We start from the raw sequence: 72,089 nt of genomic DNA, 5'->3' as shown, positions 1-72,089 counted from the left end.
CCTAACGGGCGGCTACAGCCCCGGGGAATCTTTGTAAAGGCTACGTAGTGATGCCCTGCTGGGTCACCTTGGTAGTGATCAATGGAGAGTAATGATCTCCGGGCAGAAAGGGAATCACGGCTTGTGGGTAAAGTGCACAACCTCTGCAGAGTGTTCAAAAACTGATATATCAGTCGTTCTCGCGGTTATGAGCGGCCAAGGGAGCTCCAGTGATTAGTGGTACTTGATCAGAGATATTCGGATTGCAGGTGGCTATGAGATTGATGGTTCTTGGTATTGACTCTGGTAATGGTAAGCGATACTCTTTCCGTTTGGAAAGGAGTACGTTTGGGTTAATAACGTGGGTTAACTCTAAAACTTGGCTTTCTCTACTAGTAATAATAATCTGACCAACTAAAAGCAACTGCTTGACTTACCTCCACATAAAGCTAGTCCACTACAGCCAAACAGGATACTTGCTGAGTATGTTGATGTGTACTCACCCTTGCTCTACACACCAAACCCCCCCAGGTTGTCAGCATTGCAACCCCTGCTCAGGAGAGGATGAAGCTGTGGAAGGAGACCACCAAGAGTTCCAAGATTACGATGAGTTCTAGGCGTGGGTTAGCGACAACCCCCGTCGGCTGCCTGTGAAGGCCACGTGTATCTACGTTTCTTTTCCGCACTTTGATTATTGTAAAGACTATGTGGATGTCTCGGACATCATGATGTAATCTACTATTATTCCCCTTTCATATCATGATTTGAGCACTGTGTGATGATGTCCATGTTATGTAACTGCTGTGTACGTGAATTGCTGATCCTGGCACGTACATGGTTCGCATTCGTTTTACCTTCTAAAACCGGGTGTGACAATCCGCCACCACATTAGCCTTTCCTCGGTGATATTGAATTTCTAGGTCATACTCCTTGATCAACTCGAGCCACCTTCTTTGTCTCATGTTTAACTCTAACTAGGTGAAAATGTACTTTAAACCCTTGTGATTAGTATACATATGATATACATTTCCTAGTAGATAATGACGCCAAATTTTAAGGGCATGAACTACTGCGGCCAGTTCCAAATCATGTGTTGAGTAATGTTCCTCATGCTAGCATAGCTGCCTTGAGGCATAAGCTATTACTCGTCCTTCTTGCATCAGAACACATCCAAGCCCAATGCCTAATGTGTCATAGTATACATCAAATGGCTTCTTTATATCCGGTTGAGCAAAAACCGGTGCAGTGGTCAGCAATATTTTCAATTGTTCAAAGGCCTCATTGCACTTGAGAGACCAGTTAAGCTTAACATCATTCTTCAGTAACTCAGTAATAGGTTTAACGATTTTGGAGAAATCCGGGATAAACCTGCAGTAATAACCAGCCAATCCAAGGAAACTTCTAACTTGATGCATTGAGGTAGGAGATTTCCATTCCAGAATACCCTTAACCTTGCTGTGATCAAGCGCAATCCCTTTAGCAGATAAAACATGTCCTAAAAATTGGATTTTCTCTAACCAAAACGCGCACTTGCTGAATTTAGCATAAAGCTGATGTTCTCTCAAGCACGTTAAAACAATCCGCAAATGTTCTGCGTGCTCCTCCTTATTCTTGGAATAAATCAAAATGTCATCAATAAAGACCACCACAAACTTGTCTAATTTAGGCATGAATACTGAATTCATTAAGTATGTAAAATGGGCTGGAGCATTTGTCAATCCAAAGGACATAACCAAATACTCAAATAACCCATACCAAGTGGTGAAAGCTGTCTTGGGTATATCCTCGGGTCGAATTCTGATCTGATGATAGCCCGATCTGAGATCAATTTTAGAAAATACCCGGGCTCCAGTGAGTTGATCGAATAAAAGATCGATCCGGGGAAGAAGATACTTATTTTTAATGGTCACTTCATTAAGGGGTCTGTAGTCCACACACATTCATAGGGTTTGATCCTTCTTCTTGACAAAGATGGCTAGACATCCCCATGGCGATGAACTCGGTCTGATAAATCCTTTTTCCAATAAGTCTTGTAATTGCATCTTGAGTTATGCCAACTTATTGGGAGGCATACGGTACGATCTTCTAGAAATAGGAGCCATGCCGGGTTTCAGTTCAATCTTAAACTCCACATCCCTCTCCGACGTAGTCCGGGTAAATCTTCAGAGAATACATCTAGGAACTCACACACAACCGGGTTGTCTTGTATCTCTTGCACCACGACTTCAAAACCTTGTCCAGATACTTTAACTGGGACAAATACAGGGATGGACAACTTAACCTCTTCTTGTCCATGACTTAGCCGAATAGTCCTTTGATCTGCATTGATAATAGCCTTATTCTGGGCTAACCAATTCATGCCTAGAATTACATCTACATCTTGCCCCTTTATAACTATCATGTTGGTAGGGAATTCATATCTATCTAAACTCACGGGTACGTGGAAGACTACTTCCTTAGTAAAAATTTGACCCCCAAGTGATTGGATAACAAAACCCTCCTTTGATTCAAAAGTAGGTATGCTATGCTTCTCGATAAAAGTCTTGCTCATGAAAGTGTGTGATGCACCAAAATCAAAAAGGATAACGGCGGGATGACTGGCAATGGAAAACGTACCCATTATCACAGGCTCTCCTTCCCGGGTGGTAGCCACTTGAGTGTAGTAGGCTCGCCCAGTTTTCGTTGTATTTTTGCCCGCCTGAGGGCTGGACACATTTCCCATGCCTTGAGGTGTGCTCCCAGAAGTCTGTTGGAAATTAGATTTATTTTGCTTTGGATAAGAATAGTCCTTGATGAAGTGCCCAGACTTCCCACAATTGAAGCAACCATTGGATGAACTGGGTAAGGCGGGGAAACGAGTACTAGGGGCACTCGACTGATTGTTTTGAGCGGGGGCAGGAGTGTGGCAGATAAAAACTGGTTGCTTGAAAGGATAGGCGGGTGGACGAGGAAAAGAGCGACTAGGGTTAAAAGGACGAATCACCAACCTCGACTGCTTCTCGAATCCTTAAGAGGATCCTTCACCCCCTTCACGCCCATATCTCTTTGCCTTTCCCTGCCTTGAATTCTTGGCTTCCACCGAAAGTGTTGTGCTCACGGCCCTGCTGTAAGTGAGGTACAGGCAAGTGGCCATCTTTCGCTGTAGTCGATCATTTAGACCTATGATGAAGCAATTCTTCTTCTTCTTCTTCATGTCCATGTCAACTTGCTCTATAGCACACTTGGAGAGATGGTTGAATTTGGCGAGGTATTGCATCACCAAATCTCCTCCTTGCTTTAAGCGCACAAACTCTTCAAGTTTCATCTGTAAAACACCATCTGGAATGTAGTGTTCCCTGAACACTTGCTTGAACTCTGCCCACGTGACAAGATGTCCTTCAGGTTGAACAGCTGTAAAGTTGGCCCACCAGGTGCTGGTGGGACCTCTCAGTTGCTGGGCAGCGAACAGGGGCTTGTGGGTCTCAGTACACCGAATCAATCCAAATTTCTGCTCCATGACCCGTATCCATTCGTCCGCCTCCAAAGGTTCTTCCGCTTTAACAAAAAGAGGTGGACGAGTTTCTGAAAACTCCAGGTATGTGGTATCTCTAGGGCCTTGAGGTTGACCTCTGCCTTTCTGCTGATGAATTTGATGCCCAACCATTTCTCGAAGGAAACGAGTGTTATCAGCAGTGGCATTAATTAAGGCAGTTATAGCCTCTGCTAGCGTGGGAGGTACAGGCGGTAGGTTCGAAGTTTCCTCCCCACCACAATAAGTTCCCGCCCCGTCTTGAGCACGAGTTCTGGACGACGTCTACAGAAGAAAACATACTTGATTATTACATGCCACGAGTACACAGCCTTTGTTCCATTATTCCAAACTGGTACTAATTATACATACTCAACTTGTACAACTCAATTTTCCTTATTTATATTACATGAGGAAACAACCTACTACTATACTACTCTAGTTATCTGCGTCCTTGGCTGCTGCCGCTCCACTGCCAGCTTTGGGAGAACGATCATCTGCGAGGTTCATGGAAGGAGGGACTCCAAAGAGATCCAATTCCCCATAAAGTCCTCCACCAGCTTCTCCTAATGTTCCAGCTCCCATTGCTGCAACCTCTGGTGGCACGTTCGGATGCAACTTGTCAGATAGCACGTGCACTTCCTCATGCAGAGTATTATTGTACGCTTGCACATTTTCCAGGGCTACGCTTAGCTCCTCCACCCGGGCTCGGGCATTCACCTCGCAATCCTAGGCTATAGACCGTGAATTTACAGCCTAGTCTATAGCCCTGTCTTGTTCCACAATGTCCCGCTACAAGCGGTCAACCTCTACCAATAGCTCAGCAATACGGTGACTATCACACGCATGCTCCCTACTTTCATGGCGTAGTTCTGTCATTAGTCGTTCAACTCTGACCTCCAGATCTCCTATGGGATCATTACTTCCGCTACTGCTCCCCTCATGTCAAGGAGCCAACTGGTGCCGAGGCGAGGTCCGGTCGCCTTCCACTAGGTAGTCTTGGCACGTGCCATACCTCTATAAGAGGGGAAGATTACTTAGTATTGTTTAAATATGATGCATGCATGACCTACGATTATGGAATCAACCTCTCGTTGATCCCATACCTCCTACTCATAGACTATTATTTGGCACTCTGTTACCTAACTTCAAAAGATAAGTTGCTAAAAGAAAGGATCAAGATAAGAATGAAAGAATATTCCAAGGTAAGTATTTTAAAATCCATTGAAGCACTAAGTAATGTCCAAACAAATGGGCTTTGCTCTGATACCAGCTGTCACGAAACCTCCCAAGGTATTAGGCCCACCTATATATGTCCTTGTCCTAAGGACCTTAGACAATCATGCAGGTGTGCATAATGACTCGGCAAGTTCGGTTATTTGTATCTCCATCACATCGTCCAAGAGCGCTTAACCCATCACGCATACATTACACGTCATCGGAGTAAGCGGAAAGGATAACAATAACAAAGTTTACATTCATAAGTAAAATATAGAAAGAGTTGGTTATTACATATCCGAGTACTTGAGTGCATAAACTTATTATTACATCACAGGAAGGCAAAACACCTTCGCCAAATAATTCTTAGTTTTCATCCTCCTGCTTGGGAACCACCTTGGAAGAGAAACAGCAAAACTCAATCGTTTCATCACCTACAACAACATGGGTTTGAAAACCTTGAGTACAGAGTGTACTTTTGCAAGTCTTACCCGTCAAAGGAAAAAGACTCTCAAGGATATGCTGGTCTTTGGGAATCAAGGTAAAGCTTATCGAGATTTCAAAGACTCTCTTTGCGAAAAAGCTTACTATGAGTGGATCCTAAAAAAATTCATTTTTCTTATCAGGTTAATTAGTTACCTGCATCTAGATTTCTTTTTATTCTAGATCAAGCACTTGGCATATACTAGCCGCCTTTTATAATCCCTTCAGTTCACTTGATGCTACGTGTAAGTCAGTGACCATGTCTTCATGTCCGAGAAGTAACGACGATTCGAATCGATTAATACCCAGCTAGGGATCTCCAACCACATGACATATGTAGCACTCACCCATTATATATGTCAACTCGCACCCGGGTTTCGCAAGATACTCCACTGTCCAGCCTCTTGCCATGGTGGGTACATGCTAATCTCACCATCTCTCCACTCCCATTGCGTGGTGGCCTTTCTGTTATTGGTTCGACCGAGGCAAAGCTTACCCATGACGAGGCATATGGCCAGTTAAAAGGTCCTCGGTCAGCAGGCCTACATCGGCTCGGTCCTTAAGCGACTCAGACGGAGACACTACTGAAAGGGAAATAGGCTTACACCTTTTCCTAATTGATTTTGGTGGTTGAATTGCCCAACACAAATAATTGGACTAACTAGTTTGCTCTAGATTATAAGTTTTACAGGTGCCAAAGGTTCACAACAAATCAATAAAAAGACCAAGAAAGGGTTCAAACAAAGAGAGCAAAAGACAACTCGAAGGCTGCCCTGGTCTGGCGCACCGGACAGTGTTCGGTGCACCACCGGACAGTGTCCGGTGCACCAGGGAACCCAACTCCAAACTCGCCACCTTCGGGAATTCTGGGAGCCACTCCGCTATAATTCACCGGACTGTCCGGTGTGCCAGCGGAGTAACGGCTACACAACGCCAACGGTCGTCTGCAACAGAACAGTAAAAGTGAACAGTGCGCGCCTGCGCGCGCAGAAGTCAGAGCAGCGCCAGAAGGCGCACCAGACAGTGAATAGTGACTATTCGGTGCACCACCGGACTGTCCGGTGGGCCACATGTCAGAAGCTCCAACGGTCAGAACCCAACGGCCGAGTGACGTGGCTGGCACATCGGACAGTGTCCGGTGGCGCACCGGACTGTCCGGTGCGCCATACGACAGCAGCCTCCACCAACGGTCATTTTGGTGGTTGGGGCTATAAATACCCCCCAACCACCACACTTCAATGCATCCAAGTTTTCAGCCATAAAACCTCATACAATAGCTATAGACTTCATTCAAAGACACAACCAAAGAGATCAAATCCTCTCCCAAGTCTGGAATCACTCTAAAGAAATTAGTGACTAGAGAGAGAGACATTTGTGTTCATTTGAGCTCTTGCGCTTGGATTGCTTTTCTTCTTCCTTCTTTCTTGTGTTCAACTCACTTGTAATCAAAACAAGAGACACCAAGTTGTGGTGGTCCTTGTAGTGTACTTAGTGTCCCATTTGATTGAAGAGAAAGGCTCACTCGATCTAGGTGACCGTTTGAGAGAGGGAAAGGGTTGAAAGAGACCCGGTCTTTGTGACCACCTCAACGGGGAGTAGGTTTGCAAGAATCGAACCTCGGTAAAACAAATCACCATGTCATCCGCTCTTATTTGCTTGTGATTTGTTTTCGCCCTCTCTTTCGGACTCGTTTATATTTCTTACGCTAACCCCGGCTTGTAGTGTGTGCTTAAGTTTGTAAATTTTAGATTTGCCTATTCACCCCCCTCTAGGCGACTTTCAATTAGTATTAGAGCCCGGTACTTCATTAGAGCCTAACCGCTCGAAGTGATGTCGGGAGCATTCGCCATGAGGGAGATCGGGACCAGCGACAATTCCACAAGCTCGGGGAGAACTCACTCAAGAGAGTCCGCCCACAAGCACAAGGAGGAATCCTCTTCCTCCATCAAGTCCCAACAGAAGGGTGACAAGAAGAAGAAGATGAAGAAGGTGGTCTACTACGAGACCGACTCTTCGTCACCCTCCACCTCCGGCTCGGAATCGGCATCCGCCACTTCTAAACGCCATAAGCGCAAGAAGTATAGTAAGATGCCCCTTCGCTACCCTCGTATTTCAAAACACACTCCTTTACTTTCTATCCCATTAGGCAAACCACCTATGTTTGAAGGTGAAGATTATTCTATGTGGAGTGATAAAATGAGGGATCACCTAACCTCACTCCACAAAAGTATATGAGATATTGTTGAGTATGGAGCGCAGGTATCGAAGAAGGGGGACAAGGATTATGATTCGGAGGAGGTCGAACAAATCCAACACTTCAACTCCCAAGCCACTACTATACTCCTCGCCTCTCTAAGTCGAGAGGAGTATAATAAGGTGCAAGGGTTGAAGAGTGCAAAGGAGATGTGGGACGTGCTCAAGACCGCGCACGAAGGAGACGAGGTGACCAAGATCACCAAGAGGGAAACGACCGAGGGGGAGCTCGGTCGCTTCATGCTTCATCAAGGGGAGGAGCCACAAGCCATGTACAACCAGCTCAAAACCTTGGTGAACCAAGTGCGCAACCTCGAGAGCACCAAATGGGATGACCATGAAATGGTCAAGGTTATTCTTAGATCACTCGTATTTCTTAACCCTACTCAAGTACAATTAATTCGTGGTGATCCTAGATATAAACTAATGCCTCCCGAGGAAGTAATAGGAAAGTTTGTGAGCTTTGAACTCATGATCAAAGGCTCCAAACAAATCATTGAGCGAGGCGCCACCTCCACACCCGAGGTGCAACCCGTCGCCTTCAAAGCAACGGAGGAGAAGAAGGAAGAGTCTACACCAAGTAGGCTTCCCATCAACGCCTCCAAGCTCGACAACGAGGAGATGGCTTTAATCATCAAAAGCTTTCTCCAAATCCTCAAGCAAAGGAAGGGGAGAGATTACAAGCCCCGTTCCAAGAAGGTGTGCTACAAGTGTGGTAAGCCCGGTCACTTTATAGCAAAATGTCCTATTTCTAGTGACAGTGACAGGGGCGACGACAAGAGGGGGAAGAAGAAGGAGAAGAAGAGGTACTACAAGAAGAAGGGCGGCGACGCCCATGTTTGCCAGGAATGGGACTCCGACGAGAGCTCCACCGACTCCTCCTCCGATGAGGACGCCGCAAACATCGCCGTCACCAAGGGTCTTCTTTTCCCCAACGTCGGCCACAAGTGCCTCATGGCAAAGGACGGCAATAAGAAGAAGGTAAAATCAAAATCCTCCACTAAGTATGCAACCTCTAGTGATGAGGATAATTCTAGTGATAATGAGGATAACTTGCTTGCTCTTTTTGTCAATCTTAACATGCAACAAAAAGAGAAATTGAATGAATTGATTAGTGCTATTCATAGAAGGATGAACTCTTGGATAGCCAAGAGGACTTCCTTATTAAGGAAAACAAAAAGCATGTTAAGATTAAAAATGCTTATGCTCTAGAGGTAGAAAAATGTGAAAAGTTAACTAGTGAGTTAAGCACTTGCCATGACACTATTTCTAGCCTTAGAAATGAAAATGCCAAATTAATTGCTAAGGTTGAGAAATCAAATGTTTGTGATGATTCAATTATTAATCTTAGAAATGATAATGCTAGTTTAATTGCTAAGATTGATAAATTGAATGCATCCCTCTCTAGCCTTAAAATTGAAAATGAAAAATTAATTGCTAAGGCTAAAGATCTAAATGTTTGCAATGTTTCTATTTCCAATCTTAAGAATGAAAATGCTATTTTACATGCTAAGATTGATGAATTAAATGCATGCAAACCCTCTACATCTACCGTTGAGCATGTCACTATTTGCACTAGATAAAGAGACATAAATGTTGATGCTATTCATGACCACCTAGCTTTAATTAAGAAGAAAACTCCTATTGCATCAAATGAACCTAATGTTTCATTTAAAACTTTTGATGCTTCTTATGTGCTCACTAACAAATCAGGCAAAGTAGTTGCCAAATATGTTGGGGGCAAACACAAGGGGCAAAGACTTGTGTTTGGGGTACCCAAGGTGCTTATTTCTAATGTGAAAGGACCCAAGACCGTTTGGGTACCTAAGAACAAGGCCTAAAACTGTTTTGTAGGTTTATGCATCCGGGGGCTCAAGTTGGATCATTAATAGCGGGTGCACAAACCATATGACAGGGGAGAAAAGGATGTTCTCCTCCTACGAGAAAAACCAAGATCCCCAAAGAGCTATCACATTCGGGGATGGAAATCAAGGTTTGGTCAAAGGACTTGGTAAAATTGTTATATTACCTGACCATTCTATTTCCAATGTTTTTCTTGTAGATTCTTTAGATTACAATTTGCTTTCCGTCTCTCAATTGTGTAAAATGGGCTACAACTGTCTTTTTACAGATTTAGGTGTTACTGTCTTTAGAAGAAGTGATGATTCAGTAGCATTTAAGGGAGTGTTAGAGGGTCAGCTATAGTTAGTTGATTTTAATAGAGCTGAACTCGACACTTGCTTAATTGCTAAGACTAACAAAGGTTGGCTCTGGCACCGCCGACTAGCCCATGATGGGATGAAGAATCTTCATAAGCTTCTAAAGGGAGAGCACATTTTAGGACTAACCAATGTTCATTTTGAGAAAGACAGGGTTTGTAGCGCATGTCAAGCAGGGAAGCAGGTTGGTGTTCATCATCCACACATGAACATCATGACGACCGACGGGCTGCTTGAATTACTCCACATGGATTTATTCGGCCCGATCGCTTACATAAGCATCGACGGGAGTAAGTATTGTCTTGTAATTGTGGATGATTATTCTCACTTCACTTGGGTGTTCTTTTTGTAGGATAAATCTCAAACCCAAGAGACCTTAAAGAGATTCTTGAGACGGGCTCAAAATGAGTTCGGCTTAAGGATCAAAAAGATTAGAAGCGACAACGGGACGGAGTTCAAGAACTCACAAATAGAAGGCTTTCTTGAGGACGAGGGCATCAAGCATGAGTTCTCTTCTCTCTAAACGCCACAACAAAATCGTGTAGTGGAGAGGAAGAATAGAACTCTACTTGATATGGCAAGGACCATGCTTGATGAGTACAAGACTTCGGACCGGTTTTGGGCGGAAGCAATCAACACCGCTTGCTACGCCATCAACCGCCTCTACCTTCACCGAATCCTCAAGAAGACATCATATGAACTCCTAACCGGTAAAAAGCCCAATGTTTCATATTTTAGAGTCTTTGGTAGCAAATGCTTTATTCTTGTTAAAAGAGGTAGAAAATCTAAATTTGCTCCTAAGGCGGTAGAAGGCTTTTTACTTGGTTATGATTCAAACACAAGGGCATATAGAGTCTTTAACAAGTCCACTGGACTAGTTGAAGTTTCTTGTGACATTGTGTTTGATGAGACTAACGGCTCTCAAGTAGAGCAAGTTGATCTTGATGAGCTAGATGATGAAGAGGCTCTGTGCGGCGCGCTAAGGAACATGTCCATTGGGGATGTGTGTCCTAAGGAATCCGAAGAGCCTCCACATACACAAGATCAACCATCTTCCTCCATGCAAGCATCTCCACCAACTCAAGATGAGGATCAAGCTCAAGATGATTGAAATGAAGATCAAGAGGAGCCACCTCAAGAGGAGGACAATGATCAAGGGGGAGATTCCAATGATCAAGACAAGGAAGATGACAATGGTCCAAGACCGCCACACCCAAGAGTCCACCAAGCAATACAACGAGATCACCCTATGAACTCCATCCTCAGCGATATTCATAAGGGGGTAACTACTCGATCTCGTGTTGCTCATTTTTGTGAACATTACTCCTTTGTGTCTTCTATTGAGCCATACAGGGTAGAAGATGCATTAAGGGATTAGGATTGGGTGTTGGTGATGCAAGAGGAACTCAGCAACTTCACGAGGAATGAGGTATGGCATTTAGTTCCACGTCCTAACCAAAATGTTGTAGGAACCAAGTGGGTCTTCTGCAACAAACAAGATGAGCATGGTGTGGTGATAAGGAACAAAGCCCGACTTGTGGCCAAAGGTTATTCACAAGTCGAAGGTTTGGATTTCGGGGAAACCTATGCACCCATAGCTAGGCTTGAGTCAATTCGCATTTTACTTGCCTATGCTACTTACCATGGCTTCAAGCTTTATCAAATGGACGTGAAGAGTGCCTTCCTCAATGGACCAATCAAGGAGGAGGTCTATGTTGAGCAACCTCCCGGCTTTGAAGATAGTGAGTACCCTAACCATGTATATAAACTCTCTAAGGCGCTTTATGGGCTCAAGCAAGCCCCAAGAGCATGGTATGAATGCCTAAGAGATTTTCTTATCGCTAATAGCTTCAATGTCGGCAAAGCCGATCCTACTATCTTTACTAAAACAATTGCAAATGATTTGTTTGTATGCCAAATTTATGTTGATGATATCATATTTGGGTCTACTAACAAATCTACTTGTGAAGAGTTTAGTAGGATCATGATTCAAAAATTCGAGATGTCTATGATGGGGGAGTTGAAGTAATTCTTAGGATTTCAAGTCAAGCAACTCAAAGAGGGCACCTTCATCAGCCAAACAAAGTACATTCAAGACATACTCACCAAGTTTGGAATGAAGGATGCCAAGCCCATCAAGACACCCATGGGAACCAATGGGCATCTCGACCTCGACACGGGAGGTAAATCCGTAGATCAAAAGGTATACCGATCGATGATAGGTTCTTTACTCTATTTATGTGCTTCACGACCGGATATTATGCTTTCTGTATGCATGTGTGCAAGATTCCAAGTTGATCCTAAGGAAGTTCACCTTAGGGCCGTGAAACGAATCTTGAGATATTTGGTTTATACTCCTAAGTTTGGCCTTTTGTACCCTAGGGGATCCACTTTTGATTTAATTGGTTATTCCGATGCTGATTGGGCAGGGTGTAAGATTGATAGAAAGAGCACATCAGGGACTTGCTAGTTCTTGGGAAGATCTCTGGTGTCTTGGGCTTCAAAGAAGCAAAATTCTGTAGCTCTTTCTACCTAGTAGAAATAATTATTGGTTTCATTCCAAGTAACCTTTGCACTTACCTTATGCAAACTAGTTCAATTCTGCACTTATATATTTGCTTTGGTTTGTGTTGGCATCAATCACCAAAAAGGGGGAGATTGAAAGGGAAATATGCTTACACCTTTTCCTAATTGATTTTGGTGGTTGAATTGCCCAACACAAATAATTGGACTAACTAGTTTGCTCTAGATTATAAGTTTTAAAGGTGCCAAAGGTTCACAACAAACCAATAAAAAGAACAAGAAAGGGTTCAAACAAAGGGAGCAAAAGACAACTCGAAGGCTGCCCTGGTCTGGCGCACCGTACAGTGTCCAGTGCACCAGGGAACCCAACTCCAAACTTGCCACCTTCGGGAATTCTGGGAGCCACTCCGCTATAATTCACCGGACTGTCTGGTGTAGCACCGGACTGTTCGGTGTGCCAGCGGAGTAACGGCTACACAGCGCCAACGGTCGTCTGCAATGGAATAGTAAAAGTGAACAGTGCGCGCCTGCGCGCGTAGAAGTCAGAGCAGCGCCAGAAGGCGCACCGGACAGTGAATAGTGATTGTCCGGTGCACCACCGGACTGTCCGGTGGGCCACATGTCAGAAGCTCCAACGGTCAGAACCCAACTTACGGGTGACGTGGCTGGCGCACCGGACTGTCCGGTGCGCTGTAACGCCCTGAATTTGGGGGTAGAATTTTTTTTCGTCTTTTCTTTCACCAAATTCAGGTGTTACCCTTTTCTTTTTCTCATTCCCTCGCTAAACCTTGATCTTTTCCAAAGTTACAGCGGAGTTCGGCTTGGAATTCCCGTGTAAAGAAAAACCCTAAATTACTTTATGTTGTTTGATGCACCATGCCGAACTATGCATTCTTTGATTGCTTAGAGATGTAAGTGCATTCATTTAGGAAGATCGGATTTCGAAAAGGAGAAGAAAACCTTTTCTTTCTTTTTCTTTTTCTTTCTCTCTCTCCTCCTCTTTCTCTCTCCCACGCCGTGGGCCGCCCCGGCCGGCCCAGCCGCCCCCGCGTGCCCCTTTGGGCCCAGTTGGCCCATGCCGCCCCCCTCCCTTTATTTTTCCCAAAACCCCTCTCCCTCCCTCTCATTCTCTCTCTTCCCCACCCCAGCCGCCGCCCCCTGCCCTAGCCGCCGCCCCCTGCAGCTCGGCCGCCCCGCCGCTCGGCCGCCCCGTCCCCGTCCCCGGTGAGGTCCCCCTCCCCCTCTCCTCCCTTCCCTCTCCCCTCCTCTCTCCCCCCCGGCCCAACCGCCGCCCGCTCGGCCGCCCCCATGGCCGGCTCGGCCGCCGCCGCCCTTGGCCGGTTCGGCCGCCCCCCTGCCCCGCCCCGCCGGTTCGGCCGCCCCGGCTCGGCCGCCCCTGCGCGCCCAGCCCGGCCGCCCCCTGCGCACCCAGCTCGGCCGCCCCCTGCGCGCCCAGCCGCCCCAGCTCGGCCGCCCCCCGCCCCTGCCCCAGGCCGGTTCAACCGCCCCCTGGCCGGTTCAACCGCCCCCCCTTTTTTATTTTTATTTATTTATTTTATTTGATTTTCTTTCATTACTGTTATTTATTTTATTCTAGGCAGGTTAATCATTGTTCATGTTATTGAAATAGGAAACTTAATTTAGAATTCCGTTACGCTAGTTGATTCATATAATCAATTGTTTATCCAGTTCAATGTTGATCAACTAAAAATGACTAGGTTCCCATTAGTGCATATAACTAAATTCTTTTGTTAGAACTAATTGTAACTAATCATTAGTGCATAAGCTTTAACCCCTGCGAGACCTTTTCCCGTTTCTTTCTAACCATAATGAATGTGATATCGAATGTCATACTTGATGCATATTCACTTTATTTGTTCCCTTGTATGATGTACTGTTTGTTTCCCAATTTGAATGGATGAATGTATGTATGCTTGCAATCGCATAGAGAACGATCCGGTCGAAGAGCCCGAGGAACTCGCAGGAGAAGCCCCTGAGCAGCAGTCGGTTGGTGGAGGCAAGTGTCCCTTGACCTATCTCTGTCCTATTCATTCTTTAATTCACCCCCCCCCACATTACACATTTATACCTAAGGATTGACTAGCTTTTGTTATCCATGTCCTTGATTACCTATTTGGGTTGGATTATTATTACCTAGCTTTATGCTATTGCTTAACTCTAATCAATGAACATGATGAGATTATCTATGATACGCTGTTTTCCCTTCTCTTATTATGATGTTGTACTTGTGGTATTCAAGGGGGCTCGAGCGGTTTCTCGAGTGCCTCTCCGTAAGGACCTGTTCTATGGATGACCGCCCGGGAAAACACTGCAACCATGAGGGTAGAATGGGGTGCCCTTAGCTGAATAATTAGAGGATCCGGGATGTAGTTCACTTAGCCGTCGTGCCGTCAATGGGGCTCGGTGTATGCGGCTCGCTCTGCCAAGGTTGATTTGTCCCTCGGGGAGGAGTGCGGTACATTTAGGAAACCTAACGGGTGGCTACAGCCCCGGGGAATCTTTGTAAAGGCTACGTAGTGAAACCCTGCCTATTCACCTTGGTAGTGTTTAAGGGTTTGATCGGCCCGAGGCAAGAGGGAATCACGGCTTGTGGGTAAAGTGCACAACCTCTGCAGAGTGTTATGAAACTGATATATCAGCCGTGCTCACGGTTATGAGCGGCCAAGGGAGCTCCAATGATTAGTGGTACTTGATCAGAGACATTATGGTACAGGTGGTTATGAGATCGATGGTTCTGGTTATGACTATGGTGCTGGTAAGTGGTATTCTTTCCGTTTGGAAAGGGTATATCGGGCTAATAACTTGGGTTAATGCTAAAACTTGGCTTTCTCTACTAGCAATAATAATCTGACCAACTAAAAGCAACTGCTTGACTTATCCCCACATAAAGCTAGTCCACTACAGCCAAACAGGATACTTGCTGAGTATGTTGATGTGTACTCACCCTTGCTCTACACACCAAACCCCCCCAGGTTGTCAGCATTGCAACCACTGCTCAGGAGAAGATGAAGCTGTGGAAGGAGACTTCCAGGAGTTCCAAGACTACGACGAGTTCTAGGTGTGGGTTAGCGGCAACCCCCAGTCGGCTGCCTGTGAAGGCCGCGTTTATCTACGTTTCTTTTCCGCACTTTGATTTATTTTAAGAACTATATGGACGTCTCAGACGTATGATGTAATCAACTATTATTCCCTTTTAATACTATTTTGAGCACTGTGTGATGATGTCCATGTTATGTAACTGCTGTGTACGTGAATAACTGATCCTGGCACGTACATGGTTCGCATTCGGTTTGCCTTCTAAAACCGGGTGTGACATAAGTGGTATCAAAGCCGTGCTGACTGTAGGACCGCTAACCTAGAGTAGAATGGTCGTTCTAAGGACTATAGACCTCTGTCCTTGCCTTGACTTTGATATCCCTTGAAAAGTTGGTCATACCGACCAAACCTATGTTCTACTATATACTATACCTTGCTGAAAATCATGTTTTATCCTAATCCTTCATTTATTTATGGTTCATTACTTGCTGGTCATATTGATTCTGTTCTCACCCTTTTGCTTGCGATGTCTTTTGTAGATGGCTCGTCTTAGACACACTGCACGAAAGTCCGTCATCCCTTTCTTACCCTCCCGCCTTGCTGAGCGTCCGCTTCGCCGTCCTGTGGCCGGACAGTCCAGCCACTTGGAGAGACTGCACCACCGCCTGCATGAGGAGCAGGAACGTCAACGACAGGAGCAGGAGCAGCAGGGCTCTTCCTTCTCGCTCCAACAGGAGATAGAGTCTGTGAGGAGCTGCTCCCCTGTGCTTCCTCTGGAGGCGCCCCCTGCACCACCACAGGGCGCCCCAGCCCCTGGAGTAGCTGCTGGAGGAGACCCAGACGACGGAGATGGCGACGACAGCTCGAGCCACGGCACCGACTTCTCTGCTAACCATGAGCTGGAAGGATGGTTTGCTCGATCCATCACTCGCGACGCTGCTCACGGGTGTCACTTCCACGATGCGCTCGATACCCTGCTACGTCGAGCACTTAACCGGCATACTTGGTCCATCGAGTATCGCTGTGTGGTCTACCAGCACTGTCGCGGGGTCTACCCGGACCGCTGGGAGGCAACCTGCTTGGTGCGCCGTCCGGAGAACAGTCTCCAGGGTGCAGAGGCCTGCTCAGAGCACTATTCTATCTCTGAACGGGACTCAGCTGAGGCAGCCATGCAAGATGCTGCACGGCGTGCGCTTTCGCACTACTGCTCGGTTTTCGGTGGGGTAGCTGACGGTCTTGACCTGAAGTATTACCCCCGCCGTTCATCTGGCAGCACAGGAGGCATGATTGTCTCACCTGTCGGTGAGGGCAATCCTAGGTTGAGCAGCACAGTCAACCTAGCCGCCGTACTAAACACGGAGCTGGACCATGCATTGGACGAGCTGAGTAGGGCTCGTGCTGAGATCGCCCGGCTGCGGGCTGATGAGAGCACCTAGAGGGGGGGGGGGTGAATAGGTGATCCTGTGAAAACTTAAACTTATAGCCACATGGACTTGTTAAGTGTTAGCACAAAGATTGCCAAGTGGCTAGAGAGGAGTCTCAACAAAACACAATACCACAAGAGATCAAACACAGAGATGACACAGTGGTTTATCCCGTGGTTCGGCCAAGACCAACGCTTGCCTACTCCACGTTGTGGCGTCCCAACGGACGAGGGTTGCAATCAACCCCTCTCAAGCGGTCCAAAGACCAACTTGAATACCACGGTGTTTTGCTTTGCCTTTCAATATCCCGTTTGCGAGGAATCTCCACAACTTGGAGCCTCTCGCCCTTACACTTAAGATTCACAAAGAAATACGGAGTAAGGGAGAAACTAGCAACGCACACAAGACTCAAAATCAGAGCAACAGCACGCACACAAGTCGCAACAAGAGCTCGCAACACAACTCAATGAGTTCACAACTCAACAAGAGCTCTAGATGCTATCACAATGAACCAAATGCGTGGAATCGATGTCTTGGTGCTTAGGAATGTTGTAGGAATGCTTGATCTTCTCCTCCATGCGCCTAGGGGTCCCTTTTATAGCCCCAAGGCAGCTAGGAGCCGTTGAGAGCAATCCAGGAAGGCCATTCTTGCCTTCTGTCGTCGGGCGCACCGGACAGTCCGGTGCACACCGGACACTGTCCGGTGCCCGATTTCCTTCCTTAAACAGCGCAGTCGACCGTTGCTGATCTGGGAGCCGTTGGCGCACCGGACATGTCCGGTGCACACCGGACAGTCCGGTGCCCCCTTCCGACCGTTGGCTCGGCCACGTGTCCCGCGCAGATCGCGCAGCCGACCGTTGGCCTGGCCGACCGTTGGCTCACCGGACAGTCCGGTGCACACCGGACAGTCCGGTGAATTTTAGCCATACGTCGTCGGCGAATTCCCGAGAGCGGCCACTTCGCTCGAGCCAGCCTGGCGCACCGGACACTGTCCGGTGCACCACCGGACAGTCCGGTGCCCCAGACCGAAACAGCCTTTTGGCTGTACACAGCCAACTCTTCTCTTTTCTTCTTCTTTCTGTTTCTAACACTTAGACAAGTATATTAGTACACAAAACCAATGTACTAAAGCTTAGAAACATACCTTTACTCTTGATTTGCACTTTGTCCATCCATGGGCATAGATTCACATTTAATCACTTGTGTTGGCACTCAATCACCAAAATACTTAGAAATGGCCCAAGGGCACATTTCCCTTTCAATCTCCCCCTTTTTGGTGATTTATGCCAACACAACATAAAGCCACTAGAACAAGTGCAAAATTACTTCAAATAAAACTCAAATTTATTTTGATTCAATTTTGGCATATATGGATCATCCTTTGCCACCACTTGGTTTGTTTTTGCAAATCAAACTCAAAATCCTATCTCTAAGTCAAATCCACTGGTAGAGACATAAAGAGAGGTTTTCCAAAGAAAATTGATTCAAGATTCCAAAAACTCCCCCTTTTTCCCATAATCAACACTTCTCCCCACAAGAGGCCAACTTTTGACAAAAGAGACAATGCAAGAGTTTTGACAAAACAAAAAGCTCTATTCTACTATTTTCAAAATCTCTCAAGTGGTAGCTGATCCATTTATCGCTTTGGCCTTTATTTTCTCCCCCTTTGGCATCAAGCACCAAAACAGGATCAATCTTGGCCCTTTAACCCCATTGCCTCACCAAATTCTTCAATTAAGAGCAAATAGACAATAAGAGTCTAAAGATGAACTTGGAATAAGTTACCCTCTCATCGGAGTGTAGTGGAAGTCTTTCATGGTCCAAGTCCACCTTTTTCCCTTTCAATCCATCTTCGAGACTAAATCATCAAACTCAAGCATATGGTTAGTCTTCAAAGGGTCAAGTTGTAACATATCTCCCCCTAAACATGTGCATCACTTTGCAACGGACTTGTGAGGTCCAGGGAGTGTTTGTACAACTTGAGCACCATAATAAGCAACAAAATGCAAAAAGGAACATGATCAAAAGCATAAACACATGTATGCTACATTTCAATCCAAGTTCCGCGAATCTAAGACATTTAGCTCACTACGCAGCCTGCAAAAGGTCTTCTCATCTAGAGGCTTGGTAAAGATATCGGCTAGCTGGTTCTCGGTGCTAACATGAAACACTTCGATATCTCCCTTTTGCTGGTGGTCTCTCAAAAAGTGATGCCGGATGTCTATGTGCTTTGTGCGGCTGTGCTCAACAGGATTTTCCGCCATGCGGATAGCACTCTCATTGTCACATAGGAGTGGGACTTTGCTCAGATTGTAGCCAAAGTCCCGGAGGGTTTGCCTCATCCAAAGTAGTTGCGCGCAACACTGTCCTGCGGCAACGTACTCGGCCTCAACGGTGGATAGGGCAACGGAGGTTTGTTTCTTAGAGTTCCATGACACCAGGGACCTTCCTAAGAATTGGCACGTCCCCGATGTACTCTTCCTATCGACCTTACATCCAGCATAGTCGGAATCTGAGTATCCAACCAAGTCAAAGGTAGACCCCTTTGGATACCAGAGCCCGAAGCAAGGAGTAGCAACCAAATATCTAAGAATTCGCTTTACCGCCACTAAGTGACACTCCTTAGGATCGGACTGAAATCTAGCACACATGCATACGCTAAGCATAATATCCGGTCTACTAGCACATAAATAAAGTAAAGACCCTATCATTGACCGGTATGCTTTTTGATCAACGGACTTACCTCCTTTGTTGAGGTCGGTGTGTCCGTCGGTCCCCATCGGAGTCTTTGCGGGCTTGGCGTCCTTCATCCCAAACCGCTTTAGCAGATCTTGCGTGTACTTCGTTTGGGAGATGAAGGTGCCGTCCTTGAGTTGCTTCACTTGAAACCCAAGGAAGTAGTTCAACTCGCCCATCATCGACATCTCGAATTTCTGCGTCATCACCCTGCTAAACTCTTCACAAGACTTTTGGTTAGTAGAACCAAATATTATGTCATCGACATAAATTTGGCACACAAACAAATCACCATCACATGTCTTAGTGAACAGAGTTGGATAGGCTTTCCCAACCTTGAAAGCATTAGCAAGTAAAAAGTCTCTAAGGCATTCATACCATGCTCTTGGGGCTTGCTTAAGTCCATAGAGCGCCTTAGAGAGCTTACACACGTGGTCGGGGTACCGTTCATCCTCGAAGCCAGGGGGTTGCTCCACGTACACCTCCTCCTTGATTGGCCCGTTGAGGAAAGCGCTCTTCACATCCATTTGGAACAACCTGAAAGAATGGTGAGCGGCATATGCTAGCAAGATACGAATTGATTCTAGCCTAGCCACAGGAGCAAATGTCTCCTCAAAGTCCAAACCTGCGACTTGGGCATAACCTTTTGCCACAAGTCGAGCCTTGTTCCTCGTCACCACCCCGTGCTCGTCCTGTTTGTTGCGGAACACCCACTTGGTTCCCACAACATTTTGCTTCGGACGAGGCACCAGTGTCCAAACTTCATTGCGCTTGAAGTTGTTGAGCTCCTCCTGCATGGCCAACACCCAGTCCGGATCTAGCAAGGCCTCCTCTACCCTGAAAGGCTCAATAGAAGAGACAAAGGAGTAATGCTCACAAAAATTAACTAATCGAGATCGAGTAGTTACTCCCTTGCTAATGTCACCCAGAATTTGGTCGACGGGATGATCCCTTTGAATCATCGCTCGAACTTGGGTTGGAGGTGCCGGTTGCGCTTCTTCCTCCAACACATGATTATCTTGTGCTCCCCCTTGATCACACGCCTCCTTTTGATGAACCTGTTCATCGTCTTGAGTTGGGGGATACACCGTTGTTGAGGAAGAAGGTTGATCTCGTTCATCTTGTTCCTGTGGCCGCACTTCTCCAATCGCCATGGTTCGTATAGCGGCCGTCAGAACATCTTCTTCATCTACATCATCACAATCAACAACTTGCTCTCTTGGAGAGCCATTAGTCTCATCAAATACAACGTCGCTAGAGACTTCAACCAAACCCGATGATTTGTTGAAGACTCTATACGCCTTTGTATTTGAGTCATAACCTAACAAAAACCCTTCTACAGCTTTGGGAGCAAATTTAGAATTTCTACCCTTCTTTACTAGAATGTAGCACTTGCTCCCAAATACACGAAAGTAAGATACATTGGGTTTGTTACCGGTTAGTAGCTCATACGAAGTCTTCTTGAGGAGGCGATGAAGGTAGACCCTGTTGATAGCGTGGCAAGCCGTGTTCACGGCTTCCGACCAGAAACACTCGGGGGTCTTGAATTCTCCAAGCATCGTCCTCGCCATATCGATTAGCGTCCTGTTCTTCCTCTCTACCACACCATTTTGCTGTGGTGTGTAGGGAGCGGAGAACTCGTGCTTGATCCCTTCCTCCTCAAGGAACTCCTCCACTTGAAGATTCTTGAACTCGGATCCGTTGTCGCTCCTTATCTTCTTCACCTTGAGCTCAAATTCATTTTGAGCGATCCTAAGGAAGCGCTTGAGGGTCCCTTGGGTTTCAGACTTATCCTGCAAAAAGAACACCCAAGTGAAGCGGGAAAAGTCATCGACAATAACTAGACCATACTTACTTCCCCCTATGCTCAGATAGGCGACGGGTCCGAAGAGGTCCATATGCAGCAGCTCCAGGGGTCTTGAAGTGGTCATCACATTCTTGCTGTGATGCGCTCCTCCCACCTGTTTACCTGCTTGACAAGCTGCACAAGGTCTATCTTTTTCGAATTGTACGTTAGTCAACCCTATCACGTGTTCTCCCTTTAGAAGCTTGTGAAGGTTCTTCATCCCCACATGTGCTAAGCGGCGATGCCACAGCCAGCCCATGCTAGTCTTAGCAATTAAGCATGCATCTAGACCGGCATCTTCTTTTGCAAAATCAACTAAGTAAAGCTTGCCGTCTAATACACCTTTAAAAGCTAGTGAACCATCACTTCTTCTAAAGACAGACACATCTACATTTGTAAATAGACAGTTATATCCCATATTGCATAATTGACTAACAGATAACAAATTATATCCAAGAGACTCTACTAAAAACACATTAGAGATAGAGTGCTCATTAGAAATTGCAATTTTACCTAACCCTTTTACCTTGCCTTGATTCCCATCACCGAATATAATTGAATCTTGGGAATCCTTATTCTTGACGTAGGAGGTGAACATCTTCTTCTCCCCCGTCATATGGTTTGTGCATCCGCTGTCGATAATCCAGCTTGAACCCCCGGATGCATAAACCTGCAAGGCAAATTTAGGCTTGGGACTTAGGTACCCAACTCTTGTTGGGTCCTACAAGGTTAGTCACAATTTCCTTAGGGATCCAAATACAAGTTTTATCACCCTTGCATTTTGCCCCTAACTTCCTAGCAATCACCTTTCTATCCTTTCTACAAATTGCAAAGGAAGCATTCAAAGCATGATATATTGTAGAAGGTTCATTTACTTTCCTAGGAACATTAACAACATTTCTCCTAGGCATATTATGAACAGCATTTCTCCTACCAATATTTCTATCATGCACATACGAAGAGCTAGAAGCAAACATGGCATGAGAATCAAAGGCATTATATGCATTACAACTCCTATAAGCATTTCTAGGTTGTCTTCTATCATAGTACATAAAGGCATGGTTCTTTTGCACACTACTAGCCATAGGGGCCTTCCCTTTCTCCTTGGCGGAGATGGGAGCCTTATGGCTTGTCAAGTTCTTGGCTTCCCTTTTGTAGCCAAGTCCATCCTTAATTGAGGGATGTCTACCAATCGAATAGGCATCCCTTGCAAATTTTAATTTATCAAATTCGCTTTTGCTAGTCTTAAGTTCGGCATTAAGACTAGCCACTTCATCATTCAATTTAGAAATTGAAACTAGGTGTTCACTACAAGCATCAACATTAAAATCTTTACACCTAGTGCAAACCATAACATGTTCTACACAAGAGTTAGATTTACTAGCCACTTCTAGTTTAGCATTTAAATCATTATTAACACCTTTTAAAGTAGCAATGGTTTCATGACAAGAAGATAATTCACTAGAAAGCACTTCATTTCTTTTAACTTCTAAAGCATAAGATTTTTGAGCCTCTACAAATTTGTCATGCTCTTCATATAAAAGATCCTCTTGTTTTTCTAAGAGTCTATCCTTTTCATTCAAGGCACCAATCAATTCATTAATCTTATCTACTTTAGTTCTATCCATTCCCTTGAACAAACTAGAGTAATCTATTTCTTCATCACTAGACTCATCATCACTAGAAGAATCATAAGTGACATTGTTTTGATTATTTACCTTCTTCTCCCTTGCCATAAGGCATGTGTGACGCTCGTTGGGGAAGAGAGATGACTTGTTGAAGGCAGTGGCGGCGAGTCCTTCATTGTCGGAGTCGGAGGAGGAGCAGTCCGAATCCCACTCCTTTCCGATATGTGCCTCGCCCTTGGCCTTCTTGTAATGCTTCTTCCTTTCTCTCTTGCTCCTGTGTTCCTGGTCACTATCATTGTCGGGACAGTTAGCAATAAAATGACCAATCTTACCGCATTTGAAGCACGAGCGCTTCCCCTTGGCTTTGGTCTTGCTTGGCTGTCCCTTGCGTCCTTTAAGCGCCGTCTTGAAGCGCTTAATGATGAGGGCCATCTCCTCATTATTTAGCCCGGCCGCCTCAACTTGCGCCACTTTGCTCGGTAGCGCCTCCTTGCTCCTTGTTGCCTTGAGAGCAAGGGGTTGCGGCTCGTTGATCGGACCATTCAAGGCGTCGTCCACGTATCTTGCCTCCTTGATCATCATTCGCCCGCTAACGAATTTCCCAAGTACTTCTTCGGGCGACATCTTGGTGTACCTAGGATTTTCACGAATATTGTTCACCAAATGAGGATCAAGAACAGTAAAGGACCTTAGCATTAGGCGGACGACGTCGTGATCCGTCCATCGCGTGCTTCCATAGCTCCTTATTTTGTTGATAAGGGTCTTGAGCCGGTTGTATGTTTGAGTTGGCTCCTCGCCCCTTATCATTGCGAACCGTCCAAGCTCGCCCTCCACCAACTCCATCTTGGTGAGTAAGGTGACATCGTTCCCCTCATGAGAGATCTTGAGGGTGTCCCAGATCTGCTTGGCATTGTCCAAGCCGCTCACCTTATGGTACTCGTCCCTGCACAAAGAGGCTAGCAACACAGTAGTAGCTTGTGCATTTTTATGAATCTGTTCATTAATAAACATGGGACTATCCGTACTATCAAAGTGCATTCCATTTTCTACAATCTCCCATATGCTAGGATGGAGAGAGAACAAGTGACTACGCATTTTGTGACTCCAAAATCCGTAGTCCTCTCCATCAAAATGAGGAGGTTTACCAAGTGGAATAGATAATAAATGAGCATTAGTACTTTGAGGAATACGAGAGTAATCAAAAGAAAAGTTTGAATTGACCGGTTTCTTTCTCTCGTATTCGTTGTGGTCGTCGTCCTTTTGGGAGGAAGTAGACTCATCGCTGTCGTAGTAGACGATCTCCTTGATGCGTTTTGTCTTCTTCTTCTTCCCATCTTTGCGTCTGTGGCCCGAGCTCGAGTCGTTGGACTTGTCATCCCTTGGCTCGTTGACGAAGGACTCCTTCTCCTTGTCGTTGATCACGATTCCCTTCCCTTTAGGATCCATCTCTTCGGGCGGTTAGTCCCTTTGTGAAGAGAACGGCTCTGATACCAATTGAGAGCACCTAGAGGGGGGGGTGAATAGGTGATCCTGTGAAAACTTAAACTTATAGCCACAAGGACTTGTTAAGTGTTAGCACAAAGATTGCCAAGTGGCTAGAGAGGAGTCTCAACAAAACACAATACCACAAGAGATCAAACACAGAGATGACACAGTGGTTTATCCCGTGGTTCGGCCAAGACCAACGCTTGCCTACTCCACGTTGTGGCGTCCCAACGGACGAGGGTTGCAATCAACCCCTCTCAAGCGGTCCAAAGACCAACTTGAATACCACGGTGTTTTGCTTTGCCTTTCAATATCCCGTTTGCGAGGAATCTCCTCAACTTGGAGCCTCTCGCCCTTACACTTAAGATTCACAAAGAAATACGGAGTAAGGGAGAAACTAGCAACGCACACAAGACTCAAAATCAGAGCAACATCACGCACACAAGTCGCAACAAGAGCTCGCAACACAACTCAATGAGTTCACAACTCAACAAGAGCTCTAGATGCTATCACAATGAACCAAATGCGTGGAATCGATGTCTTGGTGCTTAGGAATGTTGTAGGAATGCTTGATCTTCTCCTCCATGCGCCTAGGGGTCCCTTTTATAGCCCCAAGGCAGCTAGGAGCCGTTGAGAGCAATCCAGGAAGGCCATTCTTGCCTTCTGTCGTCGGGCGCACCGGACAGTCCGGTGCACACCGGACACTGTCCGGTGCCCGATTTCCTTCCTTAAACAGCGCAGTCGACCGTTGCTGATCTGGGAGCCGTTGGCGCACCGGACATGTCCGGTGCACACCGGACAGTCCGGTGCCCCCTTCCGACCGTTGGCTCGGCCACGTGTCCCGCGCAGATCGCGCAGCCGACCGTTGGCCTGGCCGACCGTTGGCTCACCGGACAGTCCGATGCACACCGGACAGTCCGGTGAATTTTAGCCGTACGTCGTCGGTGAATTCCCGAGAGCGGCCACTTCGCTCGAGCCAGCCTGGCGCAGACCGAAACAGCCTTTTGGCTGTACACAGCCAACTCTTCTCTTTTCTTCTTCTTTCTGTTTCTAACACTTAGACAAGTATATTAGTACACAAAACCAATGTACTAAAGCTTAGAAACATACCTTTACTCTTGATTTGCACTTTGTCCATCCATGGGCATAGATTCACATTTAATCACTTGTGTTGGCACTCAATCACCAAAATACTTAGAAATGGCCCAAGGGCACATTTCCCTTTCAGCTGAGCGCGCGGAACGTCGTCACCTGGAGGATGGTTCCCCCGCTCCCATCGGGACTCAGCACCTGTACCGCTCACCTCGGCGTGGACACCAGTCTTATGGCAACCCCGACTGCAAGACCAAGATAACTCTAGAACCATAGATTGTTAGAGTTGGATCTTGTAATTAATACAAAATATATATACATAGAAGCTTTAGCCTTAGCGTTAGTCTCGGTCTTAGTTAGTCTTAGTTAGACAGGGTAGTTTGCTATATCCTGTGCATTTATGTTTGTCATGATGAACTATGTTTGGTTTGGATCTTTGTAATGATTGTCACCAGAGTGTGGGTATCCCCTGCATTTTGGTTTACCTATTATGTTAATGAAGATAGTTATATAGTTGGGAAACCCTTTAATCTACTTTCCTCTTTATCTGAGAAGTTGTGTGGTCTGTGTTGGAGATCAGTGAAGATGCTCATCTGTTCAGTGCTGTTGAAGGATTCTATACTCTTTTCTTATGCTGCAAGATTTGCCAGATCAGTTCTGATGTGTGGTTGCATTCTGCAGATGTCAGAGAACAGGCGCAGAGGAGGAAGGCATGCTCAGCAGGAGCGAGCCGCTCCGCAGGATGAGGTGCCCCAGCAGCAGCACCTGCCGCCCCCGCCCCCGATGTCGATCGAGCAGATGTTTCTGATGCAGACTCAGGCAATTCAAGCTATCGGTCAGACTTTGGCCGCCATTCAGCAGCAGCAGCAGCAACAGCAGCAGGCCCCACCTCAGCCTCAGCCTCAGATGCCCAGAGACAAGCGTGCTGAATTCATGAGGGGTCATCCACCAACGTTTGCTCATTCTTCTGACCCCATGGATGCTGAAGATTGGCTGCGCACTGTGGAGCGGGAGTTGCATACCGCTCAGTGCGATGACAGGGAGAAAGTCTTGTATGGTCCCCGTATGTTGAGAGGAGCAGCCCAGTCATGGTGGGAGTCTTACCTCGCCACCCATGCCCACCCTGACGCCATCACCTGGGAAGAGTTCAGAGGAAGCTTTCGTCAGTACCATGTTCCTGCAGGTCTGATGACAGTGAAGAAAGAGGAGTTCCTGGCTCTCAAGCAAAGGCCGTTGTCTGTCAGTGAGTATCGAGACAGGTTTCTGCAATTGTCTCGCTATGCTCCTGAAGATGTTAACACCGACGCCAAGCGACAGTACCGTTTCCTGAGAGGCTTGGTTGACCCTCTGCAGTACCAACTGATGAATCACACCTTCCCAACATTCCAGCACTTGATTAACAGAGCAATCATGACAGAGAGAAAGCGTAAGGAGATGGAGGATCGTAAGCGCAAGATCAGTGGACCCCAGCCTGGAAGCAGCAACCGTCCTCGTTTCTCAGGCAATCAACCTCAGCAGTTCAGGCAGAACCAGCGTCCACCTCAGCAGCATCAGCAGTTCCAAAGGCAGTATCCTCAGCATCAGTACCAGAACCGTCAGAACAATCAGTCAGGAGGTCAGTTTCAGAAGCAGAATCAGCAAGCACCTCGTCTTCCTGCCCCAGCAAACCAGCAGAACAGTCAGGCAGCACTAGCTCAGGTTGGAAACAGGGCATGTTTCCACTGTGGAGAGCAAGGCCACTGGGTGATGCAATGTCCGAAGAAGGCAGCCCAGCAGCAGTCAGGCCCCAATGCCCCAGTGAAGCATAATGTGCCTCAGCCTGGAGCAGGCAATCGCTCTCAGCCGCGTTACAATCATGGGAGACTGAACCACTTGGAGGCGGAAGCAGTTCAGGAGACCCCCGGCATGATAGTAGGTATGTTCCCAGTCGACTCCCATATTGCAGAAGTGTTCACTACAAGAAATTGGTTAAAGAACGTGGGTGAAAAACCGTCGAACTTAATGTAATAGGCCGTCGAACTTACCATAAGAACGTGGGTTTACCCACGAACATAGCCGACGGCGATTTTTGGACGAACTTAAAGAAGTAAGTTCGACGGCCCCCACGTTCTTAAGGTTAAGAACGTGGGTACCGTCGAACTTAAGTTTAAGAACGTGGGTACCGTCGAACTTAAGGTTAAGAACGTGGGTTTTTAAGTTCGACGGGGGCCGTCGAATTTTTTCCATAAGTTCGACGGCACCCACGTTCTTACATTTAAGTTCGACGGGGCCACGTGGCCGTCGAACTTATGGGTCGTGCCTGGGTCGGTGAGGGCTGCCCATTAAGTTCGACGGTACCCACGTTCTTAACCTTAAGAACGTGGGTACCCACGTTCTTAACCCTTTTCCAGAAAAAAATAAAAAATACAGAAATGCAAAATTAGACACACATAATATTACATGCAACACAATATATCACATACAATACAGATTTCAAACACATTGATATATGTACATATCACAAATTCCAGGCTAAGCACGTTCACATGGCAGGCAGGGACAGATATATTCACAAGGTAATACAAGACTACAAGTCCATAACATTAATTAACACGGTTACAAGAATAAGAATACAACCTATTGACCAGAAATATGCTTATTAACTAACAAGGGTAGAAAAAATAACTATAATTTTGCAATTGGTATTAGTATTATACAACATGCAAATGGAAGTACATATGTGCTTATAGCAAGCAGTGCCAATTGGGTTGTGTCAATTGGTCGCCGCCCAGTAATAAGCTCAAGAAGCATGACTCCGAAAGAAAATACATCAGATTTTTCTGTGAGCTTGCCAGACGCTGCATACTCAGGTGCCAAATACCTAGAGCCAGGAAGATGTGTATTAGCAAGCCATAATTATTACTAGCATTAGCATAACAAGTTGAATGTTGGAATAACTCTCCTGATAGCTGAGAATATGATGCAAATGACAAGGTTACAAAAACCTATAGGGTATTGTATCATTAAGGAAACTAACCAGATTCTGATCTAGTCTGAATTGCATCAGTATTAGGTAATGGCATCCACATGCTTAAAATTTTCAGCCAAATAGGTATGCAGCATGTCTGCCTATAATGTCTAACCTTGAACTTGAATTATAAGGTAGCATTTATACATACCCAAAGGTTCCCATTACTCTTGTTGAAACATGGGTGTTATTATCAGTAGTGAACTTTGCAAGTCCAAAGTCAGCAACCTGTAGAGAGACAATTGTTAGATAAAATAAAGTTCAAAAAATTAAACGGTGGTCTGTACATTTAAGCAAGAAGGCTGTATAATTTCTCATCTGATCTGGTTATAGACAAAATTCAACTAATGTGATCAAATTTCAAGCAAGCAAAACTTTACGGCCACCAAAATAGATTAGATAGCAGAGATCACTTTATAACAACATCAAACCAGATATAATTAGTGGACTGCCAAAATGTCCTAACATAATATAACTTAATCAAGTGGTTTATATAAGCATTGTGTGATAAATACATTTTCAGTTAACAAAAACAGTTAGCTATTAACTCTAGAACAGAAAAGAAAAACTCAGAGCATACCTTATATTCAAATTTGAAGTCAAGAAGAATGTTAGATGCCTTAATGTCGCGGTGGATGATCTTTGGATGACCTGCTCATAAGAAAGATGTTATATAAGACCCGTGTATATTTCAATATTTACTAGGAAATATGATTGTAATAAAATATTAATCATCGTAATGTATGTACACTCACAGTCTTCATGAAGATGAGCTAAACCCTTGGCAGCACCCAGAGCGATCTTTAATCTAGTGGGCCACTCCATTGTTGGTCGATCGTTCCCCGCAAAAGGTGCAAATATGTCATAACAATGCACAAGAGAACAAGAAACAAATGGAATTAACGAGCAACTGATATCATGAATGCCTCTATCAAATTTCAGGACAAGCAATAAATCCATGGATTGCCCTACAGTAGAAGGGACTTTTGTTGGTGCAAGCAAGGTACTTGGTTGTGGATTGCCAGTTCGAACAAGAAAAGTGCAAAGAAAAATTTGCCAAAGAGACCAGCAGTTGAGTACCATTTCTTCTTCCAGACGATAAGGCCAGCAAGTGGCTAAGGGCTTAACTCTAAGAAATGGCTAAGCTATTTTTTCATGCTGAAGAGAAGGTAGTGGTTGCTTTCTAATTAGCTCAAGTTTCACATGCTACAAAAATTCCTCCAACCAAACAATCCTACTGATTAGGTGGCCAAATTTACTTAATTATTCTCATATGCAAATTTGTTATTTGTAATATTGAATAGCACACAAGAATATCATATACTTGAATGGGAAAAAATGGAAGAATCAGAAAGCTCAGTTGAACAGCTAAGCTTTCAGGTTATAGTGGATAGTGAACAGCTATTGCCTCCAATTGTAATGCATTCTAGATGTGCTAACCAAACATGGCGACCGGTCTCAAAGAGAAACTAAGTAAAAAATCAAACATGTGGATTGCAGAATCACAGATAATAAAGATAAAAAATGGTGGAGGTAGGATCTCGCCACCAGAGTAGTTAGAACCAGATCCACCACTACTATTTAGCATCGCTGCTGCTGCTGTTGATGGCGGCGGCTGAGGAGGATGATTGTTGGAAACAACAGACTAATTGATGGCTTCTTCAGCTCATGGTTTGCTGTCCACCAACCCCACTACGAAAATTAAGGAACACTTAAGTGGTTATGTCCATCAAGAAAAGATATACATATTCCAGTAATTTTCTAGAATACAGTAAGCTTCAGCAAACAGTTAAGAATTACCTCTGGATCAGATTCTTGAGAGTCGAAATCTTGATGAGGACGTTTACCAGCAGCAGAAGCAAAGCTTGCAATGAACTGTGGATTAATTGAAGTCCCAAATGATAAAGCACCTATAAAATAATTTTACCCAAGCAAGAAACATTTAAAAAATAATACCAAGGCATAGTGTATATCTAGATGGATAACAAAAACTGAGCCTAAAAAAGCTAGAACGACTTATAATTTGGTATGGAAGGAGTAACTATTTCAGTATAGGAAAATTGATTGTTTTCTCACTGTAGATAAAATCAGTCTCGAGTGTTTCAGGCCACTTAATATTTGCCAATACCTAATTCAAATAAATGTTAATTACAATTAGAAAACTTGGTTAACATCTGTAAAGAGGACAAGTGGCATGTACTGAAGTGACATAAGTAACTAAATAGCTATTGAGCAACTTACAAAGTGCAATTCAAGAAACCAAACTGAACAAGCAACAAGAAATAAGTGTGAAAGCTGAATTGATTCTGATGAATGTACAGTTCTTTCTCTGTTTTAGGCTCTGATTGAAAGGCAGAAAATTTTCTTGATTCCTTTGTAAATTGAAGGTTCCCTGTAAAACTCTACCATTCCAAGGAGAACCTTAGGAAGTACAAATACCAATTTTATATGTCCTTACAGAGCAGTGAGGCAAAAACAACTAAAGATGCACATAATTTCATCATATAAAATTATAAACCTCTTCTAACCGCCAAAGTCCAAGGCACCGGTGCAAGGATGCTATCAAGCTGATGTATTAGTCTGGCCCCTACTGAACTTGCTACCAAGCTACGCCGTTCTGGATTTTCTTTCTTTCGCTAATTATTACTGGTCAGAAGTCAAGCAAATTTGTGTGCATCTTCATGGTCTTCTCATGATTCATAAGAAATGCACAAGTTCCTTGGCTGCTACAAATGAAAATAAATACTCCTCTACTAGTAAAAGCATGTGTATATACCAAAAATACTCATCCATTTTATTGACGGCATATCTACCTGCTAGTTTATATGAGCAGACCTAAAATTCAGATTTGACAATAACAGCGGAAACAAGATGATCAATCAACTACTTACTTTCGATGGCGCTTCATCGCCATTCTCATCTTTATCCTTCTCCCCTCCAAATAAACTGTACACTCAGAAAGATCCATAACTAGCTCTCTTCCTTGCGGAACACGGCAAACTGAAAGCGCCTTCTATGTTTATTCTATTACCTGAATAACAGTCAAGAGTGGGCACAAGATGTTCAGATGTTACCCAATCCAGCATCAAAATATCAGCAAGTATGCACTGGTGACTCAGTACAAAAGAATGTCAGTCTAGAATAAGTGCGCAAGAGTCCATTTTATAGAAGTTTGGTTCAAGTGTTCAACAAAGCAACAAGAGTCCATAGTCAATCTAAAAACCTAGAGTAATTTTCTCATGCTCGTAATTGTTCATCGGCAGGTCCAGCTGAGTAATTGTTCCAAGATAAACAATTCTGACTCGAGCTCAACGGCTCCAAGCCAGGCAGCCGGCTACCATAAGTGATAGCTGCTCACAAGTCCCAACGAAACCAAACCGCGCCTGGCGCTGCCGCACGGGACCCCGCTCGACGCCCTACCTCCAATGGAACTCTACCCCAAATCAGACACTCAACACATGATTATGTCTAACAAAATTGGTTGTGTCAGGCCCACAAGGGATACAAATGGCTCATAAGCTTAGCATGGTCCTGCTAATTATTAAGCCCAAAGAAAGTAAGGATATGAAAACTTTTCAGTTTGCTCTATAATCCAGAATATGAAATCCTTGCTGATTTCACATGATAATTGCAACAATCTGCAGTTCTCTCTAATACCATGCCATATTTCACTACCGATATAGTTTGAGCATGCCTTGACCTGAATCTTCAGCTGCCAAGTTCAGGGACTCCAATGGCACAACCTAACGAATTTTAGGAACTCACAATGCACTTCACTCCAACAAAAATAACCAGATTCTAGTGGCCTATGGAACAGGAATTGCTGCAGAATAGACATGCCACTGTTATCTTTGAATAAGAGAATGGAACTCAGTTCAAACTTGAAACTTGATGATTTTGATACTTCTTAAGTATGGTGCTCAACTTAAGTTACAAGGTAGAAAACTATACAACGTTTATGAAATAGATGCATATGCATGCTAAGTAAATATAAAATGTATGCAGGTTTACCATCTGAACTTCATGGGGATCTAGGTAGAGAGCCCTATCATCCTGTACCCCAGCAATGTATGTTGATGTACCAGGTTTTCCACCTAAAATGCCCAAGCTTTGTGGGAACATAAATGTCTCCTTTAGTAATGGGATGTACCTGATAGAAAGGAAACAGGTAGTAATTAAATACATATCAATACGACATTTTTATTCATTGCCATGATGACTGCATGAATTTAAAATTGGTTTGCATATTAAGAATAACCAACTATCTATATATTAACCTATCATGTTCGACTAAAATATCACAACATTGCCCATTTTTGCAAAAATAAGTCCCAGGCCACATTACTGTCCTTAAGTTTTGTAGTGTATAGGTAGAAAAGCGTAACATAGGATGACTCCAAAATTCAGATAGCGTAACATAGGATGACTCCAAAATTCTGATAGCAGGAACGTTGACAAGGCTTCTATGTGAAGAACAGAGAACATCTTTAAAGGCTAAAATATGCTAGCTTTACCGTTCTTCTCGTATCTTGTTGGTGCTCCCCAGATGTCACTCCATGAGCCACCCTTTCTGGAATCATCTTGGCTCATCCGCCTTCTTACCTTCTCCTGCAAGAAATGCAGACAGTTCATATATCAAAAAAACTACTATTGAATCAGACCATGTTGTTCTTTCTTGTATATCCAATCAAGCAGAAAATTGTACCAGGACTTTGGCTTGTCTTTTCTCCCAGCGTGAACTTGCCTGAGAAGGCAGAAAACATATTACAAGAGGTTAGAAAGCCGTGGCTGGTTTGACTTTGGAAGAAGTGTTGATGATATAACATATCAACTTCAGGAAGCGATTGCCTCATCAATATTTCGATGCTATCATCAGAGAAGCACCACATACTGAAATAAGCAATAAAGCTACGATTGTTCAATCACTTGAAATGATACAAATGTTTAGATGCAGAAACATGCTGGATCATACATCTTAATCTACTAGTCAAAAACAATGAGGCTACAGTCAACCATAAAGAATTATATCTACTAGGTATTTAGGTAAACAAAGAAAAAGAAACTCCCAAAAAGGTGACCCCATTGAAATCTATTTCAATAGGTTAGCATAGCAACTAGTAGCATCTAACACATGCATTGCTTCATCTATACTCATCTAGTTTTCATGCAACTTAAGCATTGTCCCTTTTTTTTACTATTCACAACTTATTGCAGTGATTTCTGTTCTTGACAAGTATTTGGAGCTGGAACACAAATCCAATATACATGAGATCTGTTCAAACATGGCATTAGAAAAATGTGTGAAACCACAATTAATTTGAACCCCCACCCAAAAAAATTGAAACCTAGAGACAGATAAAACAAACAACATTGCAAATATAAATGCATCACTCGTGGACTCAACATAAAGTCTTCTTTCCTGAACCATTCGACTATTTGGCAGGTTGCTATTTTTATACTTAGGTAACAGATTAAACCACTAATGCAGTCATGACATAACATAGTAGAGGAAAATGTAAAATGGAAAGGGATGGTAGTTTTTTTAGGCTCGGGAAGTATCTGATATCAGCGAAAAGGATGGATAAAAAACCAAGCTTATCTATCTGCCCCGTACCTGATAGTTCATAAATGTTTCAATTAGTTCCACAGTTTGAAAAGATCCAAGCAAGCAAGACTGATACCTGTATGTGTAGACCCGAAGAAATGCAATGCAAATAAGTTAAAATAGTAAGATAAACTTGGATTACTGCAGAGATTCTTCTGTGTTGTGACTAGTCGCCTAACTCAAATGCTACGACTAGTTGTGACTAGTCGACGAGTCGAGCGACTAGTAGAGAAAGTCAAGTCGCTCATATTGACTATCACCTCTGCATCTACTTCTCGACTAGTCATTACTAGTCGCTCGACTTTAAAACCTCCCAAGCATCCAAAATCAGGGAGCACTTGCCTAAGCCAGGCAGATTCTTCTGTGTTGAAGCAAGCATACCCAATGTGCATAAAGATAAATAAATTTGTAGGATGGCTCAGCTATACGACATCAGTTGTGTTAAATGGCATTGCTATGAAGTGAAAGTGTGTGAAAGCATATGCAATACAAATGGCACTATCATTATGAACTAAGGTTCAGCACAATTCTGGTGGACAGCAAACCAGACAAGCATTTCACCTTTGCCTACATTCAAACAAAAATGATCAAAGAAGAATGTAACATGGTAGTCAAAATAATCTTACAGTCAACCTAATCTTACATTTACTCTCTCTACTCTGTGCATTACAAAAACGAGAGCTTATCAGAACATCATAAAAGGTAGTCAAAATACATGACTTGAAACCAAAAGAAATGTTTGTTTGGCCCACGTTATACCAAATTTTCAGTAGGGATACTAGGATCATTGGTAAATTAACGAAAAAAAGATAAACATTTTTCCCCATCCTCACCAACTGTCAATAGCTTCTTGAATCAGTTCTGTGCTGCCTGATTGGTCGTAAACTCTTGCCCGTCCGAAATCATCCTCGATTTGGAAGACCTTAGAACACACGTTAGCACAGTTCTTGCACCCTGCAGAGGGATGCAGAGGGATGTGGGTAGGACACAATTAAGAGCTCACCGAACTGAATCCAAATAAAATTTCTGTTCAGGACAAACTCATCGGTACCTATGCAGCTAAACTCGTCAACAAACACGTGAAATCAGTTCTATACAGCTAAGCTCCCCAGCTGTGGTTTACATCAAACAACCAAGGAAGAACTATGCAGAACCCAATGCAGTAGCAGTGAAAACGAGCTAATGTTTGAACCGCTGGGGTTGGCGAGCAGGGGCGGCGGCGCGACCCGCTGTCGGTGCCGAGCCGGGGCGGTGGTGCCGAGCCAGGGCGGTGGCGCGAGCCGGGGCGGTGGCACGGCGGCGTCGTGGCCTGCTGTCGGTGCCGAGCCGGGGCGGCGGCGCGGCCTGCAGGCGGTGGGGCGGAGGCGGCGCGGCCTGCAGGCGGTGGGGTGGAGGCGGCGCGGCCTGTAGGCGGTGGGGCGGAGGCGGCGTAGCCTGGCGCTAGTGAGAGAGAGAAGCGTGTGGGCAGGAATGAGACATGTGAGAGAGAGCCGCAAGTGGGATTTGGATTTTAGGTTTTAATGATTAAGTTCGACGGTGTACACATGCCCGACGAACTTAACTTAAGAACGTGGGTACCCACGTTCCTAACTCGTTAAGTTCGACGGTTTTAGCTAAGACCCACGAACTTAACTTAAGAACGTAGGTACCGACGTTCTTAATATAACCCATGAACTTAACTCAAGTAAGAACGTCGGTACCCACGTTCTTACTTTTACCCACGAACATTTATCAGTTTCTTGTAGTGGTTATTTGATACTGGAGCAACGCATTCTTTCATTACTGCATCATGGGTAGAAGCACATGATCTTCCAATTACTACCATGTCAACCCCCATTCAAATTGACTCAGCCGGTGGTAGAATTCGAGCCGATAGCATTTGTTTGAATATAAGTGTGGAAATAAGGGGGATAGCGTTTCCCGCCAACCTTATAGTAATGGGTACTCAGGGAATAGATGTCATCCTAGGGATGAATTGGCTAGATAAGTATCAGGCAGTTATCAGCTGTGATAAGCGGACAATCAAGTTGGTGTCTCCACTAGGAGAGGAAGTGGTGACCGAGTTAGTCCCGCCTGAGCCAAAGAAAGGAAGTTGTTATCAGCTTGCTGTCGATAGCAGTGAAGCAGACCCAATTGAGAGTATCAAGGTTGTGTCTGAGTTCCCAGATGTGTTTCCAAAGGACTTACCGGGTATGCCACCAAAGCGGAAAGTTGAGTTTGCCATAGAGCTTCTTCCTGGAACCGCCCCTATCTTTAAGAGAGCTTACAGAATATCTGGACCAGAGTTGGTTGAACTTAAGAAGCAAATTGATGAGCTGTCAGAGAAAGGTTACATTCGGCCAAGCACCTCGCCTTGGGCCGCTCCTGTCTTGTTCGTGGAAAAGAAAGATGGCACCAAAAGGATGTGTATCGATTATCGAGCTTTGAATGAAGTCACGATCAAGAACAAGTATCCCTTGCCCAGAATAGAAGATCTGTTCGACCAGTTGAGAGGAGCCAGTGTGTTCTCCAAGATTGATCTGAGGTCAGGTTATCATCAGCTCAGGATCTGACCTTCGGACATTCCGAAGACGGCATTCATTTCCAAGTATGGTTTGTATGAGTTCACAGTGATGTCTTTTGGTTTGACCAATGCACCAGCCTTTTTCATGAACTTGATGAATAGTGTATTCATGGATTATCTTGATAAGTTTGTGGTGGTATTCATTGATGACATTCTGGTTTATTCTCAAAGCGAAGAAGAGCATGCAAATCATTTGAAGATGGTATTGCAGAGATTGCGAGAACACCAGTTGTATGCAAAGTTGAGCAAGTGTGAGTTCTGGATCAGTGAAGTCCTGTTCTTGGGTCATATAATCAACAAAGAAGGATTGGCTGTGGATCCGAAGAAAGTGGCAGACATTCTGAACTGGAAAGCGCCAACAGATGCTCGAGGAATCAAGAGTTTCATTGGAATGGCCGGATATTATCGGCGATTCATTGAAGGGTTTTCGAAGATTGCAAAACCGATGACAGCGTTGCTAGGCAACAAAGTTGAGTTCAAGTAGACCCAGAAATGCCAAGAGGCCTTTGAAGCGCTGAAAGAGAAGTTGACTACAGCGCCTGTCCTAGTCTTGCCTGATGTGCACAAGCCCTTCTCGGTGTATTGTGATGCTTGCTACACAGGTTTGGGATGTGTGTTGATGCAAGAGGGAAGAGTTGTGGCTTACTCGTCCCGACAGCTGAAGGTTCATGAGAAGAACTACCCAATCCATGATCTAGAGTTGGCAGCAGTGGTTCACGCACTGAAGACATGGAGGCACTATCTGTATGGACAGAAATGCGATGTTTACACAGATCACAAGAGTCTGAAGTACATATTCACTCAGTCAGAGTTGAACATGAGGCAACGAAGATGGTTAGAGTTGATCAAAGATTATGAGTTGGAGATTCATTACCATCCAGGCAAAGCAAACGTAGTGGCAGATGCGTTAAGCAGAAAGAGCCAAGTCAATCTGATGGTCGCTCGTCCGATGCCTTATGAGTTGGCCAAGGAGTTTGACAGATTGAGCCTCGGATTTCTGAACAATTCGCGAGGAGTCACAGTTGAGTTGGAACCTACCTTAGAGCGCGAAATCAAAGAAGCGCAGAAGAATGATGAAAAGATCAGTGAGATTCGGCGACTGATTCTAGATGGCAGAGGCAAAGATTTTCGAGAAGATGCAGAAGGCGTGATATGGTTCAAAGACCGCTTGTGTGTTCCCAATGTCCAGTCCATTCGGGAGTTGATCCTTAAGGAAGCTCATGAGACAGCTTATTCAATTCACCCTGGCAGTGAGAAGATGTATCAGGATCTGAAGAAGAAATTCTGGTGGTACGGAATGAAGAGGGAAATCGCAGAGCATGTGGCTATGTGCGATAGTTGTCGAAGAATTAAGGCAGAGCACCAGAGACCTGCTGGATTGTTGCAACCGTTGCAGATCCCTCAGTGGAAATGGGACGAAATCGGTATGGATTTCATAGTCGGATTGCCTCGCACTCGAGCCGGCTACGATTCCATTTGGGTAGTAGTGGACCGCTTGACCAAGTCAGCCCACTTCATACCTGTCAAGACCAATTACAGCAGTGCAGTATTGGCAGAATTGTATATGTCTCGGATCGTTTGTCTTCATGGTGTGCCAAAGAAGATAGTATCAGACAGAGGAACGCAGTTCACCTCTCATTTCTGGCAGCAGTTGCATGAAGCCTTGGGCACGCATCTGAATTTCAGTTCAAGCTTATCATCCGCAGACAGATGGTCAGACCGAAAGGACCAACCAAGTTCTTGAAGACATGTTGAGAGCCTGTGCGTTGCAAGATCAGTCCGGATGGGACAAGCGATTGCCCTATGCAGAGTTTTCCTATAACAACAGTTACCAGGCCAGTTTGAAGATGTCACCATTTCAGGCGCTCTATGGAAGGAGTTGTAGAACTCCGTTGCAATGGGATTAGCCTGGAGAAAAGCAAGTGTTCGGGCCAGACATTTTGCTTGAAGCCGAAGAAAACATCAAGATGGTCCGAGAGAATCTGAAGATAGCGCAATCGAGACAGCGAAGCTATGCAGACACAAGAAGAAGAGAGCTGAGTTTCGAAGTCGGAGATTTTGTCTATCTGAAAGTGTCACCGATCAGAGGAGTCAGAAGATTTGGAGTGAAAGGCAAGTTAGCACCCCGCTACATTGGTCCGTATCAGATTCTTGCAAGACGTGGAGAAGTGGCCTATCAGCTCAGTTTGCCAGAGAATTTGTCTGCTGTGCATAATGTCTTTCATGTGTCTCAGTTGAAGAAGTGCTTGCGTGTGCCAGAAGAGCAGTTGCCAGTGGAAGGTCTTGAAGTCCAAGAGGACTTGACCTACGTTGAGAAGCCAGTGCAAATCCTTGAGGTTGCAGACAGAGTCACCCGAAGGAAGACCATCAGAATGTGCAAGGTCAGATGGAATCACCACTCTGAGGAAGAAGCAACCTGGGAGCGTGAAGATGATCTGATGGCTAAGTACCCTGAGCTCTTTGCTAGCCAACCCTGAATCTCGAGGGCGAGATTCTTTTAAGGGGGATATGTTTGTAACGCCCTGAATTTGGGGGTAGAATTTTTTTTCGTCTTTTCTTTCACCAAATTCAGGCGTTACCCTTTTCTTTTTCTCATTCCCTCGCTAAACCTTGATCTTTTCCAAAGTTACAGCGGAGTTCGGCTTGGAATTCCCGTGTAAAGAAAAACCCTAAATTACTTTATGTTGTTTGATGCACCATGTCGAACTATGCATTCTTTGATTGCTTAGAGATGTAAGTGCATTCATTTAGGAAGATCGGATTTCGAAAAGGAGAAGAAAACCTTTTCTTTCTTTTTCTTTTTCTTTCTCTCTCTCCTCCTCCTTCTCTCTCTCGCGCCGTGGGCCGCCCCGGCCGGCCCAGCTGCCCCCGCGCGCCCCTTTGGGCCCAGTTGGCCCATGCCGCCCCCTCCCTTTATTTTTCCCAAAACCCCTCTCCCTCCCTCTCATTCTCTCTCTTCCCCACCCCAGCCGCCGCCCCCCTGCCCTAGCCGCCGCCCCCTACAGCTCGGCCGCCCCTGCAGCTCGGCCGCCCCGCCGCTCGGCCGCCCCGTCCCCGTCCCCGGTGAGGTCCCCCTCCCCCTCTCCTCCCTTCCCTCTCCCCTCCTCTCTCCCCCCGGCCCAACCGCCGCCCGCTCGGCCGCCCCCATGGCCGGCTCGGCCGCCGCCGCCCTTGGCCGGTTCGGCCGCCCCCCTGCCCCGCCCCGCCGGTTCGGCCGCCCCGGCTCGGTCGCCCCTGCGCGCCCAGCCCGGCCGCCCCCTGCGCACCCAGCTCGGCCGCCCCCTGCGCGCCCAGCCGCCCCAGCTCGGCCGCCCCCGCCCCTGCCCCAGGCCGGTTCAACCGCCCCCTGGCCGGTTCAACCGCCCCCCTTTTTTATTTTTTTTATTTATTTTATTTTATTTTATTTTCTTTCATTACTGTTATTTATTTTATTCTAGGCAGGTTAATCATTGTTCATGTTATTGAAATAGGAAACTTAATTTAGAATTCCGTTACGCTAGTTGATTCATATAATCAATTGTTTATCCAGTTCAATGTTGATCAACTAAAAATGACTAGGTTCCCATTAGTGCATATAACTAAATTCTTTTGTTAGAACCAATTGTAACTAATCATTAGTGCATAAGCTTTAACCCCTGCGAGACCTTTTCCCGTTTCTTTCTAACCATAATGAATGTGATATCGAATGTCATACTTGATGCATATTCACTTTATTTGTTCCCTTGTATGATGTACTGTTTGTTTCCCAATTTGAATGGATGAATGTATGTATGCTTGCAATCGCATAGAGAACGATCCGGTCGAAGAGCCCGAGGAACTCGCAGGAGAAGCCCCTGAGCAGTAGTCGGTTGGTGGAGGCAAGTGTCCCTTGACCTATCTCTATCCTATTCATTCTTTAATTCACCCCCCCGCATTACACATTTATACCTAAGGATTGACTAGCTTTTGTTATCCATGTCCTTGATTACCTATTTGGGTTGGATTATTATTACCTAGCTTTATGCTATTGCTTAACTCTAATCAATGAACATGATGAGATTATCTATGATACGCTGTTTTCCCTTCTCTTATTATGATGTTGTACTTGTGGTATTCAAGGGGGCTCGAGCGGTTTCTCGAGTGCCTCTCCGTAAGGACCTATTCTATGGATGACCGCCCGGGAAAACAGTGCAACCATGAGGGTAGAATGGGGTGCCCTTAGCTGAATAATTAGAGGATCCGGGATGTAGTTCACTTAGCCGTCGCGCCGTCAATGGGGCTCGGTGTATGCGGCTCGCTCTGCCAAGGTTGATTTGTCCCTCGGGGAGGAGTGCGGTACATTTAGGAAACCTAACGGGTGGCTACAGCCCCGGGGAATCTTTGTAAAGGCTACGTAGTGAAACCCTGCCTATTCACCTTGGTAGTGTTTAAGGGTTTGATCGGCCCGAGGCAAGAGGGAATCACGGCTTGTGGGTAAAGTGCACAACCTCTGCAGAGTGTTATGAAACTGATATATCAGCCGTGCTCACGGTTATGAGCGGCCAAGGGAGCTCCAATGATTAGTGGTACTTGATCAGAGACATTATGGTACAGGTGGTTATGAGATCGATGGTTCTGGTTATGACTATGGTGCTGGTAAGTGGTATTCTTTCCGTTTGGAAAGGGTATATCGGGCTAATAACTTGGGTTAATGCTAAAACTTGGCTTTCTCTACTAGCAATAATAATCTAACCAACTAAAAGCAACTGCTTGACTTATCCCCACATAAAGCTAGTCCACTACAGCCAAACAGGATACTTGCTGAGTATGTTGATGTGCACTCACCCTTGCTCTACACACCAAACCCCCCCCAGGTTGTCAGCATTGCAACCACTGCTTAGGAGAAGATGAAGCTGTGGAAGGAGACTTCCAGGAGTTCCAAGACTACGACGAGTTCTAGTTGTGGGTTAGCGGCAACCCCCAGTCGGCTGCCTGTGAAGGCCGCGTTTATCTACGTTTCTTTTCCGCACTTTGATTTATTGTAAGAACTATATGGACGTCTCAGACGTATGATGTAATCAACTATTATTCCCTTTTAATACTATTTTGAGCACTGTGTGATGATGTCCATGTTATGTAACTGCTGTGTACGTGAATAACTGATCCTGGCACGTACATGGTTCGCATTCGGTTTGCCTTCTAAAACCGGGTGTGACATGCGCCATACGACAACAGCCTCCACCAACGGTCATTTTGGTGGTTGGGGCTATAAATACCCCCCAACCACCACACTTCAATGCATCCAAGTTTTCAGCCATAAAACCTCATACAAGAGCTATAGAATTCATTCAAAGACACAACCAAAGAGATCAAATCCTCTCCCATGTCCGGAATCACTCCAAAGAAATTAGTGACTAGAGAGAGAGACATTTGTGTTCATTTGAGCTCTTGCGCTTGGATTGCTTTTCTTCTTCCTTCTTTCTTGTAATCAAAACAAGAGACACCAAGTTGTGGTGGTCCTTGTAGTGGACTTAGTGTCCCATTTGATTGAAGAGAAAGGCTCACTCGGTCTAGGTGACCGTTTGAGAGAGGAAAAGGGTTGAAAGAGACCCGGTCTTTGTGACCACCTCAACGGGGAGTAGGTTTGCAAGAACCGAACCTTAGTAAAACAAATCACCGTGTCATCCGCTCTTATTCTCTTGTGATTTGTTTTCGCCCTCTCTTTCAGACTCGTTTATATTTCTTACGCTAACCCCGGCTTGTAGTGTGTGCTTAAGTTTGTAAATTTCAGATTTGCCTATTCACCCCCCCCTCTAGGCGACTTTCAACTACACCGAGACTCCCTTCTCATGCAAGTCACATGTCCGGTCTCGTCTTTATTATTTAAAACCCCAAAGTTTGGTACCTGATAGAGGTACTCTTTTCATATGTTGAACCCATCACGACCATGATGGATTCACCATCATAATTCTTTTATTTGTAAAAATTCCCATCCAATATGAAGCATCACCTTTTGTTTTAAAACAAAACATTTTGTTTTCTAAAGCAAGGCTAAGCATCAGAAAACTTGTTTGAATAAATCAGGTAACAAGGAATGGTAACCAATTTTCCAAGGAAGGGAATGCATCAATTGTTTAGCACACAACTCCTATCACCTAATGCATCAAACAAGGTGATAAAGATTTTAAAACAACAAGGAAAAGGGATAATGCACCAGGGCGTGCCTTGTGTTGCAGGAGGTTCTAGTTCCACAACGCAGATGTCGAAGTAAAAGTTGTTCTCCGCTGGAGGATTCTCAGTCTGGGAGACAACCTCTTCTTCTTCTACGATTTCTTCCTCGTGTTCTATACATGATAATATATGTACACGAATGCTTATGCTATTTCATGAGTATGCAGTTACAAAATAAAAATATAACAAGTTGCATCTTGAATACAAATTTCCTTCATGGTACAAACTAATCACTAAGGTTTTCTAATTAGATATTCCTTTAGGATTAGTATTAAGTAATTAACCCTATGAGGCTAGTTATTGGGTTTTTAATCAAATAGTGTCCAAATCATTTCAATGTTCACTCAGGGGCTCTAATCATCATATCATGCTTGGTTTTTTGGAATTACTAAACTATTTCTAAAATTCTAAAAGGCTTGGTTTAAGCATCTTTAAATGCTACACAATTCCAGGTTTGAGATAAAAATCTTGGAATTATTTTTATTAAATACTACTTGATTTTAGGAATCTTGCAAAATTAGTCTCATGATTTTACTAATTTTCTACTATTTTCTACAAATTTCCCAAGCTGCAGTAAAAAGAAAAGAAGAAATAATGAGTAGTGACGGGCCGTATGTGGCCCAAGTCAACCCGCGAATAGGGGAACACACCCGCATCCGCGCCCGCGCGATTGGTTTTGCGCGTAGGTCCCTAGCCATTTAAATAACCAGTAAAGAGTCCCTAACACTATTCCTTATGTCTCACTAACAATCGCATATAGGTCCCCACATTTCTATTCCTTCCCAGCTCAAGTCCCTGACGGCGTCGCGTCGAGCACATGGTCGGAGGCGCGAATTCTTGCCGGCGGTGACGTGCTCCGGTGGTGTCGAGCACGTGGACACCCTCACGGAAGCAACTCGAACACATTCATGTGCTCAATTCGGCGAGAGCGTCATTATCTCATAGCTGCGCGCGTTAGGGACGGAAACAGATCACCAGTGTGCCTTTACCAGTTTACGTGAGTCGGTCGAGTTTAATCTAGGGATGCAGAATGACTCATTGACCTACTAGGGTTATAGTGCTCACGCAAACTTGGACGGAGACTACCAGGATCGGCCGGTCGTCGTGAGCTATGTCCGCAGCGGCGTTCCCAGACAATAACACAACATTCTCTAAGCTATGGTGCTGTAGCGCTCAATCGGCCGAGACCGAGAGCTTCACTAGCATCAGAGGATGTAGAAACGTGGACCAGGGGGACATGAACGGACCTGTGGATGGATGGCCACGACGTGATGTCTCACGATGGTGTTCTTGGTCGATTTGGGGGAAGACAGGAATTCACGAGCTATGGTGGATAATCGGGAGTGAGGAGTGGTGCACTGGGTTCGTAACGAGATAGCTGAGCAGAGTGAGGCATCAATTTCTAGGGATCAACCACTAGTGCCACGAATTTGGGCAAGGTTGAGCTTACAATGGTGAGTGGGTGAGTCACCAGAGTACAACTACTGTGGTGCACGATTAAACAAGGTTTTAGGGTGGTAGCTGGCTATCACTCGTGACCAATTGCGACATGGTAACATGGTCGATGGTGTGGCGTGACTGAGGTGAACGACAGCCACCACGGTGATGGCCGCACGGCCACGTCGCGCGGGCAAGTGGGTACGGCAAGGCAGACTCAATCCCACCCCCTTCTAATCTTTTCACTCCTGCCGTAATATCCTTCCCTAACCAAGCAAGAATCACAACAGCCAGCGTGAATCCTCGCGCGGAGATCACCGGCGGCGAGGTGCACTGCATCTCAGATCTTTTTCAGTCGACTGTACCATGGCGATCTCATTCAGTTCGTCCGACAGAATAACTTCAGGGTACTTTTTCTTTGATTTTCATTGAACAAACCACCAAGACGACTATACCAAATTTGTTCTCCTATATATCAGCTTAAATTTTTGTTACAGAGATCTTGGTCAATGATTCACTAGATCAAGCAAATTTGGTTCTAAAGTTGATCCGATGCAACTGGCAGTCTGATTTCATACTAGGACTCGACTGACAACCCAACTTCTAGGCCGTTTTGTTCCAATTTTTGTATAGTTCTAGGGCTCAACCACTTAATCAAACTTGGACTACTATAGTAACTCTATAAATTTGTTGTAGTGACCCATAACCAAATCCCCATAGATCAGGAGATATTAAGGCTTGAACTTGGCCTGATAACACTGTTTTCAGAGTTAGGCATATGGGTGCCCTTGGCTCTTTTGCACTTTACCCCAATTTGCTACACAAAACATGGAAATCCCCAAACATGAAAGTTTCTTAACTTTTGCTACTCTATCACTTTGATATATACACTTTTGACCAAAAGTGCATAGAAATTGAAATCACCTTATAGGGCACTAATTAGGGTTTTAGGGTTTCAATTAGGGTTTTGAGTGTTCTAGGGTTTAAGTGGCACTTAAACTCTCTAAGTTTAGTCTTTCTTGAACATCTCTACTAACCTTTGGGATCATACTCTAGTTCTCATCTCACACATCCCAATGCTTCTAATCCTTGGGAAAATACCCTATCCTAGGGTCAAAGACCCCTTGAATCAAGTCCAATCATCACATCACATGTTTGTTTTGAATCTTTAGCCTAGTGGATGCACTCAAGGTGTAACATACATAATGAAATGCAGTGCATATGATTCCATGCCAAAGTTTTAGTTCTCATAACACCAGGGGTGTTACAGTGAAGACAGGCAAGAAAAAGGCTTCGAGGGACTAAGCGATGGTGAAAGTCAAGTAGATGGCGTGTGGACCGATGTGCAGTGCTAGACATAAGAAGAGAGTACTTGCAAGATGTCGACAAACTAATCAGATTGTGGTGAGTCATGTTGTGTTGGATATCACAACACTAGAAGACGTGATTTGAAGCCAATGAGATGACTTAGAATGGTTTTATACACTCAAGGAACATTTGTCCAAGTCATGGAAGTGCCCATGTGAAGAGCCAAGTGGAGACAGATAAAAGAAGCCCATATTTAGACTAAGTTTCTAGGACTTGGTTCACCTGACCAATCTGATGGTGTACCAGACTGAGTTCCTAGAGAGGTTATTTTTAGAGCTAAGACCACTTAAGGAGAGAAGGTGTTTTCATGACATCAATAGTTGGCGCACTAGACCATGTTAGAGGAAGTTCGATGTGCACCAGACCTTCAACGGTCAGGAAGTTTCAACAGACGGTCAAGTGACGTGGCACTAACATGGCACGGTCTGGTGGTGCACGAAACTGGTCCATCGAGTCTAATAGAGGAAAACCTTTTTAGAACGGCTACTGACAAGGAAGCATAGTCATAAGTCTGGTGGTCATCGAACCTAGAACAGTGTTTGGTCAAGCACCCAAAATCTGTAGAATTTGGGCTACAACTAGTATGGCTTGTGGGCTATATATACCACCCCTCCATGCGTCCAACACATACACGCAAGTGTTTAGAAGTGTCATACATCATTCCTTGCTTGTTGCAAGTGCCTGTAACCCATTTCTAGGTGAGAGATAGTGCTTGGTGTGAGATCAAGTTTTATCATGCAAATAGAAGCTAGAGAAGAGGGCTTGTTTGCTATTGTGCTGCTTGTAGGAGCTAGAGAATGCCAAGAGAGCTAGAGGAAGTGCTAAGAAGAGCTAAGCGACCTTGAGAAAAGTGTGTGGGCTACGTCCATTCACTTTAGGAATCCACCGCTGAGCTCCCAAGTTATGGAGAGCCTCGGGTTTGTTTTAAAGCAAACAAAAGAGATAGTGGAAGTCTCGGTTTATCACAAGAGGTGATAAACTTGAGCAAAGAAATGAAGGAGTTGAAATAGAATCTAAGACGGTTAGATAACTCCAACATGGAGTAGGGAAGCATTTGAGGCTTTGCCGAACCACGAGATAAAATCGTGTGTCTTGTTGTCTTGCATATTTACATTACTTACACTTCATAGTACATATTTACCATTTGAGTTTTTGAAGTGTGGGTACTTAGTGGACAAGGACACTATTTCGCTAGGATCGATCAATTCAAGTTGAGTTCATTTGGGTTGAAAAGTTTTAATTGCCTATTCACCCCATCCAGACGACATCAAGGTCCTTAAGTACCCCCAAGGTACTTTCAATTGGTATTGGAGCTAGTCTCTCCATATTAGGCTTAGCCATCTAGAGACGACGATGTCTACTAAGGAGGTAACTCTAGAACTCGTACTTGTGTATGGTTCTAATTACGCATCTTGGTCTATTCATGTGCTTAATGCTTTTAGGACCTTAGGTCCTCAACTAGAGAAAATTCTAGATAAGTGTATTTTGCCTTCTAGAATTGATAAGAAAAATCCATATGGGAATGAGCTAAGATGTTTGCGATTAAATTATCAAGCTCTCAACATCTTAGTTATTGCTCTTAGTAAAGATGCTTATTATTCCATCGTGCCTAGAAATGAAAAATCCATCGACGATGCGCATGATATTTGGACTGAGATTAGAATTTTTTTGGTAAGTCCAAAAATAACACTTCTACTTCCTTTAGTACTTGTGAGACTAACTTTTTGAAGAAAGAAGAAGAAAAGGATTGATGCATACCAAACATTGAATCCACCTCTCCAAAAGGTTTATCTTTTCATTCTACTTCTCATACATGCCTTACAACTAATGAGAATGGTAGTGAAAGTGAAAGTGAGGATGTGGATGATAAAAAAAGTTTGTACATCTCTATGCTCATCTAAACAAGAAAAATAAGATGATCATGTTCAAACTCTTGAAGAGGGCGAGAGAGCAAAAAGAAACGCTTCACAAGCTAGAAGAAGTCCTCATCAAGAAAATCAAAAGCATGGAGAAGTTAACCAAAAAGCATGAGTAGCTAAAGTGCTCCTATGATAATTTGGTCAAAAGTTATGAAAATATTTCAATTGAGCAAACTAGTAATACAAATGCTTTATCTTGTGTTGCTCAATTAGAAAATGAGAATGCCATGCTTAAGGACACAATAGAAAAGCTAATGAAAATCTAGCTTTACCTAAAAACATAGTATGTTCTTATGCTCACATGAAAAATTTATGGATGATCATATCATGTTAGAGCCCATGAGACTGTATTAACTAATTTGAAACACACCAACCTCACAAGTGCATATAGGAACAACTAGAAAATATTTTACCATGTGTTAATGCTTGTTTCTCTCAATAAAGCCAATCTTTCATTGAGCTAGGAATTTAGGAACTACAAATAATTCAACTATAAAAAATGAAAAGCTCAAGGGGGATGTTGAGAGGCTAAGAAGGAACTTGAGGCAATTGAGAAGAAAATGTCATGCTCGACCTTCTCAAAATAACCGTAAAAATATGGTGAAGAAGCTTGAGAAGGAGAAATCTGGTATCCTGGTCCCTTGTGGATATGGCACGACGTCAAATTGGTGGCTTTAAGGTTTCTAATACGATTGCCCCGTGCCTGACACACTAACACCGACTTTGTCTCTGAACAACCCGACTACCTCATCCTTAATTTTTCCACTACATTAGGTGACCGTCCATTAAGTACAGGGGTGAAAACTTCAAGTTGTCTGACATTATGTTGTCGGCTTTCCTCTAGAGATGTTCAAAATGTGTGTTAGGTGTCCTATTAGTGAAACCCCTTCATGCCCTATATCTCTTGGGCTCTCTAGTGACCAAAGAATATTCAGTATTGTGCATATGAGGTGGCATGGCATGGTTATAATATGCTGCTAGTGGGGTAGCATAGTGCTGCTGCAATGGGTGCTGAAATTGTGCATATTGTGCAGCATGTGGTTCTGCATACGCGTACCTGGATAGTCCGGCGTAAGGGGTCGAACAATCCGTGACTGGGCTGAATAGTCCGAGGGTGAATCCGGACTATCCAGCCGTATATGGCGCTGCTTAGGTAGTTTCATACTCGAACGGTCTGGCATAAGGGGCCGAACGGTCCATGACTGGGCCAAATTGTCCGAGGTTTGTCACACCCGGTTCTGGGGGCAAAACCGAATGCATACCATATGTGTGCCAAGATCCATTTTCCACACATATGTTGACATCACACGTGTAGTATATCAAAAGACAATGCAATAAAGGCGTAAAGAGAGTAGAATAGTCTTTATTACAACATCCAGATAATAGTATCTTAAAATGTATCATCAAAGTAAAGCGGAAATAACATGGGTAATCTCCCACAGGAAGATAACCGGCGCATCGTTAGACTCAGTATTCATCGAAATCTCCATCAAGGTCTTCTTCATCACCCTCTAATCAAAATATTAGCAAGGGTGAACTCACTTATGGTCGGGGCTCAGCAAGTGGGGGGAAAATTAATGCAAGTTTAACAAGGTGAGGCTAAGGTTGAGCAGTATGCATTTTAGTTGGTCAATATTTTATTAACAACATCTGTCTTACTAATAAGTGTGTATCCCAAGTATCCCATTTAAACAAAGGTATAAGAGTATATCAAAAACACTTAAGTGAAACCACTTAAACCAACCATTGGCAGATCATCAGATCTCGATTTATTGTTCATCTTTAAGTTCAATTATCATGTGAGGGTCCAGGTTGCTCTTAACCGTGAGCACGGCTGACATATCAGTTTTACACTGTGTAGAGGTGGTACAAGTTTACCCACAAGCCATGTATCCCATCTAGCCTAGGTTGATCGGACCCGTAAACACTGCCGAGCTGAATGGCTAGGGATTCATTATGAGGCTTTCACAAAATATCCTTAGTACAAAGCCACCCGCTAAGGTTTCCATGTCAGTATTGATGGACCTCTGAGTGAGGTAACTTAGCCAAGACTACCACCCCATGTTAACATGAGCTGCCACCAAACCACTGCCGCCCCCTCTTGCCCATCTTTCAGGTAGGGTTGCTAAGCACTAAGTCTATAGAGCTAATTACCAAAGCCAGAGCCATGATAACACTCGTGGTTGCACTGTTATCCTGGGTGGTCACTCCATGTTCCATTTAACGCAAAATGTTCTTGTTTAACCATCGGGTTAACAACATAAATAATCTTCATTTCCGGAACATTGTATCATTAAAAGAGTGACATCATATTCATCAAGTTGAGCAATAGCAAAAATTGCTAAGCAAAGCATTTATCCTAGGGTAATTCAAGCAATAGGGTTGGTAATTCTAGGAAATCCTTATTTAGGCAAATCCCATCAAATTATGCAATATATCCAAAAAGTAAACATTATTATATGCATTACTTGGGTACAAATAGAATATACAGAGGGAGAATCCACTTGTCTTGCTCGAAAGTGTCCTGTGGGTCGTCCTCGAACGAGTTTGATTCATCTACCTCACAGTCAACTTCTAGCATCGATTTGCGTATCGTACATACAAAAAGAATACGTTCTCCAAATAAATAAACATACACCATTACAGGGATAATCATTCACCATTACATACACATTTATACATCACACATTTATACTCATAAATACGTCTTAAAGCGTAAATACTTATTAATTCATTATGACTATTACTGCGAGTCATTATTGGTGAAATTATGAGTTAGTGATTATGACACTAGTTTTATCTAGCAAAATGTAGATAAACATATATTAACCTTCTTTATGGAAAACTAATAATAGACTTTTTGAGTTTTATCCCTTCATTTCTAAATAGAAATTATAAGTATAGCTAAAAATTGTTTATTTATAATTCCTCTAACATTAATATTCTAAGAATTAATGTACATTACTAATTAGACTTTTAACAACATAATCATGATTATTATGACATGAATAAGTGTTTTACAAATTCTAAGTAATTAAGTGCTATACTTATGAATACCTTTATTATGACTAGTAAAAACCTATTTTCATCTGACCGAAAATACATGGTCTAGTGTTTTCTTCTACTTCTTTATATCCATAAAATTACACTTAAAATACTACTAACAATTATCGTTCATGTGCTAAAGCGAGATCAATCGTAATCGTTTCTAGAATAAAAATCACCAAGTTAGGGATTACTGACATAATTTATTTTTGAAATACAAATTCGCGCACCTGTAAAAATATCGTTGCGAGGCTTGTTTACGACTACACGTATACATTGGAGAGTAGCACATACAGTTTTTGAATCACTTTTACATACATTTGCGATGCATAAAATACAGAAATAATTCTCTGAAACTCGGAGGGCCAAAACGCAAAATGGTCGTCTTCTACCTTGGGCTAGAGCTTGTGAGCGGGGAGGATCTCGACAGGGGAGGGCTCGGTCAGGTAGGGCACGGGCACGACCGAGGATGTGGGTGGTCCGACGGGGGTTGCGGACGATGGGCGCAGCGCGGCGGAGCTCCGGCGAGGCGGCGGTTCGGCGAGACGGCGAGGTTTCGGCGAGCGCAAGTGAAGGAGAGAGAGAGGGAGAAGCTCGGGGAGGGAGAGAGAGGGAGAAGCTCGGCCTTTTATAGAGCAAGAGAGGGAGAGGAGAGGGCGCCGGGGAAGAGGAACGACCGACTTCAACGCCATCAATGGCGGCGGCCATTAACGGCGCCATTAGGGAGAACGTGGGGAGAGAGAGAGAGACAAACGGTGGTTTTTGGCTCGAGGGAAGGCGAGCGGGCGGGCCAGGGCACGGCTCGGGCGTGGACGCCAAGGGGTGGGCGTGGGAGCTCGGCGCGGGCGAGTCGTGGGCGCGGGCGTGCCTTGCGGCGGCGGCGCGACCAGGGGAAGGAGAGGAAGGTGCCAGGGCGAGCCCCACCTGCCATAGAGAGAAAGAGGGGAGGGGGTGGGCGGCTGGCCGGTTGGGCCCCTAGTGGGCCGAATTCGGCTAGGGTTAGGTTTTCCGAATTTGTTTTTTTCTTTTTGTCTCCTTTTCTTTTCTTATTTAAAAATATAAATAAATCTATTTTTAAAAGTTCTAAAAAAATCACCAAAATTATTTATAACTAAAATATTTATTTTTGGACCAATATTTCTATATTAATTAATTGGATTTTTCAATATGAAAGAAATTCTACTAAACATCCAAAAATCAAATATGAGACAACAAAATTATTCTAAATGCAAATAAAAATCAAATATTTCAAAAAAATTCATTACCATATTTACCATTAATAAACTAAATGCATTATTTTAGTTGATGGTTTTTTATAGTGTTACAAGGTTGTACCTAGATAATCCGGCCATGTATGGTACGACCTGGGTGGTCTGCACGCGGACTCGTGTAGGGTCGGACGGTCTGACAAAATATGTTGGACGGTCCGCGCTATAGTCGGACGGTCTGAGCTGACCCTCGGGCAGTTCGACAGTGTCAAGAGTCAGTAGCGTGCTAAGCGATGACTGAAGTGGTGGCGCTACGAATGTATTCATTGACATGCCATACAATGGATGGGTACAGGATGACCCATTTATAATCGATGTGTTTGGTGCGGGTGGCTCCGTATATGGCAATTAGAAGCGTGCCTTGGTACTTGCCGAGAAGAAACGTGTCGTCAATGGAAAAGACAGGACGATAATGCCTGAAGGCATCCACACACTAGGGAAAGCACCAGAACGCACGGAAGAATATCTACCTCCCATAAATCCAAGAATTTGGTTTAGGGATGTACTCATAATGCATGCTTAGATTAACCGCCTTCTTTGCATTAGAAGAATAGGTAGCTGCTCATGCCTAGATTCCTAGTCCCCATATATCATCTTCCACGCACATTGCTTAGCCCTCCAAGCTTTACCATATGTTATCTTATATACATCATACACATTCTCCACAATCCTCATGATTGTCCTAACCTTCATATTTGGTTTCGACTGCAGTATTCCCATGAGTCGCTTCCCAATGAGGATAGATGTCAATTAGCGATGCTTCATCGTTAACTCATGTTAAACACAGGTGTGTGGGCCCACTACTTTTGTTATCTTCCACTTTGCGGTGATCTTTTGTATCCTAGCACAGACCCTCCATGCACAGTTATCCTTATCGCATACAACCATGTAACAAAGCTTCTCGTACGAATGAAAGACTCTATACGACCTCTTATGTAAGACTGCATAATACTGCAACCACATCTTCAAGGTAGTCAGGTCCTTGAAGACCTGACCCTTTTCAATCATCATGCTAGGACCGGCCTCAGGAGCATCTAGCAGCTCATCATCCCTTCCTTCTGCATTTGCCTCATGAGAAAGACTATGATCACTGAACTCATGCACTCTTGGATCCCGGTGGTCTGAAATAACACGTTGCAACATCTCAATATCACTCTCTGTGAGTTCACCAACCGGACGATCATCATCTAAATCACCAACCGGACGATCATCATTTCTAAATCCAGGACTATTGGAGGCAATAAATCCATCACCGAAGAAGCCACGTGCCACGGTCGTAGAATCAACCACAAGAGCAGTGGTCTCTCCTGCAACATGCACCGATGTACAAGATCATCAGTCTCACGGCAATGGAATGAGCAAAGTGCTCATGTCCAAAATGAAGATGTGATGCCAAAGAAACTTACTACAATTGGTCTGTGCCAAAGGGATACACGCAGGAGAAACTGTCTGCAGGTTTTCTCCTAGCTGACTTAATGGGATAAAATTCGGGCCAGATTGAGCATCAGGCACAGTTGGCACATCATCCGCAGCACGATCATAGTCTTCAGGGGGATGGTCTACTACAACCCGCCGCACCACAACCTCCAAGAGTTGCAACTGGATCTTCATAGCCGAAGTAACAAAATTCTCCCAATCTAGTTGAGAATCAATTGGGATAACTCATCTTATGACATTTGGTGGATGACCAATGTTAAGCACTCTGTTAACTGCAATGTCATCATCTTCATGGTAACCTAGCTTTTGTTTAGCCTTTGTAAACATATCACTCAAGGAGGGTCTACTAACGAATAGCACGGGCACGTGTCGCATGTCAATGAACTTGGCATTTCCATAGGGATCTTCTTCCACATTGCCTCCATGATATAAGCTCAAAAAATTGTACATCTATTTGAAACACGAATTGAACATTCAATATCCATTATGGATGGTTATCGACTAACCACCACCCACTAATAACTAGCTAGATACTAACTAATAACCAAGTACTAACTAATAACTAAATACTAACCACCTAATAACTAACTACTAAATAACTATTAATTAATAACGAATAACTAACAATAGCACTATTCACATTCATCACATGCAAAAAAACATAGCACTAAGTATAAATTTTGACAGCACCTCCCCTGCACGGGAGGATACTAAAACTTGCAGATTCAACTCACATTCATCACATGCAACACATTCATCATCTAACAACGTTCATCAACTAAATCAAAGTCACGTTTATCACATTCGATCAAATTCGCATTTGTCACATTCATATTCACGATACTCACATTCAACCAAGAACTAATTATAGCAACAAAACTAACATACCTAACAAAAATACTAACACAATAACTAAAAATCCTAACTAAATACTCACTGACGTCAAAGTGGTGCGGAGGAGCGACGGTGACGAAGTGGGAAAGGAGCTGGGCGGCACGGGGCGCTGGGCGCAGGCGGCGACGCAGCGAGGAGGCGCAGCTTAGGTGTTGCGCGGCTGGGAGACGGGTGCGGGCGAGCAAAATGAAAAAGCTGCCAGGACCCAATTTTATGGGGGTCAGCGCCGATATCTATGGCGCCTACCCCCTGCCACATCGGAGCCACGACGCCCCCACATCAGACACCTAGGTGCCAATTGCCTTGGCGTCACCCAGTGTAAGGTCGGCGCTAATGGTGATGGCGCCGACCTAAGGCTCCATTTTTTGAAATAAAACTGAAAAGGGCTTATTTGTGAAGATAAAACTCAAAAAGGGCTCAAATGCAAAAAAGTTGGACTCCCTCTACCCCAAAGGAGTGTCTTAGACCAATTCAGCCATGAACAAACATCCTAACCAACATGTTCATGATGATCATCTATTCCAACCTAATATCAAATCAGATCTTGACCTGCTTAATGTAGTCTATTCCTACTCATAGCTATCCTAGCCATATGTCTCTATCTCGGATGGAAACACCAAGACCCAGGATCGAGGGAGGAATAGATCAACCTCGTTAAGGAAGGAAAAAATCCATACAAGATCTCCAAATAAGACAGGATTCACCATCCGGGGTGTAAACTTTCCTTGCCCTAACCTACTATTGGCACAATAATCTTTCTCGCCACAATATTTTCTAAATACCAGCTAACTAGTATTAAAATATAAACTATCCTGAGCATAAGATTAGGAAAATTCATGCTAGGAAACCTCATACTGTTTCTCACCATGCTTTTATGTATAAAAACGAGGCTTCTAGTTCTAGGCATTCCACTCATGTTAAAATGCCTAAAAAGAAAATTCCTAATGCATCAAATGAGCATAATATTTCATTTAAGACTTTTGATGCTTCTTATGTTTTAACTAACAAATCAAGCAAAGTAGTTGCCAAATATGTTGGGGGCAAACACAAGAGTCCAAAGACTTATGTTTGGGTACCTAAGGTGCTTGTTTCTAATGTCAAAGGACCCAAGACCATTTGGGTACCTAAGAACAAGGCCTAAATTTGTTTTGTAGGTTTATGCATCCGGTGGATCAAGTTGGATAACGATACCGGGTGCACAAACCACATGATAAGGGAGAAAAAGATGTTCTCCTCTTATGAGAAAAACGAAGATCCCCAATGAGCTATCACATTCGGGGATGGAAATCAAGGTTTGGTCAAAGGTTCGGGTAAAATCGCTATATCTCCTGACCACTCTATTTCCAATGTTTTTCTTGTAGATTCATTAGACTACAATTTGTTTTCTGTTTCTCAATTATGCAAAATGGGCTACAATTGTCTATTTACTGATATAGGTGCTACTGTCTTTAGAAGAAGTGATGATTCAATAGCATTTAAGGGAGTGCTAGAAGGTCAGCTACACTTAGTTGATTTTAATGATAATCAAGTTGAACTAGACACTTGCTTGATTGCTAAGACCAATATGGGCTAGCTCTGGCATCGTCTACTTGCCCATGTTGAAATGAAGAATCTTCACAAACTTATAAAGAGAGAACACATTTTAGGACTAACAAATGTTAATTTTGAGAAAGACAGGATTTGTAGTGCATGTCAAGCAGGGAAGCAAGTTGGAATCCATCATCCACACAAGAACATAATGACGACTGACAGGCCACTCGAGCTACTCCACATGGATCTATTTGGCCCGATCGCTTACATAAGCATCGGCTGGAGTAAGTACTGTCTTGTTATTGTGGATGATTATTCTCGCTTCACTTGGGTATTCTTTTTGCAAGAAAAATCTCAAACCCAAGAGACCCTAAAGATATTCTTAAGACGGGCTCAAAATGAGTTCGGATTAAGTATCAAAAAGATAAGAAGCGATAATGGGACAAAGTTCAAGAACTCTCAAATTGAAGGATTTCTTGACTGCTTCATTTACTATTTTATTTAAATGCGTTAGCACTGTTCATATATAAATTGCATTTTAAATTGTTATTTTGAAATCCTACTTGTATCTTATTTCAAGACCTCCATTCTCACCGAACTCATTTTATATCATTTTAGAAGAAAGAAAAATATAAGGATGTTGAACCTAGTGCAATAGATCTTTTCAAGGAGATGCATTGCAGCAAGAAGAAATGTTTTAGTGAAATGTTCAAAAAGCTATTGTAATTTCTTGTTTTGATTTCATGTTTGTATTCACAACTTGCAACTTGTGGTATACTATACTGATGAATAACCTTTAAATTTTAAATTAGGTTGAGATGGAAGAAATGGTAGCAGCACCAGTTCAAGATGGACAACAACCAAAATCTCCTGTAGAAGTTGTTTCTAATGTGCTACCAGGCTCTAGTGTGTTCCTACGCAATGATCGTCTTCAGTCCACCTCCAAGAAAAGCTCCACAACGACATTTTATGCAAACATTCAACAACTTCAGGATGAACTAGAGACCGAGAAGCAAGAAAAAGATGGCCTTCGGGAAGAAGTGGAAACCTTGAAGGCTCAAGAACAAGCATCTCAGGAGACCATTGATAGTATGAAGAGGTCGATGGATGAAATAACAACCTCCTTCGTCAACTATTAAGCTACAATCGAGGCCAAGTGCCTCCATCTTAAGTCTGGTTGACCACTATAAGACCTGTAGCCTTATGGCTGCTATAGTGGCTAGTTATAGTAGCTCTATACTTGAAGTCATAGGATCATTTTCAATTATGCTTAATGTTTAATACTTTGAGTTGAAGTTATTGGATTTGTTTTGGATTTTACGTTAAAGGATTTGTAGATATATGTTTTAAAGTTATATTATTCTCTATTTGATGAAATATTTGTGTTGAACAAGTTCATATAATATTTTGGTTGTGGTGTGTAATATTCTAGGATGATATGAATGCATATGATGTGTTCCTTGCGACGACGAGTGTATCTGTCATAAGTGCTTTGCCACATCATCACATTTTATGATGAATTTTTTTTGTCACAAATGCATTGCCACGTAAGCGGCCAACACCTTCCAATTCGTGACGAAATTCTTCATCACAACAATTTTGCCATGTCATCTGTCATGTGGCTTGCCACGTCATCGAATATATGACAAATATTTTCGTCATAAAGGTTTTGCCACGTCACATACCACGTCATCACCATAAGCCATGTGGCAATGCATGTCAGTACGAATGGTGACGTTTTTAGAGGCACTTATGATGAAACAGAGTGTCATAGATTTAGTGACGAATCTGGTATGCGTCATAGAATCTATGACGATTTTTTGATCATCATCATAGCAAGCTATTTAACACGCACCTTCTGTGACGATGGCTTTTTCGTCACAATGACATCACCAAAATAGAACATGTGACAAATAAACACTTTTTAGTGACATAATCATTATGTCACAGAAGGCCTAAAAGGTTGTAGTGAAGAACTCTCAAATTGAAGGATTTCTTGAGGAGGAGGGGATCAAGCATGAGTTCTCTTCTCCCTACACACCTCAACAAAATGGTGTAGTAGAGAGGAAGAATAGAACTCTACTGGATATGGCAAGGGCCATGCTTGATGAATACAAGACTCCAGACCGGTTTTGGGTGGAAGCAATCAACACCGCTTGCTACTCCATCAACCGGCTCTACTTTCACCGAATCCTCAAGAAAACATCATATGAACTCCTCACTGGTAAAAAGCCCAATGTTTCATATTTTAGAGTCTTTGGGGGTAAATGCTTTATTCTTATTAAAAGAGGTAGAAGTTATAATTTTGCTCCTAAAGCTGTAGAAGGCTTTTTACTAGGGTATGACTCAAACACAATGGCATATAGAGTCTTCAACAAATCCACTGGATTAGTTGAAGTTTCTTGTGACATTGTGTTTGATGAGACTAATGGCTTCCAAGTGGAGCAAGTTGATCTTGATGAACTAGATGATGACGAGGCTCCGTGGGTTGCGCTAAGGAACATATCCATTGGAGATGTGTGTCCTAAGGAATCCGAAGAGCCTTCACAAGCACAAGATCAACCATCATCTTCCATGCAAGCATCTCCACCAACTCAAGACGAGGATCAGGCTCAAGATGATGAAAATGAAGATCAGGAGGATGAGCCACCTCAAGAGGAGGACATGGACCAAGGGGGAGATGAAGATGATCAAGACAAGGAAGATGATCAAGAAATAAGGGATCAAAGACCGCCACACCCAAGAGTCCACCAAGCAATTCAATGAGATCACCCCGTCAACTCCATCCTTGGTGATATTCATAAGGGGGTAACCACTAGATCTTGAGTTGCTCATTTCTATGAACATTACTCTTTTGTTTCCTCTATTGAGCCATACATGATAGAGGATGCACTAAGAGATCCAGACTGGGTGGTGGCAATGCAAGAGGAGCTCAACAACTTCACAAGGAATGAGGTATGACATTTAGTTCCACGTCCTAATCAAAATGTTGTAGGTACCAAATGGGTATTCTGCAACAAGCAAGATGAACATGGTGTGGTGACAAGGAACAAAGCCTGACTTGTGGCCAAAGGTTATTCATAAGTCGAAGGTTTGGACTTTGATGAAACTTATGCACCCGTAGCTAGGCTTGAGTCAATTCGTATATTACTTTCCTATGCTACTTACCATGCTTTAAGCTTTATCAAATGGACGTGAAAAGTGCCTTCCTCAATGGACCTATGAAGGAAGAGGTCTATGTTGAGCAACCTCCCAGCTTTGAAGACAGTGAGTATCCTAACCATGTGTATAAACTCTCAAAGACGCTTTATGGGCTCAAGCAAGCCCCAAGAGCATGGTATGAATGCATGCAAGATTTTCTTATCACCAATGGGTTCAAAGTCGGAAAAGTCGATCCTACTCTTTCACTAAAATTGTTGCACAAGACTTGTTTATATGCCAAATTTATGCTGATGATATTATATTTGGGTCTACTAACAAGTCAACTTGTGAAGAGTTTAGTAGGATCATGATACAGAAATTCGAGATGTCTATGATGGGGGAGTTGAAGTATTTCCTAGGATTTTAAATCAAGCAACTACAAGATGGCACCTTCATCAGCCAAACAAAGTACATTCAAGACATACATAAGAAGTTTGAATGAAGGATGGCAAACCCATCAAGACACCCATGGGAACTAATGGGCATCTCGACCTCGACACGGGAGGTAAATTCGTAGATCAAAAGGTATACCGGTGGATGATAGGATCTTTACTCTACTTATGTGCATCTCAACCGGATATTATGCTTTCTGTATGCATGTCTGCAATATTTCAGGCAAATCCTAAGGAAGTTCACCTTAGGGTCGTAAAGAGAATTATGCGATATTTAGTTTACACTCCTATGTTTGGGCCTTGGTACCCCAAGGGATCTACCTTTGATCTAATTGGGTATTCCGATGTCGATTATTCCGGATGTAAAACTGATAGGAAGAGCACATCAGGGACTTGTCAGTTTCTGGGAAGATCCCTGGTGTCATGGGCTTCAAAGAAACAAAACTTCGTAGCTCTTTCCACCGCTGAAGCCGAGTACATTGCCGCAGGCCATTGTTGTGCGCAATTACTTTGGATGAGGAAAACCCTTAGGGACTATGGCTACAAGTTGAGCAAAGTCCCTTTCCTATGTGATAATGAGAGTGCAATCTGCATGGCGGATAATCCCGTTGAACAAAGCCACACTAAGCACATAGACATCCGGTACCACATTCTGAGAGATCACCAACAAAAGGGGGATATCGAAATTGCTTATGTGAGCACCCACAACCAATTAGTCGATATCTTTACCAAACTTAGGAATGAGTTAAATATACTTGATTCTCGGAACTTTGATTGAAACATTGCACACATAGTTAATTTATATACCTTTGATCATGTCTCTTTCATCTGGTACAAATGCATATTTCTTATTCTTCTTGTGCCAAGGCTAAGACTAACGTGTTTTCAAGTATATCTCTATGATTAGTCTTAGATTGAAAGGGAAATGGAGTATTCGGCAAAGACAAGCCTTCCACTTCAACTCTGACGGTATCATTTACCCTTTGCCGCTACTCCTACAACTCTTAATGGTATGAACCTTCATTCGTATTTGTTTTACCATTTGGGAGAAGATATTAGGCCCCAAATGGGGAGAAAATATGTAAGGTCTCTCAAGTTCTCCGTTTTTGGCGCTTAATGCCAAAGGGGAGAAAGAATTAAGCCCAAAGCAAAAGGACCGCACCACCACCATTTCAAAATTTTATAAGTATTTCAATTGGTACTTGATCAAAATGAATTTTCAATTGGTATGTGAAGTGAATTTCTTAATTGGTATCTCTTTTATTTCAAAACTTCACATTAAGAATGAAAGAATTTCAATTTGTAAGAATTTCAATTGGTATAATTTCACTCCATATCTATTTCAAAACCCTCTTGAAAGCTAAGAGGAGAATTTCATTTTGTCAAAGGAAAAGCATTTGAAACAAGGGGAGGAATTTCAAATCTTAAAAATGCTTCTTGCAATCACATCTGTATACCTTTGACTATTTGCGAAAGAGTTTGAAAAAATATTCCAAAAGATTTGCAAAAACAAACAAGTGGTGCAAATGTGGACCAAAATGTTATAAAAAGAAAAGCAATCCATGCATTCTTAGTGATACTTTCAATTGGTTTAAACTCCAAGTAACTTATTCACATTCATCATAAATGCAACCGAGTTAAATTTCTGCACTTTATATTTGCTTTGGTTTGTGTTGGCATCAATCACCAAAAAGGGGGAGATTGAAAGGGAAATTGGGTTAACCATTTCCTATAATTAATTTTGGTGGTTGATGATCAACACAAACACATGGACTAACTAGTTTGTCTAGATATTATTTATCTCAGGTGCATAAGGATCAATAAAAACCAAGACAGAAATCTGGTTAGGGACACAATCAAAAAATGGAGCAAAGGACTTGAGTGTGCTGATCTTTGGCGCACCGGACACTGTCCGGTGCGCTAGGCCCGCCAACCTCTGAACCAGTCACTATTGGGAATTCCAGGGCAGCCTCCACTATAATTCACCGGACTGTCCGGTGAGCCAACGGAGCAATGGCTCCCTACGCGCCAATGGCTCTCTGCGCAGAGGAACAGTATGCTACAGTGTCGCGGCAGAAGTCAGAGCGCAGAAGTAATTGGGCACCGGACTGTCTGGTGCAGCAAGACGACAAGGCGCTCCAACGGTCAACTGCTCCGAACCCTAACGGTTGCGCGACGTGGCGCGCACCAGACAGTGCACAGTGACTGTCCGGTGCGCCCATCGCTAGCAGAAATCAGCCAACGACTAGAAGTGGTTGGGAGGCTATAAATACAAGCCTTCTGAATTCTTCATTCATTGCAAGAGCAAAAGCCCAACACTCCAAGACACAATCAAAGCAATCAATCTGTGGCGGAACCGCCCGAATTATTCCAACTTAAGTGCCCAAGTCTCGCCTTGAAGGCAAAACCACACTTAAATAGGAATAAAACGTCAGTCCCTCGGATCAAGTCCGGCAAGGCCACTAATAGGATCAAGTACCACATACTCACTCGAAGGTGAGGCACAAAGCAAATACAATAAAGCATAAAACCATAAATTAAAGAAGTGCATAATGTTATTACAACATCATCGGAGTTTTGCAAAAGTAGTAATCATTGTTCTGGATGCAGCAGAAATTAACTAACGGTAAATAAAAGGGAGGATGGGGAAGCCTGGCCCCTCACTCCTCATGCTCCTCTCCTGCTGAGGTAGGGTCCCACTCGACTATCCAACCTGGTGGCAAGGTGGAGGGCCAAGTCACTCCAGCAACCATATCCTACAGAGTACATGTAAAAATTGTGCCACAAGCAAGGCTGAGTATACTAATACTCAACTAGACTTACCCAGTGTGAGGAGTCTACTCCTCTACCTCTAGACATGAAGTTGTTTGGCTGAGGGGTTTGGTTTGCCAAAAGCACTAGATGAGTCTAAAATCAAGTTTTAGTTTTTCAAGTTTAAGAATGATCCTTTTTAAACTAGATGTGTACCTAGCTATTCATACATGGTATCAAACATTTTATCAATCATCATCTTTTGCCAGTCACCTCATTTCCACTTATTATTCAATGCAGCAGCATGGATCAAGCAGTCTCATTAGCTGCGAAAAGCAGACGATTCGAATCGAGTTTTAACCTTGCAAGGTAAACCTAAACACACGACGTGGCGAGGAACTCCGTCCCCACACACCTCAACCGTCCCCATCGATTCCCCGTCAACAGAACAGGGCTCACCGCCTTGGCGTACAATGCCTCACTGACCCCGACTGCCGTCGTGCAGTGACCCACTTGTGCCCACCATAACCGGAATGGGAGACAACGTCTCAGGTCGTGTGAGGGGTAAAGTCTGCGGGCAGGTTCTCTCAGGTACTAGGCTTACAGATTTACCATATTTCTTGGCATATGTTTAGTACGTTCAAACGCTTGACACATGGTACCACACCTTAGTCCTTATTCCAATTTCCGTCTCGTAGACAACGCATCCCCATGGATCGTTGTCCACAGACTATCATCATTACGATATAAAAATGGATAGAACTAATTCCTGACCTCGCACGAGTGCTAGAAAAATCACTCGACTTCTACCGAGATCCCTAATTAGTAAAGCAGCTACTCGAACTAGCATACTAGTATTCATCTCAAAAGGAATCCTGAGTTAATGCAACTTGGGTTTCAGGCAACTCCTACACTTAAGTGCACAGTACAAGCCTACAAACATTAAGTGCAGTAAAATAGCATATATATAGGTTATGCATAAAACCGGGGCTTGCCTTCAAAAGCTGGGGCAGGCAGATCCTCGATGGCAGGCTCTGGTGCTGGCTCCGGGACTACCTCCTGAGCAATTCCTTGCTCCAGAATGAGGACGTACTCTCTGTCAGCGAGATTACAATCTATCGAATGCAATGAATAAGATACATGTATATTAATGATATGTCAATTTAATAAATACTATGTATGGTGAAACAATATTAAAACAGTGGGTAAACTAGGGTTTCTTTATCGGATGGTGCTCTTAGTGTTTTGTACACACCTATTTTAGGGTCTTGAGTGAATTTAAGAATTTTAATCATCTCCTTTAGGTTTTATTGGACCCTTACAAAGATTTAGTTGTATAATATTAATTTCTTCCACAATTCCCTTTTTACTTTCTATTTATGCTTATTTTTTAGTGCTCTTGAACTACCATGGTGATTTAGAATTTTCCGAAAATGTTGCAAAAATTAAAGTGGGTAAACATTGGTCTGTGTAGTTTATTCTTCAATTTTGAGGTCAGAATTAATTAAGAAAACCTTGGGCAAAATAACAAAAGTGAGGGTAGATGGTCACTTTGCACTACATCTCTGATTTAACTGAGGGTTATGCACTAAAAATATTTTTGTCAACATCAATGGGTAATAACAGGTCTCTGTGCCAAAAATCACAGAAAGTGACCTAATGGTTATTTAGTTGTGATTTTCTAAAGTTAAATGTCAAAAAGGCACTTATAACTAACTTGTTATTTGAAAAATATCAAACAACAAAACTTGTATTTTTCCTAGACTAATACTAGCATAATAGTAGTTATCCCAAGGATTGGGGTGGTTTCTCTTTAGGATTATTTTTCTAGGATTTTTCTAAGTTCTTACTGTTTTTATCAAATAAAATGTGGTGCATTTTTTTGTAATAACAGAGGGTTCAACAAAATTTCCTTATGAATTATATCACCTAAGCAAGCTACGAAAAATGTGGTTGCCCTCTGGTTTTCATTTTAAGTTCCCTTTTTCATTTTCTTAAGGTTTGGGTCAATACAAGTTGTAATGGTTAATCCCTCCTTAACCTAGTGTACTGAGGAGTTTAACATTTTTAAACAGGGTAGTTAGTAGTTAAGCATGTCTCTAATTTTTCTTACCCTCAGTCCAAGAGTATTTCTATTTTTCCACTATTTATTTAGTTTTGGGCAATATGCTTATTTAAATTGAAACTCTAAAAGTATTGCAGGAATCAGGGTGTTTATTATTTTTCCTAAATAGTTCATAATATTTAGGACCTAGCAAAATTTGTTTGACCAAATTTGGTTGGATAAAACTCAAGTTATGAATTTTTCAAGTTCTGTACTCATTTAAAAGAATAAATCTTAAAGGTTTAAGGAAAACAACTTTGCACCGGGCCCCCTGGGGTTTTCTTTAACTAAACCATTTAAAATGTGCCCCTGTGGAACTGTTTCACTGAGTCCCTGACATCGCGAATACCCCCCTGGCTTTTCTCTTTCTCAACCCGAGCTCCCTCCTCGCCGGAACAGTAGCCGCGGAGAGGAAAAAGGGTGGAGTGGCTTACCGGCGGCGGGAGAGGTCCAGTGGAGGGCTAGGTGAGGTCCAAGAGGTCCTGGCGGTCACGTCGAGGGGTGGATCATTGGCGGTGATGGCCGGAATAGGGCTGGCCGCGTGCGCAGGCGGTCGGGCTTGGCTGCGGCGTGTGCTCCGGCCTGCTCATGGCGGTATAGTTCAATTAAATGGCACGGGGAGCTTCACTGGAGGTCAGGGATGCCGTAGGCGCAAGGAATCGATGAATGGCTTACTGTGTAGCTCGGTCTACGTGCGACGACGGCCGGTTGAAGTCCGGCGACATCGATCCGTCGTCTCCGGCGAGGTGGTGTTGGGTCTGCGGGTTCGGGGAGCTTCACTGAGGGTCAGACGGGGTGGAGGAGGGTTGGAGCAGCCGGTCTATGGTGGTCGGGGCTCGCGCGGCCACTGGCACGCCGTTCTCTAGGCAAACGCCAGTGAACTTGTGCTTGGGCAGGGTTGGGAGCGCGTGGGGGTGTACGGTCGAGGCCGGGGTTCACTTTATAGCCATGGGCGCGGGGTTGACGTGGCGAGGCGAGGCGCACGCGGGGCCGAGCGCCGGGGCATGCTCTGGCGTTGCCAGGGCGCGTCGAACACGTGGTCGTGTTAATCTGCCCGAGTTCTTGCGCCTGCAGAGCTCCCAAACGTACGAATCTTGCCATATGACTTGTGCAAGATTTGTTTCCTGTGCCTAGAGCTATCTAGTTCATGTGAGTTCCAAGGAGAGATCGGGTCTAGCTTGGAAGATATGGTGGCGCCAAGTCTTGTCTGTCTGCACTGTTCACCCCGCGACAAAACAGATGCCAAACCGTGTCAAACGACCCTGGTTTGGTTTCAAATTTTTCAGGGGTGTGCCTTGGGTAGTTTGGCTACTTTTTGTTATTTGTACCATGTGGTTTTGGTGCCAGCAAAAGGGTGAACACTTCTGATCTTTAGGTTAGGGCTGATTTTGGGACTTAGAGAAAAATGGATTGCTCTAGTGTGCTCTCCACTTGGGGGCTTGATTTGGGGTTTTTGTAGGACCTTTTTGTAATACCTCCCTTACTATATTTTGTAGATTTATTAATGTACTTCAACTTTGGTAAATGGTTCAATCCATGAATTGACCATTTGTATAGTTTTCCCTTTAATCCAATGTTTGGGGGTTTAATGGCACAAGAGGGGAAATTAGGGTTTTAGAACCATTTTCATAGGGTGAGGGTACATGAAGGCTAGGGTATCCCTCCCATCACAATCATTACTTAGTTTAGCCATGTTTCTAAAGCTTTGGGTGCCCTCTCTTTCCACTTAAACACATGTGATAATAGGCCACATGTGCATATATTAAGTCAGGGCCTTGGGTAACACCTGGGGTGTTACACAATCCACTCAAAGCCCCAAAATCAACTCTAGTGCATTAGGGCTTGTGAGAGGATCACTTGTGTTCTTTCGTTGCTCTTGTCGCTTGGTTTGGCCTTTTCTTTTTCCCTTATTATTCTCAAGAGACTTGTAACCGAAATAAGAGACACCTAAGTGTGTGGTGGTCCTTGCGGGGTCTAAGTGACCCGTGAGATTAAGGAAAAGGCTCACTCGGTCTAAGTGACCGTTTGAGAGAGGGAAAGGGTTGAAATAGACTCGGTCTTTGTGACCTCCTCAACGGGGACTAGGTTCTTTAGAATCGAACCTCGGTAAAACAAATCATCGTGTTCACTCGCTTTGATTCTCATTTGATTTGTTTTTCCCTATCTAACATTTTCTTGCTAGTATTGATTTGAGTTGGCTCCATACGTCATCCGCATTCTTTGAGCAACTCTTAGCAAGAGAAACATTCTTTTGACTTGAATTTAATTCTAACGCTAACCCCATCCTTAGTGTGTGTTTAAAGTTGATAAATTTCAGGTTTCGCCTATTCACCCCCCTCTAGGCGACTTTCAAGTGTCAACACCCTGCCCCTGCCCCCTCGCCTGCCCCCGCCCGCATCAACCACGTTCGCATGCCCCCAACCCCACCCCCATGACCGCATGCCCCCATCACAATGCACCATGCCCCTCACTCCTCTCCTCCGCATCACGTCATGCGCCACCCCGCTGCAAGGAAACCACGATGCTGCGCTGGACCCAGAAAGAAAACCCGTGCAAAGAAACCGATGGAATCCACAGCTGCCGCGCAGGACCCGAGAAGAAATCCTTGCGATCGTCGCCCGCTCCTTCCATCCCCGAATCCACGGGCTCACCCCTGGAAGGAATCGTAGTTGGATAGGATCTGTCCTCGCTATAAACTCCTTCCATATTCATTAGCAGGGGCGCTTGTTCGCCTTCTCTCAATAGTGTTTTGAGCCCGACGTCTCTTCCTCCCTCAACTCTGGTCCACTCCAAAATCCTAGGTGGCGCCCGTGGCCCCTGGATCCCACGTCCCAGTGCCTCCACCCATGCCCGGATCTTGTCATGTCACACCCGGATATAAGGGCAAACCTAGGCACGTCTCATATGTGCGCCAAAGAAGAACACATACAATGACTTAGTGTATAGAGACGAATGTCACAAACTTTATTACATAACGAAAATGCCTTACAAAATAACTGATAATAAATAAATCAAACTAATATTATTTTCTCGGCACCATTAAGCTGACTGGGAGATGACACATAGACCTCGTTGAACTTGTCGTAGTAGTCCTCCTCCGATCTGGCACTTGCTCTTCACCTGTGTGGGGGGTTTATTGCAAGAGTGAGCTCACAGATATTCAATGCTCAGCAAGTGTGGGGAATAATGTGAATGAGCTCACTAAAGGTGGGGGCTCATGTATAGTGTAAGGATGATTCACAAATAATTGTTAAGGCAGAGCATTGTTTTTAATAAGTTGCTCAAATTTTATTAGCAGTTACTATGTTTAAGTAAATACCATCCCAATTAAATAAGAGATCACAATTATAATAATTCCCACAATGCGATGCATATGACATATTAAGTTTAATTCCATAAGTTAATCATGCGAGAGTCCCAAGTCGCTCTTGACCGCGAGCATGACTGATATACCAGTTTTACACTCTACAGAGGTTGCACATCTTTACCCACAAGACGTATTCCCTTTGTCGCCTCGGGTTGATCGGACCCTTAAACACTACCAAGGTGAGTAGGTGAGGGTACACTGTGAGGCCTTTACAAAGTTCCACTAGAGGAGAGAACTCGCTACGGTTTCTAGGCCAAAAGCTTTATAGGAATCCCTCGTCCATAAATCTAAAAAGATAGTCCGACCAGAGGACCTCCCTACACCAGCACTCCACCACCCTGCTTTCTCCTTTCGGGAAAGGGTTAACTCACACTAGCTTTCCTAATTAATCAGCCAAGGGTGTCCCATTCCACCTTTATGGTAGCACTGTTTTTCCAGGTGGTCACTCCATGTTCCAATTAACATAATAATCTTATCATGAATAGTAAATAATCCATTGACAGTAAATAGCATGATCATGAATAATATGTATCTTAACACCCAAAACCACATAGAGTAATAGCAGATACTACCCAAAAGTTCAGTGGTAAGCAAGGTGCAAAGTAGACCAAACTAGGGTAACCTATTAGGTCTCATCAAATTAATCTGAGCATATCATAGTGATTAATAGAAACATTATTGGGTAAAGAAGAGTGATCAAGGGCACAACTTGCCTTCAGCGAGCTCCTACTCAGTATTTTCCACCTGCTGAGCACCGGGTTCCTCGGTCACTTGCTCGTCTACTCGCAACTATACACACAAGCATGGTATAGGTGAAAGGGAAATGTGCCCTTGGGTCATTTCTATAAATGTTTTGGTGATTAGGTTCCCAACACATATTGAGTTAGTTCTTATGTGCCAAATAAGTGAGAAGTGAAAATCGAAGAAAAAGGTATGTATCTAGCCTTAGTAAACTATTTTTCAGTACTAACATGTTTATCTAAGTGCTAGAAATAGTGATAAGAAAAGAAGAAAAGAATCGGAGAAGATACGGCTCAGGATAGCTAAAATCAGCACCAACCTGGCACACCGGACTGTCTGGTGCCCCAGGCTGGCTCGGCAGCGAACTGGCCGCTCTCGGGAATCGGCGGGGCGACGTGGCTAAAAATCATCGGACTATCCGGTGAGTCTTCAGTGCCCGCGCCCAAGTACATCAGCGACGAACTCGTCGCTCTCAGGAAATCGCCAAGGACGCTACGGCTAAAATTCACCGGAGTGTCCGGTGGTTCACCGGAGTGTCCGGTGAGTCAGATCCGCCCGAGCCAACGGTCACCAGCGCAATCAGCGGGCGATGCGTGGCCCACGCCAATGGTCGGTTGGGCACACCGGACTGTCCGGTGCGCCAACGATACTGTCGGCCCAACGGTCGGATGCGCCAGATAAGGAAGGGGATCGAGCACCGGACTTCTACAAGACCTGTCCAGTGGTGCACCAGACTGTCCGGCGCACCACTCGACAAAAGGCAAGATTTGCCTTCCATGTTGATCTCCAACGGCTCCTAGCTGCCTTGGGGCTATAAAAGGGACCCCTAGGTGCATGGAGCAACACACCAAGCATTCACTAAGCATCCTAAGACTCCCAGACTCTGACTACACGCATTTGATTGATTGTGTTAGTGATTTGAGCTCCGTTTGAGTTGTGAACTCTCTGTGCTGTGTTTCGAGCTCAAGTCTTGTCTTGTGTGCGTGTGTGTGCTGCGGATTTGAGTCTTGCGTGTGTTACTCTCCCTCACTTACTATTGTGCTTCTCTTGTGATAAACTTGTAAGGGCAAGAGGCTCCAATCTGTGGAGATTCCTCGCAAACGGGAGAAAGATTTCTAAGGAAGATAGTCGTGGTACTCAAAGTTGATCATTGGATCACTTGAGAGGGATTGAGTGCAATCCTTGACCGAAGGAGGTCACCACAACGTGGAAGTAGGCATTGGCTGAACCACGGGATAGATCACTGCGTCTTGTGTCCATCTTATTTGTGATTGGCTTTCTTCTAGAATTCACACTTTAGCAACTTGGTTTTAATTGCACTAACATTTCATAACCAAGTGTTGGCTATTTAGTGTTGAAATTCTCAGGATCACCTATTCACCCCCTCTAGATGCTCTCAATAGGAGAAATTAATATCACACCAAACATGAGCACAACCCGCATAATAAGGTTCTAGGTGTTGCTATGAGATTGTAGGTTCAAGAACGAATAAAATTGCAGTTAAAATGAGAAAGTTGTGGATTTTACAAGTTTCAAGAATTTTCTGTAGCACAACCGCCCAGATTATTCCAGCTCAAGTGCTCCACTATCGCCCAAGAGGCAATTTTACAATTAAACTGGAATAAACTGTTGGTCTGTCGGATCAAGTCCGATTCAACTACTTGACAAGGATCGAGTACCACTTTCTCACACGAAGGTGAGACACTGAGAATAGCAATAAAACATGAAACCACAAATTAAAGTACTTCAGTTATTACATAAATCAGAGTTTTGGTAAAGGAAAACATTGTTCTTAACATTGCAACGGATAATAATTATCGTCGATAAGTGGGGAGTAGGACAAGGCCTGGCCCACTACTCCTTGTGGTCCTCTCCTGCCGAGGCAACATCCCACTCGACCATCTAACCCGGTGGCAGGTGGCTGGCCAAGCCACACCATCAACCATATCTTGTAATAAACTTGTAAAATGATGCCACAAGCAAGGCTGAGTACACTAATACTCAGCTAGACTTACCTGGTGTGAGGAAACTACTCCTCTACCTCTAGACCATGAAGTTGTTTGGGTGAGGGATTTTGGTTTGCCAAAAGCACTAGCTGAGTTTAAACAAAAAATTAGCTTTTCAATTTCTATTGTATTCTTCAACTAAGTTTGCTTCCTTCTAAGCACGCATGGTAACAAACAATTAATCCAATCAACACTTTATCTCAAGAAACCTCATTTCACTTCTTACTCGATGTAGCAGCATGTAACGCCCTGAATTTGGGGGTAGAATTTTTTCTTCTTTTTACGCACCAAATTCAGGCGTTACTCTCTTTTCTCTTCCCGTTTTGCTCCGTCTCCCCAATTTCAAAGCAGTATAGCGACTGGCGTCCATATCGTGTGTAAGCAAAACCTAAGATGACATGGGTGTTGCATCATGCCGAATCATTTTTTTGTCTGATGCCGTGTTTAGTCGCGTGTGTTGCTTAGTCTCGATTTGGATTTTGCTTCGCGAATTGAATTCTGATTTGTGGTTGTGCGTGCCACAGGAATTTGACCCGCGGTGCTGCCTAGCCCAGCCCAGCCCGGCCTCGGCCCATGCGCCCCTGTTGCCCTGCCCCTCCCCATGCACGCGCCCCCCTCCACTGGTCTCTTCCTCTCATTCAATTCTCCCGCGCATCAACTCCCTCTCTCTCCCATCTCTCTCTCTCCCCGTGGTGCCCTAGGTTTTGGAGACGGTGATCGCCGGATTTGGACCTCGAGGTGAGCTCCCCCTCCCCTGCCCTCTCCCTCTCTCTCTTCCCCTGCCCCTCCCTTCTTCTTCCTCCCGCGCGGAACCCTGGCGCGCCCTCGCGCGGCCCCCGACGCACTCCCTCCCCGCGGCCCCCCGGTACGTCCCGCGCGGCCCCCAGCGCGCTCCCCGCGGCCCCCTGGCACGCTTCCCCTCGCGGCCCCGGCCCCCGGCGGTGCTCCCCATGGCGGCCCCCCGGCGCGGCTCCCTCGGCCCCGGCGGTGCGGCCCCTTGGTCCCCGGCGGCGCGGCTCCCTGGCCCCCTGCGCGCGGCTCCCCGGCCCCGGTGCGCGCGGCCCCTCGGCCCCCTGCGCGCGGCCGTCCGGCCCCGGTGCGCGCTGCTCCCTATGCGCGGCCCCTACCTTCGGCAGTGTGGTCCCCTGGCGTGGCCCCTGCGCGCGCCCCGACGAGGCTCGCGTGGCCTCGGCACGGCCTGCGTGGCCTCGCGCGCCCCCGTTCACCCAACGCGTTCCCTCGTGCGCAGCCATACGCGTGCGGTGATTGATCTTTGGTTTTAATTAATTTTAAACTCTGTTTAGTTAGCGTGCTGCATCGCGCGCTTCGTCGTGCGACGAATTTGTTTAATTTCAGATTCTATTAATGTGCTATGTCGCGCGCTTTCTCGCGCGACGATCCATTTTAAATTCAGGTTGTTTAATGTATGACGTCGCGCGTCCAGTCGCGCGATATTCCATTTTAAATTCAGTTTGGATGACGTATACCGTCGTGCGTTTCGTCGCGCGACGCTTAACGTCTCTTTATAATTATTGCAAGTGTCCCGTTGCGCGCTCTGTCGCGCGACAGGTCATTGATTTCTTAATTCAATTTAAGTGATGTACCAGGGAACATGACTTTACCCTATGCTAAACGCGATGGCTAAATTAATACCATTATGTTTAGATGAGTATTTTAATTTATAATCGTGTGACGTGATCGCTCTTCGACTGTGGCCTCCACCGTTACTTTCTCTTTCTTGCTTAGTCGTATGGTAATGGTAAGTGGTATTCTTTCCGTTTGGAAAGGATATATCCAGGTTAATAACTTGGGTT

General features: G+C 44.3%; 2 protein-coding genes and 1 pseudogene across 6 annotated transcripts; 1 reads left to right on the top strand and 2 right to left on the bottom strand.

Annotated features, from left to right (window-relative positions):
• Positions 1 to 27,977: 27,977 nt before the first annotated feature.
• On the bottom strand, positions 27,978 to 31,485 carry LOC103635231 (uncharacterized). Of its 2 annotated transcripts, none has more exons than XM_008657739.3 (7): positions 31,350 to 31,485; positions 30,535 to 30,586; positions 30,259 to 30,368; positions 29,214 to 30,150; positions 29,039 to 29,109; positions 28,610 to 28,686; positions 27,978 to 28,311 (listed from the first exon to the last, which is right to left on the bottom strand). In XM_008657739.3, the coding sequence occupies exons 4-7, from the start codon at positions 29,539 to 29,541 to the stop codon at positions 28,116 to 28,118; spliced, it is 672 nt and encodes a 223-aa protein (XP_008655961.1). In that variant the 5' UTR covers positions 29,542 to 30,150; positions 30,259 to 30,368; positions 30,535 to 30,586; positions 31,350 to 31,485; the 3' UTR covers positions 27,978 to 28,115. The 2 variants fall into 2 exon arrangements, with proteins under 2 accessions (XP_008655961.1, XP_035817561.1); XM_035961668.1 differs by having other exon boundaries at positions 30,306 to 30,368.
• A 957-nt stretch (positions 31,486 to 32,442) lies between these two features.
• On the bottom strand, positions 32,443 to 35,344 carry LOC103635230 (Fer4_9 superfamily and peptidase C54 superfamily fusion pseudogene; annotated as a pseudogene). Of its 3 annotated transcripts, none has more exons than XR_557240.3 (5): positions 35,256 to 35,344; positions 34,897 to 35,017; positions 33,164 to 33,202; positions 32,973 to 33,066; positions 32,443 to 32,608 (listed from the first exon to the last, which is right to left on the bottom strand). The product of XR_557240.3 is annotated as a Fer4_9 superfamily and peptidase C54 superfamily fusion pseudogene, transcript variant X3 (transcript). The 3 variants fall into 3 exon arrangements; XR_557238.4 differs by lacking the exon at positions 35,256 to 35,344 and adding an exon at positions 35,115 to 35,255; XR_557237.4 differs by having other exon boundaries at positions 34,897 to 35,284.
• Positions 35,345 to 56,472: 21,128 nt separating this feature from the next.
• LOC100278994 (uncharacterized) lies at positions 56,473 to 57,090 on the top strand. Its single transcript, NM_001364538.1, has one exon. The coding sequence runs from the start codon at positions 56,532 to 56,534 to the stop codon at positions 56,850 to 56,852; it is 321 nt and encodes a 106-aa protein (NP_001351467.1). The 5' UTR covers positions 56,473 to 56,531; the 3' UTR covers positions 56,853 to 57,090.
• The last annotated feature ends 14,999 nt before the right edge of the window (positions 57,091 to 72,089 follow it).

Source organism: Zea mays, chromosome 8 (assembly GCF_902167145.1).
Source record: "Zea mays cultivar B73 chromosome 8, Zm-B73-REFERENCE-NAM-5.0, whole genome shotgun sequence".
Classification (NCBI taxonomy): domain Eukaryota; kingdom Viridiplantae; phylum Streptophyta; class Magnoliopsida; order Poales; family Poaceae; genus Zea; species Zea mays.
Note: the sequence above shows the minus strand (reverse complement) of the source record. Positions and strands in the feature narration are given on the sequence as shown.

Coding starts and splice junctions, on each gene's coding strand:
- LOC103635231 (XM_008657739.3), bottom strand. CDS start 29,541: ATGGTACTCAACTGCTGGTCTCTTTGGCAAATTTTTCTTTGCACTTTT. Junction 29,110..29,213: donor AGCTCATCTTCATGAAGACT/GTGAGTGTACAT, acceptor TCTTATGAGCAG/GTCATCCAAAGATCATCCAC. Junction 28,687..29,038: donor ACTTCAAATTTGAATATAAG/GTATGCTCTGAG, acceptor GTCTCTCTACAG/GTTGCTGACTTTGGACTTGC.
- LOC100278994 (NM_001364538.1), top strand. CDS start 56,532: ATGGAAGAAATGGTAGCAGCACCAGTTCAAGATGGACAACAACCAAAA.